General features: G+C 36.1%; 2 protein-coding genes and 1 long non-coding RNA gene across 3 annotated transcripts; 1 reads left to right on the top strand and 2 right to left on the bottom strand.

Annotated features, from left to right (window-relative positions):
• Positions 1-20,985: 20,985 nt before the first annotated feature.
• LOC141715097 (uncharacterized) lies at positions 20,986-21,852 on the bottom strand. Its single transcript, XM_074518581.1, has one exon. It carries the CDS (start codon positions 21,850-21,852, stop codon positions 20,986-20,988), a length of 867 nt encoding a protein of 288 aa, XP_074374682.1.
• A 14,525-nt stretch (positions 21,853-36,377) lies between these two features.
• Positions 36,378-38,359, top strand: LOC141711092 (uncharacterized). The gene is made up of 4 exons (XR_012571214.1): positions 36,378-36,904; positions 36,997-37,046; positions 37,283-37,435; positions 37,533-38,359. It is a non-coding gene; the product is annotated as an uncharacterized LOC141711092 (long non-coding RNA).
• Positions 38,360-38,389: 30 nt separating this feature from the next.
• On the bottom strand, positions 38,390-39,424 carry LOC141715096 (uncharacterized). Its single transcript, XM_074518580.1, has one exon. The coding sequence runs from the start codon at positions 39,422-39,424 to the stop codon at positions 38,390-38,392; it is 1,035 nt and encodes a 344-aa protein (XP_074374681.1).
• Positions 39,425-72,089: the final 32,665 nt, after the last annotated feature.

The following is a 72,089-nucleotide window of genomic DNA, read 5'->3' as shown; positions in this document are numbered from 1 at the left end:
TTCTTGCTGGAATCTGACTTTCTACACTCACTGGCAAAGTGCCCTGCCAAGCCACATTTGAAACACTTGAATTTTGATTTATCCTCCATGTTTCTATTTGGCTTAGCTGCTCCAAAGTTCTTCTTGAACTTGAGCTTGGAAAATCTTCTGGAAAGAAATGCAAGATGTTCATCAATATCATCCATATCATCTTGGCTCAAAGAATCTTCATTTTCTGCTACCAACCCCTTGCCCTTGTTTTCACAGACCTTTGAAGTAGACTCAACAGCTTCTATCTTCATCTCCTTCTCTTTCTCTAACTCAGTAACCAGTGCAATGGACCCTCCTTTCTTTCTCCCTTTCTCCATTCTTTCATCTTGCTCTATCTTAAGCTCATAAGTCTTTAGAATACCATACAGTCTCTCTAGTGTAAACTCTTTGTATTCTTGTGAATTTCTCAAGGAGACTGTCATTGGTTTCCATTCTTTTGGAAGGGATCTCAAGAATTTGAGGTTAGAATCTTTGGTTTGGTAGACTCTTCCATGCAGCTTCAGAGCATTTAGTAGCTTTTGAAATCTACTAAAGATATCAGTGAGAGTTTCACCTTCTTCACAGTAGAAATGCTCATATTGCTGAATTAGTAACTGCATCTTATTTTCTCTAACTTGTTCAGTACCATCACAAATTATTTGAATGGTGTCCCAAACCTCCTTGGCTGTCTTGCAATTGATGATGTTGTCAAACATGTCACCATCAACTCCATTGAATAAAATATTCATGGCCTTGTTGTCTTTCCTGACTTGTTTAATATCAGGATCTGACCATTCATGCCTTGGCTTGGGAACTGATGGCTCATTTCCAGTTGCAGCTCTCATTGGTATATGAGGACCTCTCTCTATGCAATCCACATAGGCCTCATCTTGAGAAAGTAAATGAAGATGCATCTTTACCTTCCAGTGATGGTAATTATCTTTGTCCACAAAAGGAATCTTGACTCCAACATCCTTCTTGTTCATCTTGCTGTTTGTTGTGATCTTTAAACTCTTTGTGTTTCAAAAGCTTGCTTTGATACCAATTCTTACTCCCTAACAATGCAGCAAGAATTACAGAAGGGGGGGGGGTTGAATGTAATTCTAGTAAACTTTTTCTTGAACTATAAAATGTTCTAACTCAAATTATATATATATGTGTTTTGATTTGAAAGGTGCGGAATAACAAGTTAAGTGAATCAAAAAATCAAAGTAATAAAAATATAAGCTTTTAAAACTTTCTGGTGGATTTGAAAGTATCCACTACATATATATATATACATATATATCGATTTAAGAACTCTGTGAAGAATAAGTTGTCTCACAGCTACTTTTACAAGTGAACAAACAAACTACAGAGAAATTCTTATTAGTTACAGCCTTTTCTATTTCTCTTCTAAAAGTGTTTACTTTGTTATTTGTTTCACTAGCTACATTTGGTTTATATATCACCAATTTTATATGGTAATAAGACAGGATAATAAAACAAAACTATCAAGTCAAACTCCATGCTGCTTCACTACTCTATTCCAGCATCTTTGAAAATCTTCTTAACTTGCATGGAAATGGTAATGCTCCTTTGTTCTTCATTTCCTGTTAAACAGGCTTCCACATTCCTTTTGAAAACACCCAACGCATGTGACTGTGTTGTTACTGTCAACAGATGTTTGAATTGATCATCCGTCGGGTACATACTTGTCATCCGTCAGGTTGCCTTGTTGATCATCCGTCGGGTAGCTTTGTTGATCATCCGTCGGGTAGCTATTTGACACTTGACTTCATTATACTTATGCAGAATTAAAAGACATCTTATATTTACAATTAATCAGCCTATTCTGCATATCTAATTAAAGTCAACATGACTTATATGCTACTACAGAATCTATACAAAGATGTTTACAGAAGTGTGCTACATGACTTATTGTTACATAAGCTACTCACCCGATGAATATCAATTAGTCATCCATCGAGACTATATTGAATCATCCGTCGGGGCTATAGATGATCATCCGTCGGGTGCTACATTTTTCACTAAGTTAAATCTACTAAGGTGTTTTGTTAATGTAATCAGCAAGTTCACAACATATTCCCAACAGGCACATATAAAACAACACATATAACTTAAAATATATCATCACTTATCCCAAGTTTGGATAATCAAATATACACGCATAACATATAACTTTAAAAACACTAGTAGGATCAATCGAAATCTTACCTCAAATTCAGACCAAATATGAATTTACCTCTTTTTGACCTACTAAACAACATTTTCTTGGAAAACACAAAACTCTTAAGTTGAAGAGACCGAAAAAAGCTTTCCGAAAAGTATAGAACCAACGAATTCTTACTTACGATGAATTTTCTACAAATTTTATAAGATTGTTGATTTTTGTACATTAAAGCGCTACGAATTTTAATAATAAAAATGAGCAAGACGATTATGGTGCATTTATAATCTAACCAAACCCTATTTCTTAACCTACAAGTTATTTTTATTCAAATCTGATCCAAATTTTAGGCCCATTAGTCTAGTTAAATTTTAAATCATAATTCTGATCAAATTTTAATCATTTTCTTCTATTATTCTTTAATTATTATTATTCTTAAAATTATGGGATATTACATTAAGTTGTATGAAAACCTAATAAGCTCTTATTTAAAAAAATGGAAAGATGTTTTTAATAAATAATCTAAAATGTGTTGCTAAGAATTCTCAAAATTATTTATATACTGCAGTAGCCCCATGATGAAGAAATGAGACGATTTTGTCACGTTCAGGAGCCGCTTTATTAAAATGATACTACAACTTATTACCGGTCACCTGCATGTGAATTTAAACCCGTTCGAGACCACTTTTTGATCTTTACATTACTTCTCATATATGTCCCTACCTTTGTTCATATCAAAAATTTATTATAACTTTTCCTTGATCACATATCTTCCATTTTCAATAATTTGCTTATCTTTTCTCTATTCGACCAAATGTAATTTATCTATTTCAACCGCTCATCGACTTGCATGTTAAAATCTCTTCGTAATTAATGATTTTTCGTAAAATGATAGTGATTATGATGGTGAGTGTAGATATGATGGCAAATCTAATCATGTATTTTATGTATTCATATAATTTAAAAATTGATATAAAGTTAAATAGAATTTATTCTCAAGTTCTTTTAAATTCATTTTTTAATTCTAGTATAAATTTTGACTTGCCAATCGAAATAGTTGATTTAATATATGCATAAATGATGTAGGTTTTTTATTTGATATGCATCGTATAATATAAACAATTACAAGGAATAGTGTAATGTAAATATAAACATCGTAACATGGGTGCTTTCCGAAAATATAGAACTTGTAATTTTTTCACACTTTTCTAAGCTAGAATGTACTTATCCAAGGATGAAGAAGTGGCCAATTTTGTCATGGTCAGGAACTGTTGGGTTTCTGTACATTAAAAACACAACGAAAATAATACAAAAATTGTAAAAACCAGAAAAATCTGAAACCCTTCTCAAGATCCATGCGAAAAAATAATATTTAATTCGTGGATGAGATATTTACCTTATGAAACTTTACGATTATGGTTATTTAATGGAGGTCCTTGCTTGAAACGATCACCATGTATCCTGCCTGCGCGATCTATGCCGTAAGGTATCCAAACAAAAGCTGGTACGCAGGAGGCGTGTACTAGCACCGAAAATTGAAGGGCTCATTTGTTAAATCTGAACAAAATTTTCTAAATAGTTAAAATTTCCGAATCAGTAATAATCTGAACAGTAATGAATAAGATTGTTTCATAAAATTATTTAAATTTCTGAATGATAACATTAACCTGTTTGTAGTTGAGTGGTTAATAATATTCGATAATTCTTTTTATTGAAAGTTGTTTAAATTAAAATATTTTTTTGATAAATTAAAATTTTATCATTTTGTAATAATTAGTCAACTTTAAAAACTAGACCGTAAATAAGTACAATCACTAATAATCTTAAGATAATATAACATATTAAAAATGATTTTTTTTTAATATATATATATGTTTTTTTTCAAGAGAGATCCCTTTTTCTTACTTGATTCTATTATAAAATTACATCAAATTTATTGCTAACGTAGAATGATAATTATATATTTAAATATAATAAAAAGTTTAACAATTGAAATTTGAAAAAAAAAATTGATTTTAAATTTGATTCTATTGTGTAATAATTTTAGATTATTGTGATTTTATTACAAAACCATTTTAAACAATTTCATCAAATGACAATAATTTTTAAATAAAACAATTGTGCAATTTATCGGGTAATTAAAATTTATAACTGTATATGATGAAAAATGAAATAAAATATGTATATATATTTTTAAATAATAGTTCATCTCTATATAAAAAGTACTTCATGTATTGACATCCCCAATATATATAAGCTTCAAAGAAAGTTTACGTATTTTTCTATTTTAATTCAAATAATTATACATTTAATTATTTTTGATTCATTCATAAGTAATTTAAATTAAACTTCTATTTTCTAAATACAAAACATGAAATTTAAAAATTTACAAACTTTTTTAGTCACAAAATTCACTACATGTGTTTGCATACTATTAAGAGGACAAGAAGATTGTTTTTTTAAATAAAAGATGAATTATATTAAGTAAAATGACAAAATATAAAATTGCTACATGAGAATTGAAAGAAGGCATAAATATAATTTGACTGGTTCAGTGGAAATTTAGAAACTCAGTCGTCCAGCACTTGTTCAGAAGAAATCCAGTCGTCCAGATGCATGAAATTTTTATCAAACAATCTGAACAGAGGAAAAAAGAATGGTTGAGTTCATAATCACTCATTCACCTGTTAACAAATGGGGCCGATCTCATTTTTCTTCTTCTTCCTCTCCCTCTCTCTCTCCCTCTCTCTCCCTCTATGTGTGCTTCTAGGGTTTTATTATTAAAAACGTAGTCCATAATTCAGCCTTAAAGAGATTAAATATGAGAGAAATAAAAACGAATTCTAACTCTAATCTAAATTAGAGTTATTAAAAATCCAAAATTTCCTAATTGTTATCTAATTAAGTCTTAATCATCAACCAACTGAATTTCGATTTTAATATCTATAAATTCGAATTTCATTTATTTTATTAATTAAGTCCAAATTAATTAATAATAAATAATTCAAATTTCCTATTTAATTCAAATCCGAATTTAAATAAAATATTCCTCCAAGCTTTCTTTGTGCGACCCTTTAGGTTATTATTATTGATAATTCCTGGTGGTGGGGCTGCTCCTTCGATGCCGTGCCTGGATCCTTCGCCGCGATGGTGGTGTAGCTTTCGTGGGGCTCCTAGAAAACAACACCGGAAGGGGGTTTGTGTCCCGCGGCGCCTCCGATGTGAGAGTAAGAACTCGCTTTTGAGGAAGATGAAGATGGATATGAACGCAAGGTAGCTGTGTGTGTATATGAGTGTAAGAGAGTGATTAACCCCAAAACCTTTCTTCACTGGGCTATTTATAGCCCAAGGGTAGGGTTTTGGGGTTGGTACCTTTTAATCGTAGTCGTTGGTTCTAGGAGCGGAGGACACCTGGTTGGAGCAGATGCTTTACACGTGTCCGGACAGGACTGGTTGGGGAATGTTCTGAGGATCCTCTAACACGTGCCCTGATCATTCCCATGATTAATGGGTACAGTTGTCCCTATCATGCATTTTGGCATGTACCTCACGTACTGGGATCTCTCAAGGTTGGGCTTACGGGACCGGTCCAGTTAGGACTGATGGTGTGCGGGACTGGGTTGAGTTAGGAGTCCGGGCATGATCCTTGCAGGAGCTGCATGTACTATCATGTGCCCCCCACTCCCTTATACAGATTTTCTAGATGGGGGGTTAAGGTTGGTTTTGTCTTCTAAATTTGAGCTTTGCCTGCCACCCAGTCCGGATTGAGGTGAGTTCAGCCAATCAGGACTAAGATTAGTTATTTTTTGAGGAATTTGTGCTTTGTTTGCCCCCAGTCCGAATTGTGTTGAGTCCAGCCAATCGGAACTAAGGTGATTTGTCTTTAGAAGAATTTGTGATTTGTCTACCCCCAGTCCGGATTGTGTTGAGTTCAACCAATCAGGACTAAAGTGGATTATCTTTAGAGGAATTTGTGCTTTGTTTGCCCCTTACTACGGATTGTGTTGAGTCCAGCCAATCAGGAGTGAGGTGAGTTTTCTTTAGAAGAATTTGAGCTTTGCTTGCCCCCAGTCCGGATTGTGTTGAGTCCAGCCAATCAGGAGAAAGGTGAGTTGTTTTTAGATGAATTTGAGCTTTGCTTGTCTCCCAGTCCTGATTGTGTTGAGTCCAGCCAATCAGGAGTAAGGTGAGTTGTATTTAGAAGAATTTATGCTTTGCCTGCCCCCAGTCTGGATTGTGTTGAGTCCAGCCAATCAAGAGTAAGGTGAGTTGTCTTTTGAAGAATTTGTGCTTTGCCTATCCCCCAGTCCAGATTGTGTTGAGTCCCCGGCTCCAGACTGGAAGTTATAACGGTTTTGGGGCTTTTCCCCCCAATAATTTGAATGATTACAGTTGTCTTTTTTCAAAAAATGTGCAGTAATAATTACTATCATTAATAGCTATGTATACATATATTGCTGTGTATATATCATTTTTCTTGATGGATGGCCCAGATGTGGCCACGTGGAAGGCCCGTTCGGTTTTACCGTGCCTATAAAAGGCACTCCTCTTCTTTCTTTTTCTTTTTACCTTTGTTCTAGCTTTCTCTCATTTTATTTACTTCCAGAGCTTTCCTTCTTCCAGGGTTCTTCTCGGCATTTTTCACAGGAGTCTCGGGTCTTTGTGAGTATTGTGTGGTCGTCCCCAATCGCTCCCTAATACCTGCATCTGTAAGCTTCCTTGGTCTATCTTTGTTTCTTTATTTGCATTTGCTCTTCAATCAATTATTCCATGAATAATTTCTGTTGTTGTTATTTGATTGTGTTTTTTGTGTTTTTGTTTTTGGTTTCAGTTGAATGTTCATGTGTATAAGTGTATGTATATGTGTTTTAGGCATATTTTGGTTTTTGATTCTCATTTGGTAGTGTTTCTGTGTGTAGGGTTTTAGTTGGGTTCGGACTTGAATGCAGAGTCCAGACTTATAGATTTGTGTTTGGTTTTATGTTGAATCTGATTTTTTGTAATTTGAGTCCGCACTAAGCTTCTGGTGTTTATGGGGTTATAGGTTCTGTTTTGTCCGGACTTTTTTGGCTTATGGGTTTATTTGGCTCTTGAGTTCCGGGTCTCCGGACTTGTTGCTTACAAGTCTAATAAAATTGAACATAGGGTAGTCCGGACCATGTAGGTTTCAAAATAAATAAACTGTATGGATTTAGACTAACCTCTATCAATTATTATAGGTATATGGTCCGGACTAAAGCTCGTGCCAAGGTCTATATCTCCTGCTATCCGGGACCGTCTGATTCATATTCTTCTACTAACTCTGAGCGTATTGAGATGGGGAAGAAGGCGTCCACCTCGGATGCCAATGCAATCACAAAGCTGACCATAGGTAAAATTTCCCCAAGGAGGTTCCTTGCACTCTGAAGGGGTTGTGGGTTGATGTCCCGAATTACTTTATCACTAAAAGCGAGGAGATAGAGAATAGCTGGTACTACAGGAGTATTAGGTCTGGGTATGCGAGGTAGCCTAATACTGGTCCGGGCCGTACGATCAAGCTAAGTTTGATAGGAGGTTTTCTGGGAGTATAATTGCTAAGGAACCTTATCAGTTAAAAGATGAATATGCCGCTCTGGAGCATGCGGCTCAGGACCCCTCGATCCGGGCTGCTTTCCAACTGGATCCCCCGATAGAGTGGAGATGGCCGGAGCCCGGGGAGAGGATCTACCATAGACCGGTGGATGGTTTTGTTCCGGTCTGGCTGGAGCATCTCCGGTCCGGGTGGAATCCCCATTGACATCTCTTTCTGAAGCATTTATGTAAGTATGAGTACAAGTTTATGGGATAAAGTGGATGACTTGGTTTATTGCTTGCTGCAATCGATTTAAGGTGCAGCCCACATTCAGGTTGTGGCACCATATATTTAGCTTAGTTAGGTCTAGCCAGATGCCACTATATGAGCTTCGATTTTGGGCTGCGGAGTGTGGCTATGGTTCTTCTTACAGGCCGGTTATCCATCAGTCTTCCCTGAAGCATTGGAACGGGGAGCTGATTATGCTCAGGGGTCTGGACTTGCGGTATCTTCCTCATATTGCTGCTGATGGGTCCGGACCATATTCCCCCGGTCTATCCTCCGGGGAGATGCTATCCGGATGGTTTTTTCTTTTTATGAATGTTTGGGAATTTAACTCACCCGGGATACTTTTATGATCCGTAGGACCATGCATAGGCTTGGGTGTAAGTGTTTGATTTTTGGTCCGGACTTGGTTGTTTTTGTACTTGTTATTTGGTGTTTGTTTTTTGTATAGAACTTGTGCTAACTTGTATTTTGTTTTGTGTTTTAGCAGGTTTACCTCATTTTAATCCGGATATGTCTTCTTCAGCCTAAAGTGATGCTTTGAAAGGGCTTGGCACTGCCTTCAAGCTGACAAAGAAGGCTTCAGCTGCTGGGTCCGGATCCAATCCACCTCCGGAGGAGGGATCTCAGAGTAATGCTGTCTTCAAGCCGGAGTCTGGTGGTCATGAAAGGGTCCCAGAGCAGGATGTTGAAGTTGAGATTGGTGAGGAGTTTGAAAATCTGGAATAGTTTGATCATCTTGGGGAGGTTCCTGAAGTGGAGGTTACCCGGAGGAGGAAGAGGCTCCGGAGTGTTGGTGCGAAACCTCCCCGAGCTGAAAAGGCTGTTGTTGGTGTTGAGTCCGGAGTGGACAAGGGGAAGGGTGTGGAGGTGGAGCATCCGGAGAAGAGCTGTCTGGGGCTGGATTTGAAAGTTGCCCGCTTTATGGCTGGGATGCCTTCACCAACTGACTGAAAGGAAATAAATGCCGCCGGATTTGATGCCATAATAAAGGAATGTACTCATCTCCGGGGCCAGGTATACAATGTTTCTTTGCTTGCTCCGTTTCTTCTGGTTTTGCCTTGTAATTTTTTTTGAGATTTGTAACTTCTTCTTTGTAGCTTGGTGGTTACATGGCCGGAGCTGCTTCTCTTTCATATAACGAATTGAAGAATGCCCGGACTACAATTACTGAGAAGAATATCGAGATTGGGGAGTTGAGGGACCAGATTATTGTGAAAGATACTTCTTTGTCTGGGCTGAACAAACATCTTAGTGATGTTACAACCCGAGCTGAGAATGTTGAAAAGGAAGCTGCTGACTTGAAGTCTGAATTAGCTGAGCTCCGAAAGCAGATCTCTGCTGTGAGACCGGAGGCTGAAGTTATTGAGGCTTACGAGAAGTCTGAAGAATATGACAGGGCTATTGCGAATGCTGGTGCTCCGGAGATTGGTCGTTGCTGGGTTATTGTCGAGAAACATATCAAGACTAATTCGGAGGCGGACCGGGATAGCTTTGTTGAAGAATTTATTAAGGCCAAGCAAAATATTGAAGCTGGACTCAGTGATCCGGAGCCCTTCGATGGTCCTTGTCCCAGCTTTCTCCCGGAAACTGCCCCGGAATTGTAGATTCATATTTGAATAATTGAACTTTGATTCTGAACTTGTTGTTTTAGACTGATTCGTAATCTGTGACTGTAATACTGTACTTAGCTCCGGGCTTCTTTTGTCCGGTTAGCTTTGGTTTATTTGCTTTTGTTTGGTTTTATATTTGTTGTTGTAGATTATTATTTTCTTAGAAACTTTTCTAAGTAAGTGTGGTTGCTCTAGCCCAGATTAATTTTTGGTCCGGGTTAGTAGTGACTTCTTTACTTAGAAAATTAATGCTAAGTAAGTATGTTTGCTCTAGTCCAGACTATTCTTTGGCCCGTATTAGTGGATCTTTTTTTACTTAGAAAATTGATTCTAAGTAAATGTGTTTGCTCTAGTCCAGACTAATAATTGGTCCGGACTAGTGTATGCTTTTTTACTTAGAAAATTGATTCTAAGTAAATATATTTGCTCTAGTCCAAACTAATAATTGGCCTGGACTAGTGTGGTTGCTTTTTTACTTAGAAAATTAATTCTAATTAAATATGCTTGTTGTAGTCCAGACTGATAATTGGTTCGGACTAGTGGTGGCTTCTTTACTTAGAAAATTAGTTCTAAGTAAATTTGTTTGCTCTAGTCCAGACTAATAATTGGTCCGTACTAGTGGTGGTTTCTTTACTTAGAAAAATAGTTCTAAGTAAACATGTTTGTTCTAGTCCAGACTAATGATTGGTCCGGACTAGTGTTGGCTTTTTTACTAAGAAAATTAGTTTTAAGTAAATATGTTTGCTCTAGTCCAGACTATTAATTGGTCCGGAGTAGTTGGTGCTTCTTTACTTAGAAAACTTAGAAAATTAATTCTAAGTAAATATGTTTGCTCTAGTCCAGACTAATCTTTGGTCCGGACTAGTGGTTGCTTTTTTTACTTAGAAAATTAGTTCTAAGTAAATATGCTTGTTGTAGTCCAGACTGATAATTGGTCCGGACTAGTGGTGCCTTCTTTACTTAGAAAATTAGTTCTAAGTAAATATGTTTGCTCTAGTCCATACTATTAATTGGTCCGAACTAGTTGGTGCTTCTTTACTTAGAAAAATAATTCTAAGTAAATATGTTTGCTCTAGTCCAGACTAATCTTTGGTCTGGAGTAGTGGTTGCTTTTTTACTTAGAAAATTGATTCTAAGTAAATTTGTTTGCTCTAGTCCAGACTAATAATTGGCCCAGACTAGTGGTTACTTTTTTACTTAGAAAATTAGTTCTGAGTAAATATGCTTGTAGTCCAGACTGATAATTGGTCCAGACTAGTTGTAACATCCCGATTTTTTTATAATTATTTTTAGTTGGATTATTTGATTTAACTATTTATTAATGTCAATGTGTTGTAATTAAATTAGTTTGTGTAAGTTTATTTTTATATTTATAATCAGAATATTATTTTAAGAGTATTAGTTTTAAAAAAATAGTAAGGCTTTATAAAAAAAAGAGTGAGGGTTTTAATAAAAAAAAGAAAGGAGGAAGAAAGAGTTAGGGTTTGAAAAAAAACAACAGGGAGAACAAAAAGAGATTAATTACGTTTTATGAAAAGAGGAGAAGAGAGAAAGAGATGGAGAGAAGAGGAGAGGGTAAAATAGATAGAAAATGAGGAAAAGAGAAGGTAAGACAAGGAGAAATAGATGAAGAATAAAATCAAATCGGAGATTATGGATTTTTGGAATTTAAGGGATTAGGGTTCTCGTGATTTGGGGTTCTGAAATCATTGTTAGCATTCTCGATAACTAAGATCTCGCGGTACGGACATCTTTTTTGTACTCTTTCTTTTCAAATTCGAATTCGTGTGTACGGATATCTTCCTTGTACTATTTATTTTCGTATTCGAATTCGTGTGTACGGATATTTTCATTATATTCTAAATCTTGTTATACTTCATCAGATTCTTTTGCTTCAATTCTAGTAATCTGAATTCTTGTGAAATTCGTATTTAATTCTCTGTTTATCGGATTGTTGTGATTCTAGACTCATCGGAAAGCTTATTTGATTATATTCATCTTTCGTTCTTTACATTTTCTGAAATTTTACTTGTAAGTATCTCGAAATCTACAATTTATGAAATCTGGTGGGTCAAATTGTGCTTGTACATTCTAACTTCATAAATTCATTATAAATTGAATATTTGTTCAAATATTATGAGCAATACCATTCTGGAAAGCTCTTTTCGATATCTACAATTTGCGTTTACATTCTACTACTAAATTCTATGATTTTGATGTCTTAAACATCAAAATACAATTATAATCAGGGGATGATTCTGTTCTGCAGTCCACATTTATTTATTTTCTGAATTCGTTACTTGTTCGTTTTTGACGAGCCTTACTATTCTGGAAAGGCCTCGGAATTTCCTACGACTTTCGTGTTTTGTACTTTTTCAGTTGACTTCATCTTTATGCAGTAATTTGACATTCTTTGAAACTGATCAGATTTGAGCTTATCAATAATTAGTGGTTTGTTATGTTATTTTATTTCGTGATGTTGGTTATAGTTTTTTTGAGGTTATTTGATAAATTTATATATGATTTTGGAGATGTAAGATATTTGATTGTGTGATCTTTGAGTATTTATTTTGAGTTATTTATGTTATTTGTATGACTAGGGAGTTTGTAAGACATCCGTCGCGAGTGGATAATCTCGTGCTTGGCACCTCCTATGCGGTGTACTTAAATTGTATGGGCGTGTCGCCGAAGTTGTGGGATACGTATAGCCATGGCTAGTATGTGTATGATTTGGCCTTTTGGGTAGCACGTGCTTATTACCGTGCAAGCCCCTGTAAGATATTGGGTAGCATTTGCTTTGTGCTGTGCAAGCCCCTGTAAGTTTTGATGACTACATATTTCTGGATTACCGAAAATGTAGGACATCCTGTAAGTGTAAGATTATCTCCCATGTACGTATGTAATCTATTTTATGTATTATTTTGTAAATGTGAGAATATGTGTAAGAGTATGTGTAAGGGTATATTTTATTTTATCATTATTCTTTCTATCATATTATTTATGATTATTACGTATAATTGATAAGGATATGTGTAAGAGTATGATAAGTTTTGGGTGGTAAGCATTTAGTTTTGTTTTGTGAGTTGATTATTCATTTTTTTATATTGTCTCATTCACTATTATTATTGTGCTTCATTCAGATATTCAGTTGTGTTCTTAACATCGTCATCTTTTAATCTTTGTTCAGTTATGCTTTATTTTATATCCGTATATGAGCCTTTCGCTCACTGCCGGTCCTTTGTTTTTCTTGTTCTCCTCCGGCAGGTATTCTCTCTTTTAGGTGGGTTGTTTAAGGGGAAGAGTGTGAGTTCCAAGACTTTGAGGAGTTTTGTATTTTCTTAGATTTTCTTTAGAGTTTGTTGGTTTGGTTGTAATTTAGTTGTATTATATTTCAAGAATCGAAAGTTTTATCGGATTTTAATGGAGTTTGGATTTAAATAAGTATTATCTTGAGAAATTTTATTAGTTGGGTTGTTAAACTAGTGGTTGCTTCTTTACTTAGAAAATTAGTTCTAAGTACATATGTTTGCTCTAGTCCAGACTATTAATTGATCCGGACCAGTGGTTGCTTCTTTACTTAGAAAATTAATTCTAAGTAAATATGTTTGCTCTAGTCCAGACTAATCTTTGGTCCGGTCTCGTGGTTTCTTTTTTGGATAAGTTTAATAAATGTAATGTAGATATATGCTTTTCATTAATCTAAAATTTCAGTCATACAAAATATAATAAAAACAAACTGGTTGCTTGCCATATTGGCTACAAGATTTTGGTTTCTTTGTTTGCTTTTTCCTATTGGTAAAACTTTCTTAGTCTGAGTCCATGCCAGGTATTGGGGACTTCTGAGCCATCCATGTTCAAGAGTTTGTAGGTTCCCGGTCTCAGGACTTCTTTGACCTTGTAGGGTCCTTCCCATTTGGGCATTAGCTTTTCAGTGTTTGTAGGATCTGATGCTTCTGTGTCTTGAAGAACCAGGTCTTCAACTTGGAAGTTTTTGACTCTGGACTTCTTGCTGAAATGCTCCCTGGTCTTCACCTTGTATCTTTCCATCTTTGTCATAGCTTGGTCTCGGACCCCATCAATTAGCACCATGTTTGTTCTGAGTCCTTCTTCGTTGACTACTTCATCAAAGTTTCTTGCCCTGTGAGAAGGAGATCCCACCACAATATGAAGCATTGCTTATGTGCCATAAGCTAGTTTGAATAGAGTCTCTCTGGTGCTTGTCATGGGGGTTTTCCTGTAGGACCATAGTACACTTGGTAGTTCTTCTGGCCATTTTCTTGCTTTCTTTGAGTCTCTTCTCAATACCTCGGAGCAGGATTCTGTTGGTGACTTCTACTTGTCTATTCCCTTGGGCATATGCTATTGTTGACTTTTTGTGCTTGATCCCGCTCTCCTGGAGGTAGGACTCGAATTCTGATCCGATGAACTGTGGTCCATTATCTGATACTAGGACCCTTGGAATCCCGAACCTCATCAAAATATTGTCCATAAACTTTACGCAGTCCTGCTGGTTTATGGTCGTCATTGCTTTCACTTCAACCCATTTGGTCATGTAATCAATTGAGACTAACAAGTACCTGAGATCTCTTTTGGACCGGGAAAAGGGTCTCATGATGTCAATTCCCCAGAAAACAAAGGGGATTGGAGATAGGACTGAGGAAGGTAGGACTGGGCTAATCCGGGACACATTGCTGAAGAGCTGACATTCCTTGCATTTTTTCATGAACTCCACCGCATCTTGGCGAATAGTTGGCCAATGGTATCCTTGCCTTATGATTTTATGAGCTAGGGCCTTTTCCAATATGTGATCGCTGCATATTCGTTTATGGACTTCCATTAGACAATACTTTGCTTCTTTTGGGCCGATGCATTTTAGAATAGGAGACGAGAAGGTCCTGCGGTATAGTAGTCCTTTTTCAATGAAGAACTTGGCTGCTTTGGATTTCAGTCTTTGGGCCTTTCCTTTGTCTTCTGGGAGTTCTCCTTTCTCTAAGTAGTTGATGAAAGGAGTCATCCAGTTCTGGTTGCTTTCAATCTCCAAGATTTCTTCGGATTCAATAGAAGGTTTTTGGAGTTCTTCGAAGTAGACTGAGCAGTCCAGATCTGATGAGTTCCGGATTAACTTGGATTGAATATCAACTTCTTCGTTTTCTTCTCGACATATCTGGAGGACTTGATGCTTCAGGATTATAGCTAGGTAACTTTGAACCAGTGCTTGATATTTTGCCAGAATAGGGTCATTTGCTATGCATTCTCCGTTTGTTTGCTTTACCACTATCTGAGAGTCGCTGTAGATTTTCAGGTCCTAGACCTTTAGAGTAATGGATAGCTTTAGTCCTGCAATCAATGTTTCATATTCTTCCTGGTTGTTTGATACTGGGAAGCTGAAGGATATGGCCGTCTTTATCATGAATCCTTCAGGACTTGTTAGGATGAGTCCGGCTCCTGACCTCTCGCTTATTGATGAACCATCTACTTTCAAAGTCCAGGCTCCTAGATTTGTAACTTGGTCTGTCTCAGGATCTATGTTCATTGGTTCCGGTTCTTCTTCCGGGAAGTTGTATTCGATTATGAAATCTGCAAGTGCTTGAGCTTTAATGGCAATCGTGGAAATGAAGCTTAAATTGAACTGGCTTAAATCCATAACCCAATTGACTAGCCTTCCTGAGACATCTGGCTTGTGAATTATCTTCCTTAGAGGCTGGTTTGTGACCACTCTGATTTCTCTTCCTTGGATGTAGTGCCTGAGTTTTCTTGATGTTGTGACTAAGGCATAGGCAAACTTCTCTAGTCTTGGGTATCTACTTTCCGCATCTTTAAGTACTTGGCTTACATAGTAAACTGGTTGTTGTCTTCCATTTTCTTCCCTGATTAGGGCGGCTCCGACTGCTTGTGCTCCCGCTGATAAGTATAAGTAGAGAGGCTCTCCTGGTTGAGCTTTAGTTAGGACTGGTGGCTGAGAGAAGTAGGACTTGATCTTCTCAAATGCCTTTTGGCATTCCGGACTCCAGTTTACCTCTTTCTTGTCATTTGCTCCCTTGAGTAAATCGAAGAATGGTAAGCACCTCTCTGCTAGCTTTGAGATAAATCTCCTGAGTACTGCTAGGGATCCTGCTGGCTTCTGCACTCTTTTTGGGTACTGGGAGCCCTCATATCCTGGATTGTTTTTATCTTCTCCGGATTAGATTCTATTCCTCGGTTGCTGATCATGAATCCTAAGAACTTGCATGCTCTTACTCCGAAGGTACATTTCTCCGGATTCAGTTTGAGTTTGTTCTTCCTCAGGTTGTCAAATCACTCCTTCAGATCTTCTACGTGTCCTGGTATAGCTGTTGATTTGGAAATTATGTCGTCGACATAGCACTCCAAGTTTCTCCAAATTTGGGACTTGAATATCTTGTTCATGGCTCTTTGGTAAGTGGATCATGCGATTGTCAGTCCAAATGTCAACATCACATAAGCATAGACTGCTCTGTGAGTTATGAATGCTGTCTTAGGCATGTCCTTCGGGTTCATCTTGATCTGGTTGTACCCGGAGAAGGCGTCCATGAAACTTAGCATGATGTGTCCAGAGGTGGCATCTATCAACTGATCAATATTGGGGAGAGGGTATGGGTCCTTCGGGCATGCATCATTCAAATCGATGTAGTCCACACACATTCTTCATTTGTCGTTCGACTTCTTTACCATGACAACATTAGCTAACCACTCCGGGTATTTGATATCTTCGATGATTCCTACTTTGAGTAACTTCTCCACCTCTTCGTCTATCGCCTTCTGCCTCTCCGGGGTGAAGTTTCTTGGCTTTTGCTTTACTGGTTTTCTGTTAGGGTTGACATCCAAGTTATGCATTGATATGGACTCATGTAGTCCGGGCATGTCTCTTGGACTCCAAGCAAACACATCTTTGTACTCCCGGAATAAGGACACTAGTTTTTCTCTGAAGGACTCCTCGAGTCCTGACCCCACTTTCACCTTTTTGTTAGGACTACTTTCATCAACCTATACTTCCTCTGTTTCAACTGCTGCCTCATTTTTTGCTTTTTCTTTGGTTGAGATCATTTGATGAATTCGGGCTTCGGAGTTCTTCTTCAAGTATGAGTTGACTTGTTCTGATCCTTTGTCTCTGGTTCCTTGCATGGTAGGACTAACTTGGCCTGGGACCTGATTTGCTTTGTCGACTACCATGACTTGGTTGCTTGTTGGTCCCTCTGGACTTGGTATGTTTGCTTCTGGGTCCGGACTTATTTCAATGAGTTGTACTTCTTTTGTTGTTTTTTCCCTTGATCGGGGTCGGTGCTTCTTTATACTTTGTTGTTTGCGAAGGACTGTGGCCTTCCGTTTGTTGTCCTGGTAGGTTTCTGCCATGACTAACCCCTGGCTATAACATGTTTCAGCAACTCCATAATCTCCCTTTATTTCTCTGACTCCTGTCGGTGTTGGGAACTTGATCTTGAGATGGGAGATTGAAGTTATTGCTTGTATCATAGTTAGAGCTGACCTGCCAATGATTCTATTGTATGATGAAGGAGTGTTGATGACATATAACTTAATGACATGAGTTACTTGGTTAGGAGCAGTTCCAAAAATGACAGGAAAATACAAGGTCCCTTGGATCGGGAATAAGTTGTGTCCGAACCAATAGAGTGGATCCTCCCGGCAATCATTTGAGGGACGCTCCCTAACTGCATTCGATCCGCTGTGTGCTTGAAGAGAATATTTACCGAGGAACCATTATCTATCATCATTCTTCTTACTTCATTATCAAAGATGTCCAAGATGACAACTAAAGCTGCATTTTGGTGGGGGTTGACTCCTTCATAGTCCTTACTGCTGAAGGATATCACTAGATCTGGGAGTGATTGGATTGAGAGCACTTCTTCGCTGAAGTCCGGGCTTCGTGGTGGGGAGTAGGATCCTCCTTGGACTACATTGACTATGTTATTTCCTCTCTTCTGCACCTCTCATCTGTTATTGTTGTCCCGGACCAAGTACTTGTTCAAGTTTCCTTTCTTTACTTGGTCCTCGATGAAGTACTTAAGTGATAAGCAGTTCTTCGTCTTGTGCCCATGTGTCTCGTGATAATCGCACTGCCTATTATAAGGCTTGCTCTTCGGAGGAGTTTGTATTGGCTTCGGAGGATAATAAAAAGGTTTGTCTTTTATCTCCTTCGAGATTTCCTCATGGGTCATGTTGAGAGGAGTCCAGTTCGGCTCCTGCTTTGGCTCCCGGGACTGCTTCGTGGGTCCTGGATCGCTCTTGGACTCCGGCTTAGGATCGAGCCTCTGAAAAACTGGAGTAGTTTGTCTTTCTTGGTTCTGCTGGGTTTGCTTGAACTTCTTGTCATGATGGTAACCCCCTTTCGGTCGGTCATCAGAGTTCTTACTCCTGGATCCCCCACTCCGGGTCATCCTCATTTCCTGGAGTACATCAGTTTCCTTTATGAATCTGGAAGCCATGGAGTAAGCTGTGCCGGACTTTATGGCTCCTTATTGATCAGTTCTACTATGTATCTTTCATTGTGCTCCGGATCTAACGTTTTCCTGAACATGCTCAGAGCTTCACGCTCGTCCAATTTCGAGACCTTGTTGATTGCTTCCTAGAATCGGCGCATATAGGCTGATAGGGACTCATTGTTATGCTGCCAAATGGTTTCCAGGTGACACATATGCATTTCATGTGTCTTGTTTGCTCAAAATCTTCGGAGAAAAGATGCGCAGAACTCCTTCCAACTATGGATGCTGCGGGAGGGGATCCTGTTGAACCATCTTTGGGCCCCTCCCTTAACATTTGATGCGAAGAACCTTGATTTTCTCAAGTCATTGTAGTAATATATTTGCGTGATTTACTCAAAGTAATTCAAGTGTTCTTCCGGGTCTCCCAGACCATCAAAAGAGTCAAAGTTATAGCGCTTCAGTTCCCGTTGCCTAGGGATAGGCTCTAAGGAATGACTGAAAGGAGTTAAAGTTTCCCCAATTTCTACTCCTAAGTCTCTGTCCATTTTCCTTTACAATTCATAAATCATATCTTTTAGGTCTTTCTGCTTCTCCTCTTCTTCGTCGTCAATGATGAGCTCCAGAGTGGGATCTCTCTGGGCCCTCTTAGTCATGGACTTGGCCAGTAGCTTTTCTTCTTCCAACTGCATTCTTTTCTGGATTTTTAGTTCGAACTTTGCTTCTTCTTCCTTTTTGATTTGCTCGCGCATCTCTTCTAACCTTTTTTGCTTGGCAACCATGTCTTATCCTATTTTTACTAATTTAATAATCATTTCCCACCTTTTTTTCAAACCTTTTTTTCCTTTTTTTCTCTCTCTTTTCTTTATATATTATTATTATAATAATATGAAATCAAGATAAAGATCATTGTTGTAGGTGTCTAATATTAAAATGTCTTAAATAACTAGGATTTTATTTAATAACATTATTTTTGAAAAATCTATCAGAATATCTTTGAAGTTGCTCTAATCTATACTCTTTATTAATAAGGAAATCATGTTTGGATATAGTACCAAAGTAGTAAAATATCAAAATACCAAATTTCGGTACCATCTATATAATTATTATTTTTATTTGTATATAATTATTTTAAAAATTATATTATTAAATTAAATTAATCGTAAGTACATGTTCAACAGGAGTCTTACTCTCCATCAACTATAATTTGTATCAGTAGTGTCCATTCAATCAATAACATCTATTCTTTTAAATTGAAAAAAGTATTTTTAACAGAAACTTTTTTTGAATTTTTTTTGAATTTAATTAAGTATCATTTCCTCGATAGTTATTTTTAACACTATATTATTAAATTAAATCGTAACCACCAAATTTTTATCTTAGAGTCTATTTTCAACAAATTTTTGCTTATCTCTTCCCTAGTGATTAATGGTAGATAAACTAAACCTGTAGTATCTTTTATATCTACATGCATTTCTTTGGTAGAGATATAGTAAAATATATTGTTTTTCCTTTTAAAACAATTTAACATAGGAATGTTAAATATTTTTTCTTTTCTTAAATCGAGTCTGCTTCTTTTGATTTTAGAAAGAATTTCTTGATTTATCAAAAAGCTTGCTTGAAAACCTTTTTCATTCTCTGAAAACTCGATTTCCAAATTGTTTTCATCTTGAGTTTCCTCAGGATGTTTTTCTGTTGACAAACTCATTTACGGCTTCTTAAGAAGATCATAACTGAGAATTCTTTTAAGAGAAGATATCTCTGTTTCTATTTGCATAGAATATCTATTATAGAATTGAACTTGTTCAGTTTTAAATTCTTCTAGATCCCAGATAAGAGATCTAATGTTTCTATTATCTTTTTCACTGACAATCTTTCTAGAAACCTGTAAAAGGTGTTTCTATTGTCTTTTACTTTTTTCACATTAACCACCTCTATGCTTTCTTATTTTTTAATTCACTTCCTTTGCTGCCTATAGACCCACGTGAAATCCTCGATCTTCAGCAGCTTGGCATTGACGTTCAGGGGCTCCGTCCCTTTTTTGGTACATTTGAATGAAAGAGTCATTTTCTATTTATGGTACAGAACGCCTCTTCTTTTGGGAAACACCAACTAACCCCAGAACAAGTGGCGTTCTGGGGTAATTATTTTTTTTCTCTTTTTCCCGTGATGAAGTTGTGTTAGTGTGTTTTTGAACGAAATTAAAATAGGTGAAGGGCTGTTTTTGGACTTCCATATTAAATAAATGGAAATTGTTTTCACTCTTTTTTTTGGTTGGCTTGTAATGTAAACCTAATTTATGTGTGTATTTTTTAATTAAAATAAAAAACCGTCTAAATATGAATTTTGTAGCTCCAAAAAGGGTGTCATGAAATGTGAGTGTAAAAAGTGTAGGTGAGTGCATGTTTTGGCACGTGAGTATGTAAATAACCGTAGATTTTTTGGCTTCCAAATTTTTTTGTTGTGTTGTAATGTAAACCTATATTTTGGGAAAATTTTAATTTTGAATTAAAAATTTATATGACCAACACTTTTGTAGCTTCAAAAATGGTGTCTTGAGCAGCGAGTGCGTAATTGTCACGGGACGGCAAATTTGTGCACGACATATTTAGATAACCGGAAATTTGTTTAGGTCCATTTTTCTATTGTTTTGTAGGTATATAAAAATATTTGAAGTCTGTATGATTAAATAATAAATTTTATTTATTGGAGAGAGGGTGTCATAATGTTAAATTTAAAAACGTTAACTGTTATATAAAATGAATGTGCAATGAGCATTTGAAACCAAAATATTATGATAGAACAAGTAAATAATAAATTGGAAAACAAGGAAACGGAACCATATTACAAGTAGACAGCTTGTAATAGCAGTAGTACATATGTTTGACAACAAGATCACGTGTTTCAGTGTGGGCGCCCTGGGCATTTCTTACTACGCTTGGTGTGACCTTCTTGGTTACATAAACTACATTTCTTTCCAGACCGCGGACCATCAATCTCCGTTCGGATCCGCACAGATTGTCCCTTATCCCCGCGTTTTTTCTTTAATTTCTTCAAGGACTCTTCCGGCATTAACTTTCCATACCCCTGCCAAGGTACGGGTAAGTCATAGTTCCAGTATTCAGTTGGTTCCAACGGATAAATTATTGGCATGTACAAGTTCTGCACTGCTTGGTTCTTATGGAAATGTTCGATGAAATGCTCCCAACTCAATCCATGTGTTATACAACCTGGCATTGCATGGGAGCACAACATGTGATGGGTCGACCATTTTCCACAGGTGCACGTACGGTCATTGAGGTTGACAACCTGGGTTTTACCTCCCTTTACCGTCCCCTTAGCAGTTGTGTACTGATGTGCTAGTATTTTCATAATCCCATGGACACGATGGAAAGTAATAATCGTATGTCCTGTTGCCTTCCTCCGAATTTTTGCTAACATAGCGGCGGAACGTGCACATAACTGTTGCCCCTCTTGTAGACCGTCATCCACTATGTTTCGATGTTTATCTACAATTGTGACCACCTTGTAGAAGAGGTACTCCATCATTGCTGTTACTGGAAGAAAATGAGCCCTCCTTATGTTATCGTTGAAGCCCTCAAGCATGTTTGTGGTTGTTTGACCGTAGCGAACACCACTATCGTGGGAAAGTGTCCACCTCTCCACGGGTATTGTAGCAAGATATTGTAGGGCGGTGGGGGAAATTTCACCAATCCTTGACATATATGCGTCGTGCTTTGAGACTTTTGTGGTTCTTCCAGCTTTCCACATTAATTTTTTTAGTTCACCACCCGGGTGATGACTGCAAAAGTTACTTCTTACATGGAGGAGACAGAACCTATGGATGCCGAGTGGCTCAGCAAAACCATTTTGCGGGTCTCGTAGGGCGGAGATAATGCTGGCAGCACGTTCATAAATGATGCAGACGCCGGTTCATTGCCGACAGACATGTCTTCGAAGAAGCTGCAAAAACCAAGACCAGTTCTCGTACGTCTCCTCATCAACCAAGCCATAACAGAGAGGGAACGGGTGGTTGTTCGAATCAACACCCATAGTAATAAGCAGCTTACCCCTATATCTTCCTTTCAAGAATGTCCCATCTATTGAAATACAGGACGTGCATGTTGCCACCCGTCCATCATTGCCTTTAAAGACCAAAAAATACGCTTGCAGACGGACGTGCCTCACCCCTTAGCATGAGGGACAACATCGATCTCAGCAATGGTTCCAGGATTTGTCTTCATAATGGCTGTCAGGAACATGGGTAGAGCTTGGTATGTTGTAGCCCAACTGCCATACACTTCCTCAATTACTATTTGCTTCCCTCTCCACGCTTTCTTGTACCCCACTATGTGGTTGTGCTCGTTGTTGATCAGCGGGATAATGGTTTTAATGGGAATTTCTAGTGTATCTATTACCTGTTTCACATAAAACAGTAAATGTCAAACAAAATTCGGCTTTAATAAGTGGCGTTTGCTAAAGATTTACTTACAAGTGGTTTTACAAGCTGCGCAATCATCCTTGCAGATAAATTTTTGTGATCTCGTAACGGATGATCGACCATGCATTTGTGTTGCTCTCTATTAACATTAATCCGCCAGTACCCGGAATCATGCATGAAAGCAGCCCTCATCCTCCAGTTACACCCCTCAGCCCGGCACTATACAATGAGCTGTTCTTTGTTACTCCTTATAGTTTTATATGTATGATCAGTGTTAATATGTGCACGCCTCACTGCTCCCAAGAGCGTTGCTTTGTCACGGTAACACATTCCCTCACCCAGTTCCCCCTTGTCGAGGTCTTCATCAGCATATATATCATTAGGGTTATCTATGATTGGTGGAGTGTATTACTCTGTGCAAAACCATGGAACCCTTGGAACATGATGTTCTTCTCCAACTACCGGCCATGTATTGGAAATTTCTTCATTTCTCTCTGAATGTCCTTCACCATCTTCGGTGGCAGAAGATTCCTCGTCGTCATCATCGTGAAGGTGAAAATTCTCCTCACTTGATGAATTGGCTACAATTCCATCTGCCAGCAGGGCTGACCGCTGACCTGAACCTCTTCCCACCATATCACTTTCATAACTAGCCCCCCCTTGAAACCCGCCACTGTATTGACTGCTTTCCCCTCCATACCCTCTACCATGTTCAGTAGTCCCCCCTCCATAGCCTCCACCATATTGACTACTCCACCCTCCGTTACCCCCACCATGTTTAGTAGTCCCCCCTCCATACCCCTCACCATATTGACTACTCCTCCCTCCATACCCCTCACCATATTGACTACTCCCCCCTCCATACCCTGCACCATATTGACTACTCCCCCCTCCATAGCCTCCATCATATTGTATACTCCCCCCTCTATACCCTCCAACATATTGACTACTACCCCTTCATACCGTCCACCATGTTCACTAGCCCCCTACCAGACCCTACACCATGTTGAGTAGTCTTCCCTCCATACCCTACACCTTGATCAAAAAGTACATTTGACCACAGTGGTTGTACATCACCACCGTATGTTGTTGCTGTTGGTTGTGACCCGAAATTAAGCTGGAATGAGTACGGGTCATCAACAACAATTTTTTCTATTTCGATGAACAAAGAAACATCTCCTTGAACGTTTAACAACATGGAACATTTAACATGCGTGTAACATCATCATCACATAAAATATCTATTTGATAAAAACCTTCAACTAGGTTGTACTGACCAAAATATGGATACTTTAAACTCAATTTTAAATTCCACTGATACGAACTAATGTTCATTAAATTATACACGACACTTTTAAGCTCATTATAAGTGGTACCAAACCTAATAAACATCATTTTTTGGATCGATAGAGTAATTGATATTACTACCATCTCGAATAACTACTCCGCCCCAAAAAAATTTGACGTTTACGTGGCCTTCCATCTCCCTACATTGAAGACAGCATTAACAGTTAGGAAACAAAAGTCAAGATTGTACATGTAAACAAACATACATGTAATGCTGACATACCTTAGAATTGCAGTATGAACAATATTATTTTCCTAAAGATTTATGAACTTAGAATTGCAGTATGTTTTGAATACATGCAATGTTGGAGGACACATATAAATAGGAATAGAAGCTGTAGGCTAGAGATAGCTAAACATTTTGAGAATTCGGGTAGGAATATATTATTGATAGAATCCAATGGAGATTTCGGATAGGATATTTGTCAAAGAGAAATCTACTATTTATGTCCCACTTGGAAGATAGGAAAGAGAAGATAAGATTCTTGAAATTTATAACAAAAGCAAATGCTGTATTATGTTGTTTATGTTGTTTATGTTTTTTTGTTTAATTTTATTTGAGTCCGTGATTAATAATTATGTTTTACAAAATTACTTGGCATAAGTAATTGTCTTACTCATCGTCAGACAGAAAACAATCAGAAACATAATCATGACCTATAGCAAAATGATGATACATCATTGCAGTGTGGTGGTCGCCATCTTCAGCATACTCCTGACTTCTTCTTTGTAGGTCTTTACGGTTTAAGCGCATTCTCATACGATTTTCTTCCTCTCTAGCACGAAATAATGCTAATTCCATCTCATGAGGCGTGTCTCGCTGCATGTGTATGGTGCGTTGTTTTGGTATTCGCACTCCTTCCTGGACACATTGGCCCATACAACTGTTGAGACACCCAACACGCCATTCCCATTCCCTCTGCATCGTGATTATTGAACTTCCTACGTAACGTTCATTTGGATCCATTGAGTACCTAAAATTGTCATCACAAAACCATTTCCTACCAATTGCTCGGTTAATATCACCAGGGGTATAACTCATTATGTTGTTTGTTAGTATATCGTGAAAATTAAATATCACAAGGGGTATAACATACTCTATTTATAACATAAAAGTAGGTGCAAAGATACAGCTCTTTACGCTTCCCAGTAATGAGATGCAGTGGTGCATAACTTTATGTCATGTCAAATACTGTTTCACTATTTTTTTACAGGCTATCCACCATTTCTTATCTTCTTGCTACAGTAAACGTCACTGATGAAAGTAATGCAGCCAAGCATTTGACTATTCATGACACTTTCAAATTGCTAATAATTCATCATTCACGTGTTGCGGTGTATTTCGTACAGTGACTAGTCACTTCTAAATAATTGATGCTGAATGCATGTGACTTCTGATAGGAATACGGAATGAAAATGAATGACTAGTAAATCAGGATTTTTCTATATAACCTATTAATCAAGATGTGAAACAAATTATAACTATCAATAGCATGTCTTCTAACACAAATCGCAACTGGTTGCTCATAGAAAGAGATGATGATTACCGTAGTCTTAGAGTTATTGATGTTAAAGAGTACTTTGATGGTGTACGTCGCGAATGGGCTTATCGACGTGAAGAATCTGACCGGTTGAGAGATGCCCTGCTTTCTATGGGTCTAAGAGTTCCAAATTGACATTCTATTGACATATATTCTGAAGCGGGGGATAGTCCAACTTGGGCAGGATTTAGGAAGAAAGTTATTAGGGTCGTGACAAGTATTAGAAAGGAAAATAACCGAATGTTATTGCGTAGGAGTCGTCAGTACATGTATGAACTGGCGCGAGATTCTGTCTACGGCATTGGGAGAGAGCTTACAGAAGATGAGCAATACAGACTATTACAAAATGAGAACTACCTTTCCGACGATTATATGTCCGATGATTGACAGAGTTTTTATTATGTATCGAACCAGGCACATTTTTTCAACTGTGTTATATTATGTACCTTATTTTATGTGATGAAATTGTGTTTCAAGTTAAGTATTCATTTTCAGCAAATTATATTTTTTATCAATTTCATTATAAGTCTCAAAATAGCCCTCTACCACATTTTGACACTTCGAATATTACCTTATTAGTTCCAACTAACCTAATATATGTTATAAATGAAATATCTAAATATTAATAAGTAAAATATTTTACTAAGTAATATTACATAATTTTTTTTAACTTAGTAATAATATAAATACAAAGTATTAGGAGAAGAATGTTTTGTTTAGGCAATTTAAAGAAAAAGAGGAAGAAGAGTTCGGATAAAAAACAAGAAGGAAACAATAAGGGAAAAGTAAAGAGAAAAAACAAGAGAAGGAAAAAAGAAGGGAAGAGGAAAGAGAAAAAGAAAGAGAAGGGAAAAAGAAGGGAAAAGGAAAGAGAAAAATAATTGCCGGCCGAAGATTCTCAGGCCAACCGGCGTTCCTGGGTGAGAATTGAAGGAGGAGATCTGCCTTTCCCCGCAGCAAGAGGCGTTCTGCCGTCTCCCCGCAGCAAGAACAGGCGTTCAACGGTCCTCTCTCTCGCCCCCTCTCTCTCCTCCGTTATTTACTGTTAATTGATGTTAATGTTTTTTAATTGATGTTAATTGATGTTAATATTTTTTAATTGATGTTAATTGATGTTAATTAATTAGCCATTCGTTATTTACTGTTAATCTAATTAACCACGGTTTACATTTGAAATTTGCCTAATCTAATTTTTTAAATATGTAAAAACGAATAGTATGAGTTAATAATCTTAGTATATTATTAATTTATTAATTAAATTAATAATATATAACTTTATATAATTTTAATTCAACAACATATATTAGTTTTATGTTTAGGTCTATATATTCTAGACCTATTTGTTAAAATAAATAAATAAATAAATGAATATTCAAAATATTAGCATTATTTATACAATTGCACTAATATTAGTAAGGCTGTAGCAGTATTCTAAAATGTCATATATATCTTGAACAGAACTTGAAATTATAATTATATAATTATTATTTAATATTTAATTATTTATATAATATTTTTATTATTTGAACATAATTTGAAATTATAATTATATAATTATTATTTAATATTTAATTATTTATATAAAATTTTAATAAAATTATACAAAATAAAGTTTAAGATATATAAATATTAATTAAGATTCGTGCATCGCACGGGCGCAAACTAGTATCTTTTAATAAACTCAACATCTTTTTTGAATTATGTTTGACAACTCCACCCTTACCCGACCAAACAAAAGAAATGCAAGAGCATTTTCAATAGATAGTTGTCAAATTATCATATATATATATATTTATATGTATAGTAATATTTTTTTTATTCAATTTTATGTTAATTTGATAATATTTTATTTGAATTTTTAACTATTTTTAAAAATTGTCTGTTTGATCTTTAAATTAAATGGTATATAAACAAAAAAATATTATTGATACATATTTTTTACACTGCTAAATGTACATCAATCATTTTGGAAAGTTGTCTAGTTTCGATAATTTTGACCGGCAATTTGTGACAACTCTATAATTTTAATAAAATGGTAATAAAAATTATCATGAAACATGGAATTTGCCAAATTCTTGATAACCTCTATTAAAAATATTGTAATTGGTCGATTTTTTTTAATTATTTACACGTGAATGAGTTAGAGCGTCTCCTCCCAGAGATTCTTAGTAAATTACTTATAAATAAAATATAATAAATAATTAGGTTTAAAACGTTATAAGATTTAACAACTTCAATAATACTCTTTATACATACTTTTTATTATTATAAAATTTAAATTATAGAGGGAAAGAGATATAAAGAAAAAATATAAAATTACAAATGGAGTATAATGAATTTAATGATAAAAATGAAATAAAGGATGAAATTAGATTCCTTACAAATAAGAGAAAAGAAAATCATGTCAAATTTTTAAAAAATAAATAAGTAGTCAATTGGAGTGATATTTATGTCAAATTCTTATATTTTGAATTTAAGAATTCATTTAACTAATTTTTTGGAGATTCTCTTACAAGAGTGATAAAATTACATGAAAAGTAAAAATTAAATTTAAAAATAATTGTACTCGAAAGCTCAATCTTAAGAATTGGCCGATGGTTGAATTTTTTTTATGAGAATCGACTATAAGAGTTGATGATTAATTTATTTCTCAAGCAAAAATTGAAATTTAAAAAATAAAAATTAAACAATTATTTACGTAATTAACTAAATTAATAATATATAACTTTATATAATTTTAATTCAACAACATATATTAGTTTAATGTTTAGGTCTATATATTCTAGACCTATTTGTTAAAATAAATAAATAAATGAATATTCAAAATGTTAGCATTATTTATACAATTGCATTAATATTAGTAACGCTGTAGCAGTGTTCAAAAATGTCATATATATCTTCTATGTTGGTCCAAACATGATAGAAATGATGCCAAAAAAAATAATTGATTGACTACAAGAAATTAAGAATACAACATAAAAGATGATTTGATGCAAATGATTACATTAAGATTTATAATGCGGAATAAAAAGTGTGGATATTATTTATCGGGATATTATTTAGTAAGTTATATTTTACAATAATATATACAAATTTATCCTCCCGCCTTTATCACAATCTAGACGAGATCATATATAAGTTGATGAAAAATCAGAATGTTGCCTTGGTTCGGAAAAAATAGAGTAATTTCAATAATATAAACTTAAACATAGATCATATTTTTTTCAAATGATTTAACTAACTTTCATCTCATCTTGTGAACATACTATAATCAAATTATGTACCCCGCATATTGATATTTTTTAAGGAGACATGGTTTATTAAAAATTACTATCTTAAAAAGGGATATTAGGAGAGAGTCTTATATAACTTCACTAAATAATCATAATTTCATAATTTCTTGTTTTAACTAAAATGTAGTTCATCAGTTATATATAAAATGCTTAAATATAATTAATAATGATAATTACTTCGTACATTCATTGGATGACAGGCATGTTATACTGAGTTTGTTGGTTGGGTTTTTGGATTGGGAAAGTGATAATATAGCGGAAATGCTGCCCGTTTTTTTCTAAGATTTTACAATGCCTTATAGCAAGTTCTTTTCTTTTACAGGATTAAATGGCTGGACGACAACTTATCCATCCGGGACCAATTGATGGGGATTTACTTAACCAACAGAACATACATCGTTCACAGTTTGTGTGGGATGGCACGGTACACCTCATTTTCCCACTATCCGTTACTATTTACTTGTTGCGTATTTCAAATGCATAATTAGACATTTACTTGCAGGGTACTGATGATCATTTACGGTTACGTTCGAATTTCAAAACATACTGGGATTGTATTGAGGCGAACCCCCTACCATAACGTATCCACGATGCCGTAAGAGAAGCTGGTTTCATGTGTGTTCGGGGAGTATGAGACATGATGCTGGGCTCATCTCCGCATTTCTTGATCGCTGGCGTCCGGAGACTCATACTTTCCATCTCCGTTTTGGGGAGGCCACTGTGACATTGGAGGATGTTTACTATATTTTGGGCCTACGCAGTGTCGGACGTCCAGTGTTACCTATTGGAGGGGACGTAGGTGCATCTTTACTCCATGAGCTTCTTGGTGTCGCCCTAGATCCAGAGCTAGATATGGATGTCATAAAGAAGGGTGAAATTAAGATCAGTTGGTTGGTTCGTCAATTTGGTGATTGTTCACGTTTACACTCTTCTACTGGCGATGCCTACGAGCGTGAGCTCCTGTACCACACGCGTGCGCACTTGCTTCTGCTCATTGGCTCTACTATGCCGAATTACAGTGGTTACCGCATGCCTTTGAACCTCCTCCCATTTGTTCGGCACATGGAACACATCAGTACTTACAGCTGGGGCAGTGCATGTCTGGCTTATCTTTACCGACAATTATGCTCTGCCAGTATTGGATATAAGACGGAGCTTTGTGGTTCCATGACTTTATTACAGGTACATATCCACACTACAACCTTCATGCATACTATTATATACATGATCCATGTTTGATACTTAATATTATATGCGTGCAGGTTTGGATCTATGAGCATTGTACAACCTTAGCTCCAATGCAGCGAAACGTTTATATGATGCAACATCCCCGTGCTCTGAAGTATGCTACATTCTGACTACTTCGTTTGATGTTGACAAATGTTGCCACTGAATGTATCGTTAACACAATACATTTTGCTGTAGGTGGATGGTCCCATTGAATGCTACGACTATGCAGACACATTCGTTGCGCGAGATTCGCTATGACCTAGATACCATGTCGGCGGATTCCTTCAGGTGGAGGCCCTACGAGGATTGCGCGGATGAGGCACGAGACATCCCTGCGCTTGAGCTTTCACTTATAAGTGCACCTTCTCCCCTTTTTTACTTGACATGGGTGGAGTGGTGCTACACCGATAGGGTCACTAGACAGTTTGGCTACTTGCAGCAGGTCCCTACCGACTCTCCGCTTCGAGGCCATGATTCTTTCCATAGGGGTCAGAGAGGATGACCTTTGCAGTTCGATAGGGTGCGTGAGCTGTGGGACTCACGTCACAATGCGGTGCTTCAGCCACCAGCTTACAGGCGCACTCAGAGACCTATGTGCGCAGTTCAGTATCCTCAGTGGTTCGATAGAGTCACAAGGCATTTCATGATCAACCCTAGGATGTGGAGGGGCCAACAAGGCTTCCAGGGCTCGCAGGGATACCTACCCGTGGCTGTAAGATTTATATTCTTAAGTCAAGTACCTCCGTTTTTTTCCTTATATGAGTTTATGTTCATACTTTTACATGTTGTCAATGCAGGCTGGGGGCTTGTCCGCTGCCTACCACCAGATTCGGGGTTCGGGCGTGGCTGAGGATGATGCTACTGTGGATGAGGCACTTCAGGATTTACATGGTACATTAGATGCTATATGATTCACTTCTCTTTCACAGAGGCCCCCGCATCCACCTCCTGCTATCCCACGCACTAGCGGTGCTCATGCACGTAGGCCACGTACCGCTTCTCTTCATGTTCCAGTAGCTCCTTTGGATGGTTGGGAGCCTTGGCCTCGCCCATCAGTTGGGGAGGGTTCTTCTTTATACACCTCATCTGCATCAGGTTGGGTGCAAAGTTCACAGGGACATACTGAGCCTACCTGGGACCACTACGTTCAGCGAGAGGGATCCTCTCATATGTCTACTTGGGGTCGTAGTTCCCAACTCCATGATGCAGCGGGCTCCTCATGGGGGCAGATATCTCAAAACCATGCTGCTGCTACATCTACTTTTGGCCACAGTACTCAGAGCCCTTATGCTGTTCCTAGTGCTTGAGCTGCTGGATCCACTTGGGGCCATTCTACTCAGAGTGATTTTCCACAGACTACATACAGTTTTCCACCCGAGACAAGTGGTTCGGGATTTTCTTTTCAGACCCCGACTAGGGGGTTCGACCCGTGGTTGGTACATGACACCTCCGCACAGAGTTTCGAGCAGGGGCGTTAGGTGCATACACCCCATCACATGCAGGAGGAAGATATGGCGGATGATAGTGATGAGCAGGATGACGCTGGTGAGGAAGCTAATACTCCTGTACAAGTGAGGCGGCAGCCCCGTAGAGCAGTAAAAGGGAAAGGGAGGCTATGCCACACCGGCGGGAGGTTCTATGGCTGATCAGCACTGTTGCTCATGTTCCCAGCATTCTCGTCTTTATTATGCCATGTTTTCAGTTTGTATGCACTTTAGACTTTACTTTATGGATTATGGTTACTTTCGGACTTGTTGTATTTTATTATGCCACGATCAAGTCAGTTCCGTTCCCGGTATTAGTATTCAAAATGCTATCTAAACTTAAACAATTTAAAACTTGAGCCAAATGAAATTAATGTTACAAGGGAAGCATTGGAAAACTAAAATGATACATCAATAATAATTCAGCCACGCAATGACAGTAATTGAATGACAATATGGGAAACAGAAATGACAACTCAAATCACATATTTGCAAATTAATTATTGGTTGATGTTGCTGATAAGATTACAGTGGTTGTTGGATAACATTTTAAAATTATATTTGTTGGGGAGTTTACTGTAAGCATGCAAAATAACCTTTACGTTGTACCACTACAAGGCTCATTTTGCCCTATAAATACATCATACTTCATAACTTTAAACCATATATTCAAATACAAGTAAGTAAGGAAAATATTAGATAAGTTCAGAACAGAAAGAAGGGAATGTCAAATAGTTAAGTTGAGATTACTATATACGAATTATAGTATTATCTCAAATACAAGTTCTAACTTGAAAACAGAAGCTTGAAAGTACAATTTGAAAATAACAGTACTTGAAAAATACAACTTCTACATTGAAAACAAATGGTGAATAACTGAGCTTCGGATTTATTAAATTCGAGCATCGTTGATGGTGGTTTCCACTTCCCGGACCTTCTCAATCATCTGAACACGAATCGCAGCCAACTTCTCCTGATAATATGCCCACAATTCCATTTTCATGTCATAGTGTTTCCCACATCTGCTGGCATGTGATGTTTGGACATAGAATCGAGTCCTTGTGAATGGGCAGAGCCAGGTGCTCTTATTTTACGACGGTAGGGACGATTGCTTCCATTACTGACCAGAAAGACACCAAATTCTCCTTTAGGTGCTTCAACTGCGGTATAGGTAGAAGGAGCTGGTACGGAAAAACCTTCTGTATAAGGTTCGAAATGGTGAATTGAGGTAGGGAAGACCCCAGAACCCGATCTACAGCCGAATAGCAAGTCGTACGTTCGAGCTAAACAAAGTAAGCACATTTCCGGCTAGCACACCACTCCCAACGCCTACCGGAAACTTCACCGGTCCACATATTACCTATCTCAGGTTCCACCCCACAGAAACACATTTCTTGCCTCTCCATCACAACAACTGCTAAGATAAATATGTTTGAAAATATAAACTTATGCATGGTAAGAAAAATGGAAACTGCTTTTTATAGGGAAAAATGTAAAGCAACCTTATCCTTTTGGATTCATATCTTATCCCAGCAGATTTTGTGGTCATGACTTTTGATTGGCATCTTATCCCTTTTGATTCAATTTTCAACATGTGATCTGAAATAAAGCAGAAATCACATGCATTGTGATTGTATTAATTTGAGATGACTACTCACTGCGTATATTGAAGTTTTCAATAAATTATTGTAATTGTATAGTCATTGTAGCTCGTGAATGAAATTTGAACAATCAATGTGAAATTGCCCCATGTTCTCGTCTTCATTATGCCATGTTTTCAGTTTGTATGCAGTTTACACTTTACTTTATTAATTATGGTTACTCTCGGACTTGTTGTATTTTATTATGCCACGATCAAGTCAGTTCCGTTCCCGGTATTAATATTGAAAATGCTTTCTAAACTTAAACAATTTAAAACTTGAGCCAAATGAAATTAATGTTACAAGGGAAACATTGGAAAACTAAAATGATACATCAATAATAATTCAGCCACGCAATGACAATAATTGAATGACAGTAAAGCTACATTGAATGATACATCAATAATAATTCAGACACACAATGATAGATTGATATAATATTACTGTAAAGCTACATTGAATGACAGTAATACACTATACAACCCACTGATAAAAGTAATTCAGACACGCAATGGACTAATAATGAAAATCTCACTACAACGAGTAGTCTTTTCAATATTTATTCACGCTCTACAGTTGTTACACAATAACAATATTTTTTTCCTACTTTCACTACAACGAGTAGTCATTTCAGAATAATTGAAGATAATTGCATGTGAAAATATGACAACTGACTGTCTTCATTAAAGGTAGTATAGAAAACAACAATGACAACTCAAATCACATATTTGCAAATTAATTGTTGGTTGTTGTTGCTGATAAGATTACAGTGGTTGTTGGATAACATTTTAAAATTATATTTGTTGGGGAGTTTACTGTAAGCATGCAAAATAACCTTTACGTTGTACCACTACAAGACGCATTTTGCCCTATAAATACATCATACTTCATAACTTTAAACCATATGTTCAAACTGTAGGCATCTTATTACACATAAAATGGATAAGGGCAAAGGGCTGACAACGCCTACAAATGTTAAGAGAGGTATGCGTCAACTAAGTTTAGCTGAATCCGTTGAATGTGGAAGGAAAAAGAAAGCATCCAAAACCACGAAGAAATCGTATGGTAAGGTTAATCAGAAAATATTGGATGAAATAAAAGCTGATAAAATGAAGATTGAAAGGGCCTATAACGATATGTCCCAAATAGAGGAGGAACGTATCTGTCAGGTGGATGAGGTTTACAAAAAATATGACATAATGGAAATCATCCTTATCGAACAAGACGATAACTTAATAGCAAGGTACGTTGTGACTCATCAGAAACACCTACAGATGGAGGCTGAGGATGAAGAGTCTGGTGAAGAGTCTGATGAATATGTCGTTAACCTTGCTGATTTTTAGCAAATAATGTAATTTCTTTGCCTCATTGTAATAGGTTCTTCCCTCAAATATCTTCTTCTTGTCCATCACTGCATTAAACACCCCATTTGCGAATCTCCTCGGAATTAATATAAGTTGAAACAAGTACTGTGTGCTTTTCGAAGGTATTGCACATTTAATAATTCAGAACTTTAGTCACGTGCAAATGTTTTAAATGATTTGACAACTCAAACTATTAAATTCACCTTCGAAATTATTGCCCCAGTTCAAAGTTTAAAGTTTTACCAGTTCTTTTTTTTGACTATAAATATCTGCGAATCTATAAGTCATCATCTCCATTTCACCCCTCTCTAATTTAACATTCTCCACATTTTTAGATTCATACACTGAGGTCATGAAAAGGGCAAGGGACGAGCAAGGTCGGAAATGCGTAACAACGGAAAAGTTAATCGGTATAAATGGACCGAATCTCAGGCACCTACTGATTCTCACAGAGCAAAAATCAGTGAGGTTAAGCAATTTGCCCGAAGAATGCGAGCTATACGCGCTGCACAAGGATTCGCCGTCCGCGACAATGAACAGTTTCTTGGGTACGGGGAAATGCACTTCGACTTTATGAAATCATCGATCCGGTACGAAGATAACATTATTAACAATTTCAACGCTGGTAACATTTCAAAGGAAGAACATGATTATGAATTAAAAGAAATGTCTCGATACTACCACTTCATGGAGGACGAGCTTGAGATGAGGAAAAGGGAGGCCGAGGATGTACTCGCAAGGTGTAGGAGTGAAAAGATACGTGAAGAGGAACAGCAGTGGGATAATAAATATGCTAAGTATATTGTCAAACTTGGGGATTTTTCTCAAGGCCACGATGATGCTGGTATGGCTACAAACATCTGTTATACTCGTCCCGGCCCCGACCCGTGGCCACCGCGTCAAACTCGGTCGAGTAGGCACGCATCGACCCACAAAAATGGGGAGGGAGGTCATAAGCATACCTCCCATCACATTCAAGGGGATGACGAAGAAAATGATGAGAAAGCTAACGAGATTGAAGATCAAGATTTTGATAATTACGTAGTTAATCTTGCGGATGACTAAAAAATTTGAGAGTTCTTTCATTATCCCTTTTTCAGTTGCAATGTACTTCCAACTATATCATTTTCATTATCCCACTTTCCGTTACAACGTACTTTTAAATTCATGTTCCCACATGACACCCTTTCTCCAGTTTCAAATTAAAATCTAAAATGTAACATATACAAATTTTCTGCCAATTACGCACAAACATGCCCTCGCTTACAATTACGCAGTCGCCGCTCAATACACCATTTTCGAGGCTACAAAAGTGTTAGTGATATTAGTTTTTAATAAAAATAAAATATTTGCACAAAATATAGCTTTGCATTACAACACAACCAAAAAATTTGGAACCCACAAATTCTATGGTTATTTACATACGTCCATGCCAAAACATTCACTCACCTAAATATTTTGATCTCATATTGCACGACACCCTTTTTGGAGTTACAAAATTCATATTTAGACGAATTTTTATTTAAATTAAAAAATACACACATAAATTAGGTTTACATTACAAGGCAACAAAAAAAAAATTAGTGAAAATATTTCCCATTTATTTAATATGGAAGTCCAAAAACAGCCCTTCAACTATTTTTATTTCGTTCAAAAACACACTAACACAACTTCATCACGGGAAAAAGAGAAAAAAAAAATTAAAATTACCCCAGAACACCACTTGTTCTAGGGGTTAGTTGGTGTTTCCCAAAAGAAGAGGCGTTCTGTAATATAAATGGAAATTTCTCAACAGGTGTACCAAATAAATGACTTTTTCATTCAACTATACCAAAAAAGTGACGGAGTGTGGCTTTAAGCCTTTTAACACACTAACTATTGTCACCATTCCTTTATATTTACATTCACCATAAACAACACATATCAGTGAAGTTGGTATTTCACCATCTGCTAACTTTACATATAATTCCCAGTGTCCTTTATTTTCTTCTGAGCTTAAAATGTCTGGAACGCACTATGAGTTGGCCAATAATTGATGCCGCTAAGTTTTGTTTATGATTGCTTAATTGATTTTTAGCACAGCTTTTTGTAACCCAAAGTTTGCTCAACCCTCTTGCTGGAGATGTCTTTATCCAATTTTTTTGTAACAGCTTTGAACATAAGGCTTTTTATATCCTGGAGCCTTGCAAGAGTAAATCGAGTTTCGCTGGTTTACATGAGTTTGTCAGATTCGAATGAGATTATCTTGCCAGACACCATGATTTTTAGGCATTTCTGTGGTGATATAGGTAATCTCGTCGATGGTAGCTTATAGAATAATGACTTGAACTCTTCCTGAATCCTGGTTGCATCAATGTTTGTGTCGACAAACAAGGAAGATGATGAATCGTTCAGGGCCACACTTGCTCAAATGATCTTTCATGGACAGGTTCCTCTTGATGTCACTTTTGATGTCACATTATGATTCCAAGTATGCTGGCATGGTATGTGGTCACAGTTTTACTTTCTAATAAAAAGCATTTCCACCCATTTGGATGTATTGATTTTTGTATTGGAAATGTTTTCACTGTCACAGGTTGTTGGTGTTGAAGAAGATAACCTAATCATCTTTCATGAGAAACTAAGGTATTAATGGCTTCATTTAACAGTCAAAGCGGATAACTAGCAGTAGTAAGGAATCTCTGTAATCCCAGTTTTTAGGATGACCAATAGATTAATCTAATATTTCGACAACAAAAAATGTCATTTATAATCTCTCTTTTTTCCTTAATTCTTAAAACTGGTCTAGTCAAGAGCAGTCGAGTAATTTATGTAGTTTTTACTGGTTCTTATACTTGGTTGAATTCCTGTTTCCATTTCAGCTGTTAAGATCTCTTGTTTTCAGCATCTTTTGGTTATCCTCTGTACTGTTGTGTGATGTTTTGGTTGAGTTTATGATATGCCACTGGTGAGTTGTGACTATGTCTAAGATAATGACTCTTCAAATTGTCTGCTGCAGACTGGACAGCCCTCAGGTATGACAATGCAGATTAGTGATTGCATTATAGGATTCTTATGAACAAAATCTTGTATTTTTGTTTTTTATAATATTAATTGTTATTTTGTTCGCAGCCTATATAGTGCAACAATTCTACCGTCGAGCCCTCAGCAAGGAAAACTTACTGTCAAGCCAGATTTGCTATTCGAGGACCTGTCCACTGTTGATACTTTGGCAATATTTCTCTAATAATCAGATGTTATAGCAACTTCATTAATCGTGCTGATGTACATGCAGTTGGAAATTTGGCTTCTTGTTGGTTGATGATTCAGGCACCTCCTCTCTGGGTCTAGTCTGCCTGAAATTCAACAACACAGTTGACGAAATTTTGGAAGGTAGGATCAACCCGACCCAACTAGATCCCCTTGAACCAAGCTCACTCCTGCCAATGAAGCTGTTTTCAAGGATCTCTCTGGTAAAGTTTTTTCCCATCATATTCTACCAATATCAACTAAGGAAAACAATAAACAAACTTGTTACCCACTTCCCAAATACAATGCCTAACCATGTTAACTTCTCAGTGTACAATGCTTCTACTGTTGTACATCCATCTCTCAGCTTCTTGTGCAGTAATACTTGGTTGAATTCATAATTTGGGTGTTTTACACAACATGATATGACTAGTTAGGGACATCATGATGAGAGTGGCTGCCCCTACAGGAATATGCTTAGATGAAATATTCTAATCACAACAAATGCACCAGTTTATTCATACAATAGAAAACCTCTGGACAGGCCTTTTTCTAAGAACCAGTTCAATTGTATATAAATCCTTAGGAGGACTACAAGACACATGCTTTTGAGAAGAGACTCCCAGCAAGACAAAGAAAAAACTAGGATTACTAGCAAAGTACCAGGACAACAATACTAAAACAGGAAACTAGCAGACCAATCAATTGATACAAACAGTGGGATTAAGCAGTTGACTGAACTACGAAAGCAATGCGGCCACAACAGTGGGCATGGTTTTTGAAATGAGAAGCAGCGTCTCCATATGGGGAAAGGGTCCGATTTTCTGATTTTCTTCCGCTCCCAAAGTGTATGCAGCGGGTTGCAACGGATATTGGCCTCCGCACCATTTCCATTTTCCGGAATCAAGTATACAAACATCGAAACCACCATTTTCATTACCTCTTGCTACCGCTAGATTATCCTCAAATGTTCCTAATCCGAGCCAAGATCCTTCTACAACATCTTGGCTTGAAAATGTTTTAACGATCTCAAATTTCTCCTTAACGAAATCAAAAGAAACCACTCCTCTAACAACGTCTAATTCAATGTCTTTCACTAGCCAATGGAACTTTTTACCAATACAAATAGTTGATACCCCAAAACAAATTTTCAGGGGAACAATAGGTGTCTCCAAGAGTACCATCTTCTTATTAATATCATCATAAACAGGCCAACCAAGATTTAGCTGAGTCCACCTACCCTCTAGTGAACTATAAACTTCAATTCCAATCTCCTGTGATTGAACTATTCTTACAATTTTAAAATTAGGGCCCAGGCAACCGAAACCAAATATGTCTATAGACTCTAAATCAAGTGGAAGAGTTGGTTGTGGTATAAAAACAGTAGTAACAAGTAGAGGATTCATCACTTTAATCACAATTTCATTCCAATGGTAAGAAACATCACAAAGCCGTCCATTGGAGGAGCCAACAAAAACTCTGTCAACAGCAGGATCTTTTCTTTGATCAACAGCTTTTAGTATTTCCCTTTGACTTGAGTAAATGACATATTTACTCAAGTCAGAGCTTTCATAATCAATTATGAAACCTTTTGGAGAAGCTTTTGAACTTTGGATTTTAAGATGTTTTGAGGAGAGGTATGACAGATAATCCAATCCCATAAAAGGGACAATGTCAGAAATTTTTATAGCAGGGAGCCTTAATATTATCTCTTCAATAACATCATCTGGAAAATCTTCAAACTTTTTGACTTGGTTTTGTGGAAATTGAATCATAGCTTTCCTATCGGTATTCATCATCAAGAACTCCAGAATAAAGAAACAAATGAAAATTGTAAGTGGGAAAGGAAAGTATCAAGAACAGAAGCACAGAACAACTACAGAAATGGGTTTCAAGATTCAAGAAAGAATTCATGAATTCAACTTATGAATTCAAGAACTCGAAAATTTGAAGAACTGTTTTGGAGAAAAGAGTTGAGGAATTGTAAGTAATTACTCTAGGGAATATTTTGTAATGATTCAACAGAAAATTAAGAAAACAGAAGAAGAATGGTGAATTGGATACATGAAGCGACAAGAAGGAGATGATCTGCAGAATGAAGAACAAGAAGCGGAAGCTTGTTTGAAAGAGCTCACTTTATATACAAATGGGCTTGTTTTTGGGCTTGGCCCGTTTACAGTACTAGCTGGATTGAACCGTTGGTAAAATTGTGCTCTCTTTTTTTTTTCTTTCTATTTTCGCTAAATAATTGTGCTCTTTTTAAATACAAGATTCCTATTATTTTAATATTATTTTTAAGTTATATTTTTTAAAAAATCTAAAATAATTATACGTAAATATTATATTTTTATGATTAGGGAAAAACTTTAATTTTAATGTAGGATGTACATTTCTTATGTTTTCAATGCAATTTCTCCACAAATATTTCATGTCATTTCCAACAAGAGATTTATAAAAAAATTTAAATCCGAATTCGGAAAATATGTGTCATGTGATTCAGAAAATAATTAAACAAAATCCGATCCGAATTTTTTTGGCCCAAGTGTTTTAATGGACCTAATATTTTTCAGATAAATTCGGCTCGGCCTAATCATGAAAAAAAAATCAAATTTTAATCTAACTCACCTGAATTCGATAAAAGCCTACGAATTTAGGTCTAACCCGAATTTTAAATCTGGCTCGTATAAAATTCACATTTTTTACTAATATAAATTTCCGAACTACTTGTAATTTTTGCACTGTAATTTACAATTTACGTGAAATTCTTAATATTTAGTTTTATGACTTAATTATACTTTAACTATTGAGTTTTACACAGAAGAAACTGACATTGTCCATCGACATTTAAAAACGTACATTTCAATTATCGATATTTACATTTTTACGATTAGCGATTATTAATTACGATATTTACATCTTTATATGAACCATTTTTACGATTAGCGATTCTTAATTACAGTTAGCGTGTTAGATATATTTGTGATGTCATGTCTAATCTGATTTGTTTAGTTTCAGAACTTATTATCAGAACTTCACTGGAAATCAGAAATTACTAAAGACAGGAAGTTATCAGAATTTAAGCCATCAGGACTTACATCAGAACTTAAGTGCGGATACACTTCAGGGATGAAAAGCGGCTGATTTACAGGAGAGGATCTGGATTAAACAAAAGAAGATATGTTTGGAGAGTTATACAGCTAAAGGACTATAATAGATAATCTCTGATTGATGTATTTTAGGAAACATAACATATCATATCAATTAGGAGATATCTTGTAACTGTGTAGTATATAAATACAAATTAGGGTTTACACTATATGTGTTATCATTCATGGGAATATTATTCATTGTAACCCTGGCAGCTCTTAGTGATATCATACATCACTGAGAGAGTAGATTAAACATACTGTAACAGAGTTTGATATATTGAATAAACTTGTTTTCTGTTACATACTTGTGTTTATAATCGAATTGATTGTAGATACTATATTCAACCCCCTTCTATAGTATCATTGAGGCCTAACAAGTGGTATCAGAGACAATCTGTTATGCTTACAAACAGTTAAGATCCAAACAAACAATCAATCATTTCTGATCAATCAAAAACACAAGACCCTCAAGAACATGCAAAGGTTCAACCCATTTAAAACACCAGTAGATATGAAACTATCAGGGTTCCTATGCTCAGGGTGTCTGAGTACCCTGTATGGAGCGTGAAAATGGCCATGTTTTTGGAAGCTACAGATCCAGAATATTTAGACATAATTTATGATGGTCCACACAAGCCCACAAAGCTTTCTGTTGCAGTTGGGAATGAGCCACATAAGATGATTCCCAAAGAAAAGAGAGAACTCACCACTGAAGACATCTCTTCACTAGGCAAGGATGCAAAAATAAGACACTTGCTTCATAGTGCACTTGACAATGTCATGTCAAACAGGGTGATTGGATATAAGACTGCAAAAGAAATCTGGGATCCATTGGAAGTGAGATGTCAAGGAACCAATGCCATCAAAAAGAACAGGAAGACAATACTCACACAGAAGTATGCGCACTTTAACTCAAAATCTGATGAGTCGCTAACTGATACATATGACAGATTCACAAAGCTATTGAATGATCTGTCACTAGTGGATAAGGAATATGATCCAGAAGATTCAAATCTGAAATTCCTACTGGCTCTTCCTGAAAAGTGGGATTTGAAAGCTACTACAATAAGAGACAACTATGAACTTGCTGACATGTCTCTTGATGAAATCTATGGGATGCTCAAGACTCATGAACTTGAGATGGAGCAAAGAAAGAAGAGGCATGGAGGGAAGTCTAAGACAATTGCTTTAAAGACTAAAGAAAAGCCAATTGTCTCTAGGAAGGCAAAAGGAAAGGCTCTCATCATATAGTCTGATTCAGAGTCATCTGATGATGATGATTCAGAACCTGAAAATTTATCTGAAGTGGATGTTGATGCAGAGATGATGCAACTCTGTACTCTTATGGTGAAGGGTATCACAAAGATAGCCTACAAGAAATTCAGAAAGGGTAAGAAGTTTTCCAGGAAAGGTGGAAGTTCTGACAAGAAAGGGTTCAGAAAGACTGAAGGCAAAGGAGGAAAGTCTAACGGAGGAGACAACTCAAATGTCAAATGCTACAATTGTGGTGAAAGAGGCCACATCTCTCCTGATTGCAAGAAAGAAAAAGGTGATAAAGGCCAGGCACTTATCACAAAGAAGAAAAACTGGGCAGATATTTTAGAATGTGAAGAAGAGGTGAACTATGCCTTAATGGCAAATGCTGATAGCAGTTCTGATGCTGCTGAACTAAAGGTACCTCTATCAACTCTTGCTTTTGATACAAAAGACATTACTGAGTTGAGATTATTTCTGAAAAATATTTATATTAGCTATAAAGATCAGACTTTAGAGAATGAAAGATTAAAATCTGAAAATCTAAAGTACAAAAACAGAAATAGCTATCTTGAAGAAGAGTTAGTCAAGATGAACATTATTCAGACAGAGAGAGATAATGCTATGTATGTTAAGAATGAATTGCTTAAACAGAATGATTATCTAAAAACTGAAATAGAAAAAGAAAGAGAAATCATCAGGACTTGGACTAACTTAGGCAAAACAACTCAGAATATTCTAAGTAGTGGAAACTGGAAAAAAGGGTTAGGTTATAAAGATGGTAAAAGTGAGAAAGAGACTTTGCCAATTAAGCCAATTGTTATCAAACAGACTGAAAAGCCAAAGGTAAATCCTGTTAAATTTGTTGCAAAAACTGTTGTGTCTGATTCTGAAGAGATGAAAGACTCTAAAACGGAAGTTAAAGAAAAATCAACTTCTGACAAATTAAAACAAGATAAACCAACTTTGGTTAACATTGGCTTAATGACAAAGAAGCAGCTTAAGTATAAGCTGAAAGAGATTAAAAATGTGAACAAGATAAAGGAAGTTAGGAAAAATAGGAATGGAAAGGAAGGTGTGAATAAAAGTAAAAATTATATGCCTGTTCCTAATGCTCCTAGAAAGAAATGCTATAATTGTGGAAACTCTAACCATCTTGCTTCTTTTTGTAGGAGAAATAAAGATATAAACTCTTTACCTCCTAGATCGGGAGTTAAGAGTCAGTTTGTTAGGTTTAAACCACAAAATCCTTGTTTTTATTGTGGTAGTTTATGGCATTCTATTTATACTTGTAAGGAATATCATAGTTTGTACTATGATTATTATGAAATAAAACCTTCTTTAAAGAAAGTTAGTATAATTCCTTCTAGTGTAAATTCTGATGCAAAGTCTGATATAAAGTCTGATAAAAAGCATGTTAGCATAAACTCTGAAACTAAATCTGCTGCAAATGCTAACAAACTTAACAAGGCCAAAGGATCCAAGCAAGTCTGGGTCCTTAAAACTAATCAATAGTGGTCTTTGTGATTGCAGGGCAACAGGAAAAACATCCTGGTTCTGGACAGTGGATGTTCAGGACATATGACTGGAAATAAAGCCCTGCTATCAGACTTTGTGGAGAAAGCTGGCCCAGGAGTTTCTTATGGAGATGGAAACATTGGAAAGACTCTGGGATGTGGCAATATCAATCTTGGAAATGTCATAATTGAATCGGTAGCTCTTGTCTTAGGACTTAAACACAATATGCTAAGTGTGAGTCAAATATGTGACAGAGGTTATCATGTGTATTTTCTTGAAGAATACTGTGAAGTTGTAAGTAATTCTACAGGCAAAGTTGTTCTGAAAGGTAACATACATGGTAACATATATGAAGCCAGACTTTCAACAAATTATGATGGTTCTGCAATCTGTCTGTTAAGCAGAGCATCAATTGAAAAAAACTGAAATTGGCACAAGAGACTCTCTCATTTAAATTTCAACAACATAAATGAGCTAGTAAAGAAAGATCTTGTGAGAGGACTGCCAAAATCAATATTTGCTCCCGATGGTCTTTGTGACTCATGTCAAAAGGCAAAGCAAAGAAAATCTTCATTCAAGAGCAAAACTGAATCCTCAATTCTTAAGCCTTATCACTTACTGCATGTTGATCTATTTGGTCCAGTCAATGTCATGTCTATTACAAAGAAGAAATATGTTATGGTTATAGTGGATGAGTTCACAAGATACACTTGGGTGTATTTCTTGCACACGAAGAATGAAACTGCATCTACTCTAACTGATCATGTCAGACAGCTAGATAAGTTAGTCAAAGATTCTGTAAAAATAATAAGAAGTGATAATGACACTGAGTTCAAGAATTCAATCATGGAAGAGTTCTGCAAAGAGCAAGGAATAAAGCAGGAATTTTCTGCACCTCGAACTCCATAGTAGAATGGAGTTGTAGAAAGAAAGAATATGACTCTTATTGAAGTTGCACGAACTATGCTTGATGAAGCAAAGCTACCAACCTATTTTTGGGTTGAAGTTGTGCAGACTGCTTGTTTTACACAGAATGCTACACTCATAAACAAGCATGGAAAAACACCATATGAGATGGTGAAGAACAAGAAGCCAAATATGAAATACTTTCATGTATTTGGATGCAAGTGTTTTATTCTTAAGACGCATCCTGAACAACTGTCAAAATTTGATCTAAAAGCTGATGAAGGAATTTTTGTTGGATATCCACTTTCCACAAAAGCCTTCAGAGTCTACAATTTAAGAATACGGGTTGTCATGGAATCTATCAATGTATCTTTTGATGATAAAAAGATTACTGGACTTGAAGATTTCAATGATCATGATCAGCTGAGATTTGAAAATGAAGATGTAAATTCTGATGAACTAAATCCTGATCCTGTAAGTTCTGACGGGTTAAATTCTGATATCATTGAAACTGTGGTAACTGCTCCAAAGGAAAATGCACCTGTTCAGGGGGAGCAAGCTGATGATCATACCACATCTCAAGACTCTCAAGAAGCATCAGAACTAGTCACTGGCTTTTCAAGTTCTGATTCATCAAGTTCTGATGAGCCAAATTATGACAATTCTGGAAACTCTAATTCTTCAATTCCTGAAGGATCCAACTCAAATTCTGGAATCTCAGAGAGCATAACTTCAGTGTGAGTATCAAAAAATGCTGATGGAGACAACATGAATCATGGGGGAGGATCCAGTTCTAGAGATCAACTTCCATCTGCAAGGAAGTGGACTAATTCACACACACTTGACTTAATAATTGGAGATCCTGAAGCAGGTGTCAGAACTAGAATAGCAACAAATGAATGTCTCTATCATTCCTTTCTATCACAGACTGAACCAAAGAAAGCGGAAGAAGCTCTTCAAGATGCTGATTGGGTGCAAGCAATGCAGGAAGAGTTAAATGAATTTGAAAGAAATAAAGTCTGGACCCTGGTACCAAGACCAAAGGACAGAACAATTGTTGGTACAAAATGGGTGTTCAGAAATAAAACTGACAGTGATGGCATAACTACAAGAAACAAAGCAAGGCTGGTTGCTAAAGGTTACTCTCAACAGGAGGGTATTGACTATGATGAAACATTTGCTCTAGTTGCTAGATTGGAAGCCATAAGAATCTTTTTAGCTTATGTTGCTCACAAGAAAATTAAAGTCTTTCAAATGGATGTGAAAAGTGCTTTTCTCAATGGAGAATTGGAAGAAGAGGTATATGTTGAACAACCTCCAGGCTTTGTAGATCCAAAATTTCCAAATCATGTCTACAGGTTTAACAAAGCACTTATGGCCTTAAGCAAGCTCCAAGAGCATGGTATGAGACATTAGCTCAATTCATTCTGGAAAGTGGATTTCACAGAGGCACAATTGACAAGACTTTATTCTACCTCAACCATGGAAATGACTTACTTTTGGTACAGATATATGTTGATGATATCATCTTTGGCTCTACAAATACAAAACATTGTGAAAGATTTTCCAAGTTAATGCAGTCAAGATATCAAATGAGTATGATGGGAGAGTTGAGTTATTTTCTGGGACTTCAAGTCAAACAAACTGAAGAAGATACTTTTATCAGTCAATCCAAGTACACCAGAAATCTACTCAAGAAATTTGGAATGCAAGACAGTTCTACTGCATCAGCTCTCATGGCCACTGCCACCAAGTTAGATAAAGATACCGGAGCATCAGTAGATATTACTAACTACAGAGGTATGATTGGCTCTTTACTCTATTTAACTGCAAGTAGACCAGATATCATGTATACTACCTGTCTTTGTGCAAGATTTCAGGCTGATCCAAGAGAACCTCATCTAATAGCTGTGAAAAGAATTTTCAAGTATCTAAAGGGTACAACTGATCTAGGATTGTGGTATCTTAGGGAATCAGATTTTAAGCTAATAGGTTACTCAGATGCAGATTTTGCAGGATGCAAAATAGACATGAAAAGCACTACTGGAAGCTGCCAATTTCTTGGAGGTAGATTGGTTTCTTGGTTTAGCAAGAAATAGAAATCAATTTCCACATCAACTGCAGAAGCAAAATATATTGATGTAGGAAGCTGTTGTGCAAAGATTCTGTGGATGAAGAATCAGTTACTGGACTATGGGTTAGAATTTTCTAAAATACCCATTTACTGTGATAATCAAAGTGCTATTTCTATGACAGGAAATCCAGTTCAACACTCAATGACAAAGCACATTATCATTAGGTACCATTTCATAAGGGAACATGTGATGTAATGTACAGTGGAATTGTATTGTATTCCAACAGATCAACAACTAACAGATATCTTCATAAAATCACTAGGTGAAGCTACTTTTACAAGACTGGTAAATGAACTTGGAATGCTTTCAGGTTCTTTCTCAAAATTTATTTAGTTTTTGTTCTCATACATCAGACTTTATGATCAGTGTTTACAGATTTTCTTATCTCAATGTAATCTGTGCTTAAATTGTAACATATTAAACACTGCCTATTATCTGATGTGATTCTATAAACTCTGAAAGTGTTTTGAATGTTCTGTGACTATTCAATCCAATGAGGATTATCTTGTTAGATGCTCACTTAGTAGTCTTTAACAAACTATGTATCCCAGGTTTGAATTAGTTATTTATGTGGAAATAACTAACACAGACAAATTCTGATTTTGATCTTAGTCAAATTTACTTCCTGTATCTTATTACTAAGTCACAAACTAGATTATTGCTTCTTATCTGTCAAATTCTGATGTCAGCAAATCTTAAGGATGAACTACATGCTGATAAGCCTCACTTATTTGAAGAAAATAAAAGAAAAGAAAAAAATTGAAATCAGGTACTCCTTTGAGATCTAGAGTAATTTATGTGAAAGGAAAGATCCAAGTGCATTGCTGGTATTAAGTTATATGCATTAGAAAAGCAAATTAATTTTTCTTGGTGAATTTTCACATTCTCTGATTACTGGAGAAATATTCTGATAACAACATTAATTCTGATGACAGTTGTAACTCATTTACACTGAGAAGCCCTTGTCAAAAGAATTTTAAAAGATGCATAAAATAAGCACAAACAGTTGAGATGGACTCTTGCATAACTTTATTCTACAGTAGAGTTCACAATTCAAGATAAAATTTAAGCATTTTTCTTAGTTATGCCTTATTTCTAAGATATACTGAAGTTTATCAGACCTTAATCTTTATCTGATCATTTGCACATACACACACTATTACTCCATATGAATGATAAAAATTACTGTGGTGATTAAGTTATTTTTGATAAACTATTAAGTATTATCTGCATAAATTCTAAGGACAGTTCTGATTATATTTTGATGATTAAACTATGAAGACACCAGTCAGTATTTGTGTGAAGAAACACAGAAATAGTCATTCACTTTTTGAGTACAGAAGCCATGTTCCGATGACCGTTATATTCTGATAATAGTCAAGTTTTGATGCAAATCCTGATGTTTGCGTGGCATCATTTATTTACTTGACTTATTTTTAGTATTTATTGTAACAGTTATATTTCACAGATAAATAATTAGGTGAGATAAAACAATCATAATCATTTTTTAGTGGGTTGCGTGTTGGTTTTGGTATGTGCATGTGTGCTATAATTACTGCATGTTTACCGTGCCTACTGTTTATGTTTTAACTGATTACACGCTGCCAAGTGTAAAGCTGCCGGTTCTAATTCACAAAAAGAGACGTTACCATGTGCAGAGTATAAATATCAGAGATAAAAGATTATACAATCTTTTACCCACTCTTTTACCCTATTCTCTCTCTCTCTCTTATTTTCTTACTCTCTTATTTTCTGACGTTCTCTTACAGGCATTTTATCAAACACTTTGCAAACACAAAATTTTCACTTGATTTTTCAATAGAAATGGCGCCAAAGGATGTTATTTTTAATGGATCTAAGTTTGTCCCAAACAACTACTCTGCTATCTTGAACAAGGATGAAGCTCCTTCAGAACTTTACTTTGTTCAGGATTTCTTAGCTCACAGTGAGATTGGGTATGCTCTGACCCAACCTCAAGAAATCTCTAGTAAACAAGTGCTGGAGTTCTGGAAACTGGAATTTATGATGATGGAGGTGAAACTGGATCTCCAAGCATCATCTTCTCATTAGGAGATGTTAGGTCACACACACTGTAGAAAGGGGTTGAATACAGTGTATAGCACAATCAAATCGAATTCAAATAACACAAGTAACAGAAAACAGACTTTATTCAATGCAATAAACTCTGTTACAATATGGAACTATCCTCTCTCAGTGATGAACAAATATCACGAGAGCTGCTAGGGTTACAATGAATAATATTCTCGATAATGATAACACTTATAGTGTAAACCCTATGTCCGTGTTTATATATCACACAGTTACAAGATAATCGCTAATTGATATGGAATATAATTCTGCTTCCTAAAATATATCAATCAGTTATCTTTTCTTCCAAGTACCATTCTTCATAAAATTCCTTATTCATGCATATTTCTTCTTACGTTTGTCTTGATCTTCTTTCCTTTCAATCAGCCGCCTTCCTTATCTGAAAGTTTCCTTTAAGTCCTGATATTATCTTCTGATAAATATCTCCCGAACCTTAAGTACTGATGACTTAAGTTCTGGCTTCAGTATAAGTGCTGATTTCAGTTAAGTACTGATTTATCTTGTTCAAGTAAGATCTGAAAACTAAACAGAAATCATATTAGACTTGATATTATCAAATATATCTAACAATCTCCCCAACTTGTAAATTAGCATAATATACAAGTTTAACAGATATTTGATAATGTCAAAAACATTAAGTACAAATGCATGAGAAATTGAATAGATAACTACAACTTACAGTCAATAAAGCTTTACCAACTTTAACTTCTGATAACAACTTCAGTCTGTATATATATCAGAATTTGAGCAGTTGTAGATCTTGACTTGGCTTCACTTTCTGATCTCTCTGATATCAGGAGTCGTTCTGAGATAGTTCTTTAACAAACATCTCTCAGCATATCTGAGTTCATCAATCATCCTCCTTTTAGCATCTTTGAGTTATGCAGAATCTTCACCAGTTTGGAAGATAGCAGCTCTGAGATCATTTATTCTAGCTTTCCTTATGTCCTGATCCAGTCTGATCAAATATGTCTTGACAAACTCAAGATTGAATTCTACCGCCTTATAACCCAGAAAGGTAGTTATAATCTTAGCAGAGTTAGGCTTCATCTCAACAATATCACCCTTGTGATCTCTGTACTTTGGAAGATATGTGTTGTCAGACTTTACAGAATAAAGCCTTTTTTATCTCTAAATTTGAGTCTTCAAATAGTTTGCAGCACTTTCTGTTATTCTGTCATTCACTTGAAGTAAGAATAAAACATGTTCTAGTTCCTCAAAATACTTCAGTGGAATAGCATTTTCCCTTATATGGTAAACCCTACCATCTGTCATGAAATATAACAAAATGTGTTCTTTCAAGTAGGTATGGTAGACCATCTGTACAGATTCTAGTTGATTCAATCTTTCAGGAGTTGCTCCAACACCTGGTTCACTTAAGGAAGTTGGATCATTGGTTGTGTTCTGTACTCTTCTTTCATCAGCACTACCCAATCCAGATTTATCTCTAGCTTCCTTTCCAGTAACCACTCTTTCTTCAAAACCACTTGCTGCAGTCTTCAAAGGTTGAGTCTGTTTGGCTTTAGTGAAACTCGGTAGGAGTAACCTTGAGGATTTAACATGAGCAATGTCAGAGGTTTCCTTTGACTTATCTTTTGATATCAAGTCAACTTAAGCTATGTCAGAGGTTGCTTGCTTCAAGGTTATAACAGAACTAACTATATCTTGTCTCTGAACAACTTGAGCCATGTCAGAGGTTGTCTTAGAAATCTTTCTTGATGTCAGAGTAAGATCAACATCTTCAACATAAATTTCTTCATCCACGGAACGCACATAAACCTTTACAGGTTCACCAACTTTTTCTTTACCTTTGGACCTTGGATCTATCTGTAATTGTGATCTGGCCTTGATTGCCAAATGATTTGTCCTTTTTTTTTATCACAATGCATGTAGCCGCAGGAAGTTTCTTTTTACCAACAGAAGCTTCAGATTTGGAGTTAACTTTTTCTGACTTAAGTCTAGCTTCTTCTTCCATTAGACTCTCAAAGTCCATTCCTGGATTTTCTTTCAGAAATAACTGTCTTGAAATTTCTTCATCAAGATCCAAAAGTTCATCAGAACTTATCCTTTTACCAGTATCAGAAGTTATTCTTCTCCCAGTATCAGAACTTGTTCTATGACTTATAGTTCCAGCTCTTCTTGATGAGAGACCTCTACCTTGACCATGACCTCCACTCATTCCAGAGTTTCCCTGGTCATCTTTTTCATCATCCTTCCCTTTCAGTGTCTTAACAGTTTTGCATTTGGACTTAATTACTTTCTCCCCCTTTTTGGCATCAGCAGGTAAAAGAAGAGAGACAAGCAATTCCACTGAGGATTGGATTTCATCGAGTTGAGATTTCTGAGAAGCTTGATTTTTCAAAATTTCATCAATCTGAGATTGTTGCTTCTCTTGGGTTTTCTCAATATAAGCAACTCTGTCAAAGGTAGGTTTGAAAAAGCTTTTCTTTTCAAGTTTCGTAGTTTTTTCTTGCTTGAGTAAAGCTTCTTGAATTTTATGCACCTCGGCATGAGTTGTTGAGTGTTGACCTTGAAGGTGTCTAGTACTCAATGCAGTAACTCGTAGTTGTGTCTTGAAATCATCATTAATTAGCATCTCATCAGCTTTTTCCAAGTGCTCAACAAGAATTTTTTCAGATGGAACAAAGGTGACGGTGTTCCACTCCTTAGTCCACTCCTGTCCTCTAGGAGTTTCACTCCAAGGTACTGGTGCATCTACTCTAATAAAATTTTTGACTAGTTCAGCTTTTGAAGGAGCTTGTAGAGGTGCATGTCCGGAAGGACCAGCTTCATCAGCATCTGCATTTGTAGCAGCATCACCAGTATCATCAGCATTTGCAACATCAGAACTTACAGAGTCAACATCCTCTGATAAAAGAACAGTATGAGAGGCTATGGAGGCTTCAACATCATCCTCTAAATGCTGATCTGCTTCCAAGTCCTGATCAACAGCCATATTCTGATGTTTACCCTTAGTCTGATCTTCAATGTCTAGATGCAGAGAAGGTGTTGTAGACAATTCTGGAGTTTCATTAGCATCAGGAATTGGTGTTGTTGATGGATTGATTTGAGCTGGTGGAGCTTCTAAGTAGAGAACCTCAGGCATAATTAGGTTGTGAATATCAATCTCAGCACTTGTGCCTGGGTCTGCAGTAGATACTGGTTCATTGACAGGAGATACATGTGGTGTAGATACTTTATCTTGAGCAGCTTCCTGAGTTGGTGACAATGGAGGTGGAGATGCAGTAGCTTCAGCAAATTCTGGCTCTTTTGAGATCAGAGATTCCTGATCTCCTTCCTTAGCTGTTGCTTCCTCATTCTCTGAAACTGACTCAGCCCTATACCTTTGTGCTCTCTGTTTCTTGTATCTCTTTGAAGGTGGAGATTCCTTGGGAGTTTCATCTGAATACATCCTTCTAAGCCTTTTGAGAAGCTTAGATCCCCCAATTCCAGTATCCTTCTGAGAAGAGACTTTTTCAGCTTCTTCGATAACAGGTTCTGACACAGGAACCTGTTCCTTACTGTCTGATTCATCTCTAAGAACAATCCTCCTTCTCTTCTGTGGTGTCTGAGGTACAGTCTTTGTCCTCTTGGGCTTTGAAGATGAAGGCCTCACAGTATGTGCTGATGATGAAGGTTGAGATATCTGTGAAGGTTTGATATATGTTCTGATAGAGGGTTGAGTAGGTTGAGGTGTATATGTGGTATGTTCTGATGGTTGTTGTTGTTTCTGGGATGTGTTGGTGGGTTGAACATCAGGATAAACAGATCTGTAAGTTTGAGGATCAGCATTTACCAGGATCTGTTTGACAGACTGAGGTATCTGTAAGGGTCTAACTACCTTTTTCTTAAGGTCAGCATTTACCAAATCATTAAAAGCCCGTTTTGCAAGTTTAAAGGGTGGAATTAAAGAACTGGCTAGTTGAGGGTCATCAACACAACAAAAAGTATATATAAGCTGACAGAATCTAGCAAAGTATACTACATTCCTATCCTCTGTCATCCTATCCCCTATAAAGCCTAGCACATCACTTGCAAAATCAAAATGAGTTTGGTGAATAATAGCATACCCGATGTGTTGACTCATAATTGGAATGCCATCAAAGTTGGAACACTTATTGGCGAATGCCTTAGTGATGCAGTCGAAGAAAAAGCTCCATTCTTTCCTGATATGTGCTCTTTTCAACTGTCCAAGCTTGGCCAAACTCTTCTCATACCCCAAATTGGCCATGAGCTGCTGTAGAACGGGTTCCTCCGCTGTTGAGAAAATGCAACCTTCTGGTAAGTGTAAAGCTTTGCGAACTGCTCCAGGAGTTACCACATGCTCAACATCATTTACTTCAAAAATAATGCTTGGAGTACCAGTAGCACCACCATTATCAAAATGCCCAGTCCGCCAGAACGTCAGAGCTTGTTGGCTTGAAATTACTTGAGGTTTGGTCAATGCATACCCAATCTCACTGTGTGCTAGAAGATCTTGCACAAAGTGCAAATCAGATGGAGCTTCAGCATGGTTCAAGATTGCAGCATAGTTGTTGGGTACAAACTTGGCTCCATCTATAATCAAATCCTTAGGTGCCATGAGAAAAATTGAGAAGTTAGGTTGCCTGAAAGGTGTTTGATAAAATATCTGTATGAAAAAGAACGTCAGGAGATGAGAGAGAATAGAAGTAAAGAAAGAGAGATAAAGTGTGAAAGTAAATAAAAGATTTTACAATCTTCTCTCTCTTTTACTTATACACGGTAGAAAAAGTAACCGTTGGACACCTGTCAGACATGCAGCAGTAAAGGATAATTAATGGGCACGGGAATACATTAATCATTACTTATCACATGCATTTTTCAAGGAAAAACTGTTCCACTTACCAAGTAATCCCATTAATTAAGGTAGTTCAGTTTTAGTTTAAAATTTAAAACTGTTCCCACTTAATAAATTATTTCCACTGCGAGACCAATATTCTGTAAAAATATGACTAATGATAAAATGACCATAAAGAAACCAAGTAACAAATATTGACACGTCAGAATCAGAACTTGATTTGTATTAGAACTGGATTTGTATTAAAGTTAAATCAGGATTTAAAAATGCATCAGAATATCGAACGACTCAGAGACAAAATCTTGCATAAATATAAAATTTCATTAATATATTAAGCAAATACATTCCATGAAATTTAAAGTACATCAGAAAAGTACAAGATTGTCCTAAGCTACAAATCCTAACATCAACAGCTTTTGTCCTAAGCTTTAGAATCCAGACAGAGCTGACAGTGAAAAGAAACAGGGAGCATAAACTATTTCTTCTTCCTACTCTCAACAAAAAGAACAGCGAGACGAATGATTCGCTCCTGCTGTCGGAGATGACGGAGATGTAGATCTCTTCGAACTGTCAACAGATCACGTTTAATGATCTCTGGAAATTGAATCCAGAGATTGTGAGGGATGTTGTTGATATGGTATGGAGTTGGAATTCCATTGAGAAAAACATGTACCGTCTCAGTACCATAATTGTAAAACCAACCAAACGCAGCCATTTTTGGTGATAAGAATAAGACGAGAGTGAGTATGTGAGAAAATGAGAGATGTGCTGGCTGAAATGAAGTGTTGGTTTATATAGCCAATGGAATGTCAGGAGACGCAGGGAAAATTTAATAAATATAGGTAGAAATAATTCTACCTCGTCTCCCTACACTGATGAGAATAAAAACAGCTATTGAAAGTGTAAAACAAGATTTAATGCACACATGAAACAAGTAAAAATTACTGTGCATGGACGTGTACCACCAACCCTAATTATATTGACTGTTAATATCTCACCCAAACATATTTTGATTTTAAATAAGACTATTTCAGATTTTAACCACAAATAAGTCAAGTAAAGAATCAGAGTGTAATATCAGAACTTAGACTTATATCAGAACTTATCAGTCATCAGAACATGATTTCTTAACTCGAAAAGTAAATGCCTATTTCTGCAATTCTTCACACAAATTCTGATTGCATTTCTTCAGAACTTAATCATCAGAACTTCCATCATAACTTGTCCTCAGAATTTATGCAATCTGACACATAAACTGTTCATCTAAAATATCATTTATCACCACAGTAATTTTCATCATTCATATGGAGTATATGTGTGTGCAGTAAGCTAAATATCAGATAAAGATTAAAGTCTGATTCACTTCAATATATCTTAAAAATAAGGCATAACTAAGAACTTTGCTCAAGACCTGTCATGATTTTGAAGTCTACCTTAGAATGAGTTCATGCATGAGTCTACCTCAACTGTTTTGTGCTTATTTTATGCATATTTTGAAATTCCATTTTACAGTGGCTTCTCAGTGTAAGTGAGTCACGACTGCTTATCAGAATTTATGATATTATCAGAGTATTTCTCCAGTAATCATAGAGTGTGAAAAGTCACCAAGAAAAATATTATTTTTGCTTTTCTGATGCATATTACTTAATATCAGCAATGCACTTGGGTCTTCCCTTTCACAATTTTTAATCTAGATCTCAAAGGAGTACCTGATTTTTATTCTTTTTCCTTTCCTTTTCTTTTGATAAGTGAGGCTTATCAGCACTTAGTACATTCATCAGATTTACTAACATCAAAACTTAACAGATGAGAAACATAATTCTAGTTTTTGACTTAGTAATAAGATAGACAAAGTAAACTTAACTAAGCTCAATATCAGAATTTGCTTGTGTCAATAGATTTCCACATAAATAATTACTTCTAACATGGGATTTGTTAGTATATTAAAGACTACTAAGTTATCATCTAGCATATTTATCCTCATTCGATTGAATAATCACAAAAACATGCAGATCACTATCAGAGTTTAGAGATTCACATCAGACAACAATCAGTACTTAAGCAATTTTCAATTAGGCACAGAATACACAAAGATAGTAATATCTGTAAATACTGATTATAAAGTCTGATGCATCAGAACAAAAGCTAAGCAGATTTATAGAAAGAACCTGAAACCATTCCAAGTTCATTTACCAATCTTGTAAAAGTGGCTTCACACAGTGGTTTGGTGAAGATATCTGCTAGTTGTTGATCTGTTGGAACAAAATGCAATTCCACTGTACCTTCATCCACATGTTCCCTTATGAAGTGGTACCTAATGCTGATGTGCTTTGTCATTGAGTGTTGAACTGGATTACCTGTCATAACAATAGCACTTTGATTATCACAGTAAATAGGGATTTTAAAATATGTTAACCCATAATCCCGTAACTGATTCTTCATCCAAAGAATCTATGCAGCTTCCTGCAGCAATGTATTCTGCTTCTGCAGTTGATGTGGAAATTGACTTTTGTTTCTTGCTAAACCAAGAAACCAATCTGCCTCCAAGAAATTGGCAGCTTCCACTTGTGCTTTTCCTGTCAATTTTACAACCTGCAAAATCTGCATCTGAGTAACCTATTAGTTTAAAATCTGATTCTCTGGGATACCACAATCCCAGATCAGCTGTTCCCTTAAGATACTTGAAGATTCTTTTCACAGCTGTTAAGTGAGGTTCTCATGGATCTGCTTGAAATCTTGCACAAAGACAGGTAGCATACATGATATCAGGTCTACTAGCAGTTAGATAGAGTAAAGAGCCAATCATACCTCTGTAATCAGTAATATCTACTAATTTACCAGTATCCTTATCCAGTTCTGTTACAGTGGCCATGAGAGTGGATACACTTGAACAATCTTGCATTCCAAATTTCTTCAGCAAATTTCTGGTGTACTTGGTTTGACAAATAAAAGTGCCTTCTTCATTCTGCTTGACTTGAAGGCCCAAAAAATAGCTAAGTTCACCCATCATACTCATTTGATATCTTGACTGCATCAGTTTGGCAAACTTCTTGCAAAGTCTGTCATTTGTAGAACCAAAGATGATATCATCAACATATATCTGAACCAAAAGTAAGTCCTTTCCATGGTTGAGGTAGAACAGTGTTTTGTATATAGTTCCTCTGTTAAATCCACTTTCCAGAAAAAACTGAGCTAAAGTCTCATACCATGCTCTTGGAGCTTGCTTAAGGCCATAAAGTGTTTTATCAAGCCTGTAGACATGATTTGGATATTTGGGATCTACAAAGCCTGGAGGTTGTTCAACATATACTTCCTCTTCCAATTCTCCATTGAGAAAAGCACTTTTCACATCCATTTGAAAGACAGTAAACTTTTTGTGAGCAGCATAAGCCAAAAATATCCTTATGGCTTCCAATCTAGCAACTGGTGCAAATGTTTCATCATAATCAATTCCCTCCTATTGAGAATATCCTTTTGCAACCATCCTTGCTTTATTCCTTGTAATTATGCCATCACTATCAGTTTTATTTCTGAACACCCACTTTGTATCAACAACAGATCTGTTCTTTGGTCTTGGCACTAGGGTCTAGACTTTGTTTATTTCAAATTCATTTAACTCTTCCTGCATTACTTGCACCCAATCAGCATCTTGAAGAGCTTCTTCCACTTTCTTTGGTCCAGTCTGAGAAAGAAAAGAATTATAAAGACATTCACTTGAAGTAGCTATTCTAGTTCTGACACGTGCATCAGGATTTCCAATTATTAAGTCAGGTGTATGTGATTTAGTCCACTTCCTTGCAGATGGAAGGTTTTCTCTAAAACTGGATGCTCCCACATGATCCATGCCATCTTCATCAATATTTTCTGATGCTCCCCCTGAAACTATGCTCTCTGAGTTGGATCCTTCAGAATTTAAGTATTCAGAACTATCAGAACTTGGCTTATCAGAACTTGATGAATCAGAACTTGAAGGGCCAGTTTTATGTTCTGATGCTTCTTGAGATGTGGTTGTATCTTCAGTATGCTCCCCCTGTACATGTGCATCTTCCTTTGGCGTAGTCACCACAGTTTCAATAACATCAGAGTTTAATCCATCAGAGTTTGCAGTATCAGGATTTAGACTGTCAGGATTTTCAATATCAGAATTTAAGTCTTCATTGTCGAATCTCAGCTGATCATGATCATTGAAATCTTCAAGTCCAGTAATCTTCTTATCATCAAAGGAGACATTGATAGATTCCATGACAACCCTTGTTCTTAAATTGTAGACTCTGAAGGCTTTTATGGAAAGTGGATATCCAACAAAAATTCCTTCATCAACTTTTAAATCAAATTTGGATAGCTGTTCAGGATGAGTCTTAAGAACAAAACACTTGCATCCAAATACATGAAAATACTTCAGATTTGGCTTCTTTTTCTTCACCATCTCATATGGTGTCTTTCCATGCTTGTTAATGAGTGTTGCATTCTGAGTAAAACAAGCAGTCTACACAGCTTCAGCCCAAAAATAGGTCGGTAGCTTTGCTTCATCAAGCATAGTTCGTGCAGCTTCAATAAGAGTTCTATTCTTTCTCTCAACAACTCCATTTTGCTGTGGAGTTCTAGGAGCAGAAAATTCCTGCTTGAATCCCTGGTCTTTGCAGATTTCTTCCATTGTCAAATTCTTGAACTCAGTGCCATTATCACTTCTTATTATCTTCACAGAATTTTTGACCAATTTATCCAGTTGCTTGACATGATCAATCAAGATAGAGGCAGTTTCACTTTTTGTGTGCAAGAACTACACCCATGTGTATCTGGTGAACTCATCCACTATGACCATAGTGTTGGATTTTAAACGCAGCGGGGGGCATGGCAAAACACTTTTACACATATAAAATCCAAATAAAAGCATACAGATCATGAATAAAAATTTGAGGGATCGAATCTAACCTTTAAAATAATTCGGAGACAAAGATCAGAGATCCTTAGCAGTTGCTCCTCAAGTGTGAAGCACTCCACCGGTATCCACCAAGAAAACGATGTTAAGGAGGAGGAAGGAGGTGGAGAGAATTGGGTTTTCCAAACTTTTTGGGTTTTGTGTGGGTTAGAATAAAATTAGGGTCTATAATAGTGTATTTATAGGCAAAATTTCCAGCTGAAATTTTCCCATAAATATTATTATTATTATCCCATTTATTATTCTCATTAATAATTAAAACACCTTTTAATCATTAATCCTTTTTCTAAACACTTTAGAAATAATTCTCTCTCTTGATTTAATTTCCAAAAATTAAATCCTTTAATTAATAATATTAAGAACTTTTCTTAATTAATTTATAATCAATTAAATCTCATTTAATCAATTATTAAATTTGTCAATTAATTATTTATTTCATAAATAAATAATTATTAGCCATTATTAATTAATTCCTCCACCATTAAATCATTCTCTTTTTATGGTGTGACCCTGTAGGTTCAATATTAAGCCGGTAGTAGAAATAAATAATAATAAAACTATTTTATCATTATTTATATAAATTCTCTAATTTATTAAATATGATTAATTAATTAATCACATTTATTCTACATCGTGAGGGATACTTCTCAGCATATCGCGACTATCCGGATAATATGAATTCACTGCTTAGAATACCAAGAACCTATTCAGTGAATAGTTACCGTACAATAAACTCCTTCTACCCTGCAATGTCCCGATTAAATACAAGGCATGGATCTCGTGTCAAGCCTATCTAATTCAATCACTTTCTTACCATTTACTATGCGTAGTTCTATGCAAATTAGAAACTCCTTTCTAATTTCATTCACTCTGGCCAGAGATTCCTGAACTAGCATAAGTGGATCAGCCTTGAACATTCGCTTCCTTCACTGGAAGGGGTAGATCCTTTATTGATCATACACTATCTTCGTGTACAAATTCCTATACCCAGAAGAGCCCTAATAATTGTCCCTAAAGACTAAGAACTAAACCAAAGCATAGTTCAGTGTACACAAGATGACTATGATGACCTCAAGTCTAAGGATACTTGTACAACTATCACTATATGAACAACTGCTGACACGTGAGTGAACTCCATCAGTTGTTCAGCTGGGCGAGTCATGTTCAGTGAACTTATTCTATAATAAGCACCTACATACTAGCTATAGTGTCACCACACAAATGTCTATGAGAACAGACATCCTTCATAATAAAGCAAGCATAGTATGTACCGATCTTTGCGGATTATTAATTACCAGTTAGTAATCCTATGACCAGGAACTATTTAAGTTTAGAGTTATCATCTTTTTAGGTCTCACTATTATGATCTCATCATAATCCATAAAAAGCTTTACTCTAAACTATGGTATATCTTATTTAAACACTTAAATTGATAAAGCCCGTAATAAAAACAAAACAAGTCTTTTATTAATATCAATGAAATCAAAACAAATTACATAAAAGTTATTCCTAAATCCTCATACATGATTGGACTTAGGACATATTACTTTCAATCTCCCACTTGTACTAAAGCCAATCACTCTGGTATCTAATACCCATCTTGTCTTTATGACGATCAAAGTGACTTTCATAAAGTAGCTTTGTGAGTGGGTCTGCTATGTTGTTATGTGTGTCAACTCTAATTCAATACAATACAAGAAATGTTGCCGCGCTCCCACTAACCCTTTTGTAGACGCATGGTTCATCTTCATTTTTGATAAAATCAAACTCTTTGATTGTCTCATCAAAACGTATGTTCCATCTACGAGAAGCTTGCTTTAAACCACTTATGGTTCGCAGTAGCTTACACACTAGGTTTTCTTTTCTCTTGGAAAGAAAACCATCTGGCTAATTGCCGGATCTCATAGTCGTAGTAAGCAGCATTCGCAAGCAAAATCCGAACTGATTTTAACAGGGCTACAGGTAAAAGGTTTCATCAAAGTCAATCCATTGCCTTTGTTTGAATCCTTTTCCCAAAATCCTGGCCTTAAAGGTCTCCACCTGGCCATCTGCTATAATCTATCTTTTGTATACCGTATACATAGATTCCATTCTGGATTTCATGGCACTATGCCATTTCTCTGAGTCAACACTACTCATAGCCTCATTATAGGTCACAGGGTCATCATCATTAATGATCGACAACTCATTGTCATTCTCAATGACAAGGCCATATTACCTCTCAGGTTGGCGAGACACTCTCCCTGACCTATGAATGGGCTGTTCCACAAAAGGTTGTTCAGTCAGAACAGGTGTTTCCACTCGATCTGTAGTAGTTTGTGCTTCTTGAACTTCATCAAGTTCAATTTTGCTCCCACTATTTCCTTCAAGGATAAACTCCTTTTCCAAGAAGGTAGCATGTCTGGAGACAAACACACGATGATCGGTGCAAAAGTAATACCCTAAAGTCTCTTTAGGATATCCCACAAAACTACATTTTTCGGATCGATATTCCAGCTTATCTGGGTCAACTTTCTTGACATAAGCTGGACATCCCCAAATCTTAACGTGTTTAAGACTCGGTTTCCTTTCTTTCCATATATCATACGAAGTTTGAGGAACAGATTTTGGAAGGCACCTTATTCAGTAAATATGCTGAGGTTTCCAATGCATAACCCCATAGGAATACTGGAAGATTTGCATAGCTCATCATGGACCGAACTATGTCTAACAAAGTTCGATTTCTCCTTTCAGATACTAATCTGGAGGAGTCCACTGGGAGACTATACCATTTACTTTGAGATAATCCAAAAACTCTTCGTTCAAGTATTCACCACCTCGATCTAATTGAAGAGTTATAATACTATGTTTGGTTGTTTCTCCACTTCATACTTATATTCTTTGAACTTTTCAAAGGCCTCAGACTTGTGTTTCATCAAACACATATCCGAATCCAGATCTATCATCTATGAAAGTAATGAAGAATGAAAATCCACCCATGGCTTGCGTAGACATTGGTCCACATACATCTGTGTGTACCATTCCTAGCAAATTTGCAGCCCTCTCTCCATGTCTACTAAATGGAGACTGCAATGCCACTATAAAGTGAGATTTTCATCATCCCTTTTCTTTTATTAGTTTGTTCAATCTGAAATAAATTATGTCACATACATACAGACCATTATTTAAAGCACCACGTCCATAAAGAATATTATCTCTAAGAATAGAACATTCATTATTCTCAATAATAAATGAAAATCCAGCCAAATCTAACATGGGAATAATATTCCTCACAATCGAGGGAACAAAATAACAATTATTTCAAACAATAGTCTTGCCCGTAGGCCTATGTAAATGAAATGATTCTACATCTTCAGCAGCAACTCTTGCTCCATTTCCATCAGTAGAATCACCTCCTCTTCCTCAAGAGTCCTACTTCTCCTTGGTCCCTGCAACAAATTACAGATTTGAGAACCACAGGCGGTATCTAATACCCAAGTAGAAATTTGATTTAATGACATATTTATTTCTATCATGAACATACCTGAATCAGAAGTGGTAGTCTCACTACCCTTCTTCTTCTTCAATTCTGCAAGGTAAACCTTGCAGTTCCTCTTCCAGTGCCCCACCTTGTTACAGTGAAAGCAAACAACTTTGCTCTTGGGGTCTTCAGCTTTTGGTGGAACCGGCGTTTTCTCACCTACTTTTTTCTTCTTGGAAGAGTTCCTCTTCCTTTTCTTAGGATTGGAACTTTCACCAATTAGAAGAACAGAACTCTTCTTAAGGGAAAATTTGATTCCGCAGTCTTCAACATGTTGTGGAGTTCAATGTAATGACCCCAATTTATGAGAAATTTTGAAACCCTTATGAATAGTGTTTTTGCTGAACGAGAAAACTTTTCATGCCACGCTATGTAGGGGTTCTGTTATTGATCTTATGGGATATTATTAGTACTCTATGTGGTATATAAGTGTATGTAAAGATCGTCAGAATCCAATTCCGAACACTTTGATTTTTCCCGGAAATCCACAAGATACGGAGAGAATTGAGTATAAGGTAACAGGATAAAAAGGATTGAAATTAAAGGATTATAGGAGAGGATCATAAAAGGAATATAATATATTGAGAAAGGTTAAGGGAACCTAAGTAATAAGATCCCGGGTATGATCCCTCAAACGATAAACGAGAACGAAAGATAAGCGAACCGTAAAACAAATAAGTGACCAAGAGACAAGCTTGTACAAGAAGCCAGGGATTGTGACATCATCAAACCACAAGGTGTGGACAAGTGGGAGCATAATGACATGTGCAAGGTGACATAAGCATGACATGGGAAGGAAGGAGGTGTGGTGGCTTTGTAACCACACAAATCCAAGGGCAAGAAGGTAATTGACTAAAGCAAGCACAAAAACCAATCAACCAAGCCAAGTAAAATCATTTTCATCAAAAATCAAAAGCAACCAAGGCTTTGTTCTTCATTGCTCACGGCTTTTCACTATTCAAAAGGCAAGAGAAATTCAAAATCCAAGATCCAAGCTTCCTAAATTGGTAAGATAATTCCCTAATCATCTTCATGCTTAGTTAGGACTATATCATGAGTTTAAGCCATTAATTCCTTCTCAATCTTCTTCATTTAATCAAAGAAGAAGACAATGAATAGTGTTTTCAAGTTTTTAACTTGAACTTTTTCTTGTTTTTCTTGAAGATCCAAGCATTCTTAAGACTTCTCAAAGCTTCTTAAGGCTTCCTAGCTCCACCCACCACTTCAAGGAAGGTATACCATCTCCAAACCCTAGATTCCTATATATTATAAGATGATTTTGATTAGTGGGTTGATATTGTAGTTTGTTGTTATGATTTAGAGTTTGGGATTTGGAATGGTAGTGAAATGGAATGGTAATTGTTGTGGTTTTGATTTAAAGGAACTTAAGTATGATTAAAGTTAAGTTTAGGCATAAGTATGAATGATTAAATTGAATTGGTTGGGGTTGTTATGATGTGATAAGGATGGATGTTGGTTGTATGTTGGATTTGAGGTTGGTTTGTGGTTGGTTTTGTATGGTTTAAATTTGGGAAATCGCGTAAACATAGCCGTCGTAACGTCCGATTTTCTTTAGACTGTTTTTGTGCATAACATTAGGACCCGAGAACCCCCTGCCAGATTATGACCATTGCCATGTCTAGATAGCTCGTGTTACGAGCTTCGTTTTGATATGTAGTTCGTTCGATTCCGATGCACGGTTTAGGAGAAACGACCGTTTCAAGTAACGGCGTTTCGCGAACGAAACTTTTCCCCTCGCCTTACTTTGAAACATAGGTTAAAGACCAAAAAGGGTTAATTAATGTATGAAACATTTATGGTAAGTGTGTTAGGCAGTTGGTAAGACACCCGCGAAGGAATCGCTTTAAAACTCGTAAAGGTTAAATTATTAAAAATGGTGGAGCCGAGGGTACCCGAGTGACTTAAGCGAATCAGTGAGCGCAAAACAAGCGTTAGAGTCTAAGTTAGTTAAAGTATAGATTTTCAAGTGACTTTGGTTTAATTCCAACTTACTTGTTGTTTATAGGTTACCAGACTCGTCCCGAGCCATTCGTAACCCCCAGTCGCTCAGGCAAGTTTTCTACCCGTTATACTGTTGCTGTGATGTAAATATATGTATATGCATTATCTTGTGATATTGCATGATTGTTATTAGCAAATTTTGCGATATATTGGAGCATGCTAATATGGTATATATGCATGTCTGTTTCGTAATCTGGTTATCTATCTGTTGATTTCAATGCTTATAGTTGCATAATACCTATGCTAGAAATAAGCAAGTAGTTGCGTATACCCTTAGTATAGGGGATAAAAGGTGAACATATTTCTAAACCGGGAGTCGATGTTCCCGAGTATATTATATATATATATATATTTATTTATATATATATATATGGATATAGTTTTTAAAACTATTAATCGAATAAGGTTTATTCGATAACTTTAACTTTATTTTATTAATGAATATTATTTTGAATATTCATTCGAGGACTTATGACTCCTTTTACTTTATTAATGAATATTATTTTGAATATTATTCGAAGGTGTATGACTCCTTTTATTTATTTATCTGAATATTATTTGAATATTCATTCGAGGGCTTATGACTCCTTTTATTTATTTATCTGAATATTATTTGAATATTCATTCGAGGGCTTATGACTCTTTTATATTATTTATTGAATATTAATTGAATATTCATTCGAAGGCTTATGACTCAGTTTATATTATTTAATGAATATTATTTGAATATTCATTTGAGGATCTATGACTCCGATTATTTGCTGAAATATATTCTTTATTTTATTAAAGAATAAAGTGTTAATAATCAAACTTATTTTCGATTATTCAAATAAAGATAATACTTTCATATAAGTATATCTTTGGTTATTTAATGTTTATTTCAAGTATAAGTTTTAAAACTTCTACTTCAATTATTTTTATAAAAGATTATTCTTTATGGGAATATTATTTAAATAATAATATTCAGTCATTTTCTAAATATTCTGGGGACTGATTTACTTCATTAAATCAGCTTTACTCCAAACACTCTTTAAAGTGTTTTCGAGTCTTCAAAATGATTTTTAAAAGTTAGAGCGGATCCCAAAACTCATTTTTATATTTAAGATCTCCCTTTTAAAGGGGATTTAAATACTCGTTCAAAACCTGGGGAATCCGGCTCTGTGGTGTATTTTATATTCGCAACAAGGTTGCAGTTTTGGTAAATGAATTGATTACTTACCCAACGTTCGGGAAGTAAGTCCATCTATTGAGTCGGCATAAGCAACATGGGCGCAGTGGGCGTCCATGATAGTGTAAGTGGCTCAGTGGGAGTCCATCAAATGCATAAGTGGCTGAGTGGCAGTCCAGCATAAGGTCTTAATTATGACCAGGGTGATGACCAGTGGGGAATTCGTCCATCTACTAGTAGAAAATGTTACTTATGGGTATCTTTGCCTGATCAGCAAGATATCTGGTTTATGCCAAAGGTTTTCTTTTCCTTCCAAATTCATTGGATATTGCAACTCTGTTCATACTTTACATAACAGAGGTTCCAGGAAATGTTTTAGAGATATATATATGTGGATATATATATATCGGGACTAAATAAAGTATCTCATAACTTTTTCATTCAATAATATTTCAAAGATTGAATCTATTCAAGTCTTATCTTGTGGTCTCATCAGTGGGATGAACTTTTGAAACTGGTTATAACTTGAACGGTGGTAGTTCAAGTAGTATTGGGAAAGATATAAGTATATTGGGGTATTGGGTAACCTCATCTTTTAAACTTATATCTAATTAATAATTGTCTTAGGAATGACAAAGATTTTCAGAAAAAAACGTTGAGACAAGGTTAGATATATGAGATCACCTTGCAACGATATTTTTTATACAGTTATACACTGGGACTTTGTGTATATTATGCATGGAAGAGGACTTCCAATATTTTGAAAAGTATATATGTATATATACTAAATATTTTGCGACTTCATCGCATTAAGATATCAAACTTGGTTCATTTCTTTTGACCAAGACTTTCATGAGTATTATGAGTAGGCTCATATATTGTAAATCATTATACATAGTATTTTGGTGGGCTTGCTGCTCACCCTTGCTTTATTTCTTCATCACACAACAACAGTTAGGAAAGATGGCCAGACTCCAGCAGACCCAGCGCAAGCGCGTGGGAAGCGTCCCGCGTCTTCCCGTTGATGTTGTAGCTGCTATAGCTGCAGAGGTAGATCTATTGCAGATCAGACCATCTACTTTTGAGAATCAATTATGTATAATTATAACTTGTGGCAGATAATGGCAATTAACTGTAAATTTATCAAGTAATCATTTTGGGTTGTAATAACTTTTAAATTGTGGATTCAAAGACTTGTACTTATTTAAATTTCATCTCTGAGACTATAACGGGTTGTGGTGTGTGTTGGTGTGGGGTCACAGCATAAGGTTATTATTATTAATTAAGTGAAGTGATATTGTGGAAAGAAAGACCGTGACGACCCGGATCCTCGACCCCGGATCTGGGGGTGTTACATTCAAGCAGGCTGACATCCAACTTATTCATGTGAAAGTTCACAACAAACTGCGAGAACGAACTTGGAAGCGATTGCAAGACCAAGTCTTGGCCCAGCTCCCCATCCATGGAAAAACCAAGTTGTCCAAGACATTCAATCAAATTGATCATCTTAAGTACATGGTCATTCACAGATGATCCCTCAGACATCCTACAACCGAACAGCTCCTTCGATATTTCATATCGAGCTGTCCTCCCCGCCACATGATACAACTCTTGTAGATGCATGAGGATAGTGTGAGCATCCATATTCTCATGTTGCTTCTGTAGCTCAAAGTTCATGGAATCTAGCATGATGCATTGAGCAACATTTGTATCATCTATCCACTTACGATACACAACATGTTCATCATTATGTGCATCACTAGCAGGTTCAGTAGGCTTAGGTGAGTCAATCACGTATTCCAGCTTCTCAATCCTGAGAACAATTCTCAAGTTTCAAAGCCAGTCAGCATAATTAGGACCAGTCAATTTGTGAGCATCCAGTATGCTCCTGAGTGATAGTGCAGAAGACATAATGTATATTGTAAATCTGTAAATGATAAACACATAACAACACTTAACAAATATTCGATTTCATTTCATAACACTATATGAATCGGGTTTTTATTCATAAGTGGCTCCCACTAGTTTTCCTAATTTATTCAACCCCCTACGTGAAAAATTAAGCATTCATAATGCTAGTGGGAACAGGGATCCTACATTTCATTACACAACCCCGGCTGTGGTACGAAAACGCCATGTAATGTTCAATAGGCAGACAACTCTTGTCAATTACATCTAATGTTATTCCCTAATCAAACTTTAGCCTCTTGAATAATTGAGTCACGGCTGTGGCACAACAAACTCAATATTCTAAGTCAAGTCTAACCCAACATTCCGTACAATTGAATCAGTCCCCAAAGGCCCACGGCTGTGGCACGTAACGACCTTTAGATTCTTATTCAATGTAAACATCTCTATGTAATAGACAAGTATTTCTTATTTCGAAATCAAAGCCCTCGGCTGTGGCACGAAACGATAATGATTTAAAAATAAGAACTACTTTCTACCATGTTGGAAGGCTATGACCGACACAAGCCCGTTGTGTCATTGGCCAATTACTACTTGATATTATTTAATTTTAGAGGGATTATATTACGTTACAATCATAATCATATTAAATTAAATATTTCAAATCAATAATCGATAATTAGATGATTCCCAGATCGGGTGGAGCATTGTCAAGAGGCGTCACTTAATAACCCTTTCTTACAGATAGAAATCTGTTATTGACAGAATCATCCTTTCTCTCATATCGAAAATTCATATTCAATTACGTGTTTCATAAACACAAGAATCTCATGATTGTATTCATAATATTGTTATTAAGGTTATGAAACAATTTCACTATACTAGGTTGTCTAACAAACGCCTTATGTTCATTTAAGTTCACCTAAATCTATCATCGCATGATAAACTAAGCATATATCACATATATCAACATGAATAAACATCAAGGTAGGCATGTTATATCATCTAGCACATTAGTCTAATCATTATACATCTCTATGTATCACATGAAGCATTTAAAAGCAATTAAAAATAGTCAAAAACATCTTTAAAACACTTCATGGAAATATAAACAGTTCAAAACTTTTATATAAACTAAAATTGATCACTCCATTAGATCCGTCTCAAAAAAACAAATCCAACGGTATATTGCACGCCTAAAACGGAGTTACGAAACTCCCAGAAAATCAATTTTAAAATCAACAGACGGGCTGTAACGCATTACAGGAACGTGTTACAAGCCCTGTAACGCATTCTGGTGATGCGTTACACACCTTTTAAGCCATTTAAGGGTGTAACGCATTTCATGAATGCGTCACAGGTATGTAACACATTCCCAGAATGCGTGACACCCCTATTATTTTTTTATTTTATTTTTTTTTCTGCAGCCGCCGTACAGCTTCTCGAACAGCGTGCCTGTCAGCTTCTTTCTCCGTGCAATCAACTAAAGAACAGCAGACCACAGCAGTGCAGTACAACATCAATTCAAACATATATATATATACTATATATACATATATTTACTTATTTAATTACGAATTTTAATTACAAGAACTTCAAAAATTCATAATAAAAAATCTATAAATCATAAAATTATGAAAAAAATACCCAGACGATCTACAACACTTGTAGAACCCAGATCAACATTTAAAATTATTCTGAGAAACGATTTCTCATCAGACAAAATTAATCCATGATATAACTTGTAAAAATCATAATTAATTCATACAAGCACATAAAATTCTGAAATTTTTACCACAGATCTATATGCATACAACCTGTGCTCTGATACCATTTTTGGATTTTAAACGCAGCGGGGGCATGGAAAAATACTTTTACACATATAAAATCCAAATAAAAGCATACAGATCATGAATAAAAATTTGAGGGATCGAATCTAACCTTTAAAATAATTCGGAGACAAAGATCAGACATCCTTAGCAGTTGCTCCTCAAGTGTGAAGCACTCCACCGGTATCTACCAAGAAAACGATGTTAAGGAGGAGGAAGGAGGTGGAGAGAATTGGGTTTTCCAAACTTTTTGGGTTTTGTGTGGGTTAGAATAAAATTAGGGTCTATAATAGTGTATTATAGGCAAAATTTCCAGCTGAAATTTTCCCATAAATATTATTATTATCCCATTTATTATTTTCATTAATAATTAAAACACCTTTTAATCATTAATCCTCTTTCTAAACACTTTAGAAATAATTCTCTCTCTTGATTTAATTTCCAAAAATTAAATCCTTTAATTAATAATATTAAGAACTTTTCTTAATTAATTTATAATCAATTAAATCTCATTTAATCAATTATTAAATTTGCCAATTAATTATTTATTTCATAAATAAATAATTATTAGCCATTATTAATTAATTCCTCCACCATTAAATCATTCTCTTTTTATGGTGTGACCCTGTAGGTTCAATATTAAGCCGGTAGTAGAAATAAATAATAATAAAACTATTTTATCATTATTTATATAAATTCTCTAATTTATTAAATATGATTAATTAATTAATCACATTTATTCTACATCGTGAGGGATACTTCTCAGCATATCGCGACTATCCGGATAATATGAATTCACTGCTTAGAATACCAAGAACCTATTCAGTGAATAGTTACCGTACAATAAACTCCTTCTACCCTACAATGTCCCGATTAAATACAAGGCATGGATCTCGTGTCAAGCCTATCTAATTCAATCACTTGCTTACCATTTACTATGCGTAGTTCTATGCAAATTAGAAACTCCTTTCTAATTTCATTCACTCTGGCCAGAGATTCCTGAACTAGCATAAGTGGATCAGCCTTGAACATTCGCTTCCTTCACTGGAAGGGGTAGATCCTTTATTGATCATACACTATCTTCGTGTACAAATTCCTATACCCAGAAGAGCCCTAATAATTGTCCCTGGAGACTAAGAACTAAACCAAAGCATAGTTCAGTGTACACAAGATGACTATGATGACCTCAAGTCTAAGGATACTTGTACAACTATCACTATATGAACAACTGCTGACACGTGAGTGAACTCCATCAGTTGTTCAGCTGGGCGAGTCATGTTCAGTGAACTTATTCTATAATAAGCACCTACATACTAGCTATAGTGTCACCACACAAATGTCTATGAGAACAGACATCCTTCATAATAAAGCAAGCATAGTATGTACCGATCTTTGCGGATTATTAATTACCAGTTAGTAATCCTATGACCAGGAACTATTTAAGTTTAGAGTTATCATCTTTTTAGGTCTCACTATTATGATCTCATCATAATCCATGAAAAGCTTTACTCTAAACTATGGTATATCTTATTTAAACACTTAAATAGATAAAGCCCGTAATAAAAACAAAACAAGTCTTTTATTAATATCAATGAAATCAAAACAGATTACATAAAAGTTATTCCTAAATCCTCATACATGATTGGACTTAGGACATATTCCTTTCACATAGCATATTTCTTCTTTGCAATAGACATGACATTCACTGGACCAAATAGATCAACATGTAGTAGGTGATAAGGCTCAAGAATTGATGATTCAGTCTTGCTCTTGAATGGAGATTTTCTTTGTTTAGCCTTCTGACAAGAATCACAAAGGCCATCAGGAGCAAATACTGACTTTGGCAGTCCTCTCACAAGATCTTTCTTGACTAATTCATTTATATTGTTGAAATTTAAATGAGAGAGTTTCTTGTGCCAGTTCCAGTTTTCTTCAATTGATGCTCTACTCATCAGACATATTGCAGAACCATCAGTACTTTTTAAAAGCTTGGCTTCATAAATGTTACCATGCTTGTATCCTTCCAGAACAACTTTGCTTGTAGATTTGCTTACAACTTCACAGTGTTCTTCAAAGAAATCCACATGATAACCTCTGTCACAGATTTGACTAACACTCAGCAGATTGTATTTAAGTCCTGAGACCAGAGCTACTTCTTTAATGATGACATTCCCAAGATTGATATTGCCATATCCCAATGTTTTTCCAATGTTGTCATCTCCATAAGAAACACTTGGGCCAGCTTTCTCCACAAAGTCTGATAGCAGGGCTTTATTTCCAGTCATATGTCCTGAACATCCACTGTCCAGAACTAAGATGTTTTTCCTGTTGCCCTGCAATCACAAAGACCACTAATGATTAGTTTTAAGGACCCGGACTTGCTTGGATCCTGTGGCCTTATTAAGTTGCTTAACATTTGCAGCGGATTTTGCATCAGAGTTTATGTTAACATTTTTCTTATTAGCATTTACACTATCAGACTTTGTATCAGAACTTACACTAGAAGGAACAATGCTAACTTTCTTTAAAGAAGGTTTTATTTTATAATAATCATAGTACAAACTATGATATTCCTTACAAGTATAAATGGAATGCCATAAACTACCACAATGAAAACAAGGATTTTGTGGCTTATATCTAACAGACTGACTCTTAACTCCTGACTTTGAAGGTAAGGAGTTTATGTTCTTATTCTTCCTGCAAAAAGAAGCGCGATGGTTAGAACATCCACAGTTTTGACATGTTTTTCTAGGAGCATTAGGAACAGGCTTATAATCATTGCTTTTATTCACACCTTCCTTTCCATTCCTATTTTTCCTAGGTGATTGTACCTTGTTTACATTCTTAACATCTTTCAGCTTATTCTTAAGCTACTTCTTTATCATTAAGCCTACGTTTACTTCAGTTGTCCTTTCCTGTTTTAGTTTGTCAGAAGTTAATTCCTCTTTAACTTCTGATTTCTCAGTATCAGACTTTACAGGTACAAACTTAACAGGTTTTAGATTTTGCTTTTGTTTAACAATTTTAGGCTTAATTTCTACAGTTCCTTTATCATTCTTATCATCTCTATAATCTAAGCCCTCTTTCCAGTTTCCACTACTTAACAAATTCTGAGTTGTTCTGCCAGAGTTAGTCCAAGTCCTGATAATCTCTCTTTCCTTTTC

This window comes from Apium graveolens, chromosome 3 (assembly GCF_009905375.1).
Source record: "Apium graveolens cultivar Ventura chromosome 3, ASM990537v1, whole genome shotgun sequence".
Classification (NCBI taxonomy): Eukaryota; Viridiplantae; Streptophyta; class Magnoliopsida; order Apiales; family Apiaceae; genus Apium; species Apium graveolens.
Note: the sequence above shows the minus strand (reverse complement) of the source record. Positions and strands in the feature narration are given on the sequence as shown.

Coding starts and splice junctions, on each gene's coding strand:
- LOC141715097 (XM_074518581.1), bottom strand. CDS start 21,852: ATGTGGAAAGCTGGAAGAACCACAAAAGTCTCAAAGCACGACGCATAT.
- LOC141715096 (XM_074518580.1), bottom strand. CDS start 39,424: ATGATTCAATTTCCACAAAACCAAGTCAAAAAGTTTGAAGATTTTCCA.